The sequence below is a fragment of the Trifolium pratense genome, linkage group LG3, assembly GCF_020283565.1.
Source record: "Trifolium pratense cultivar HEN17-A07 linkage group LG3, ARS_RC_1.1, whole genome shotgun sequence".
Lineage (NCBI taxonomy): Eukaryota > Viridiplantae > Streptophyta > Magnoliopsida > Fabales > Fabaceae > Trifolium > Trifolium pratense.
The window spans coordinates 1,576,229-1,648,317 of record NC_060061.1 but is presented as its reverse complement, the minus strand read 5'-3'; the positions used below and the strand labels follow the sequence as shown (position 1 = coordinate 1,648,317).

Genomic DNA, 72,089 nt, shown 5'->3' with positions numbered 1-72,089 from the left:
CTTTACTAGTACTTTTATATGACAATTCAAATAAAAAACATTAATTCATTTAATCTACAATGCTAAATTCTTATGATTAACATGCATCACTAACCAATTGGTACTGTTTTTCTACAATCATGAGCAGTTGAAAAATGTAATGATAGCATAGCAAATAAAGATTGATAGAAAGTAATTGATGCAATTAAAGAAACTTACAGAGTTGAAGGGTTTGTTGTATTGTTCAGAGTACTCTCTTTGGATTTTGAGTTCAACATAAGCGCTTTTTGTGAGGTGAGGTAGTAGTAAGGGACACCACAGGATTATTTCAGCACGTGGATATTAATCGACGGACCCTGTTTGTTTTTTGTGGCTTCGATTCTTCTGCTCCCTCCTTCTATGTTTCTTGTCAAGGGTGGGTTTCATTTTTTTTTTTCTTTCTTTTTCACCTCAGTATTTAGTCTAATCAACTGGTTGCGTCAAATACTATTAAACACAATTAATGATTGGTTCATTCTTTAAAAATGGAAAGGACAATTCTGGATGTTTTGTAGCTGAAATTTATATCTCCAACTAATTTATATCTCCAACTAAATTATAGCATAATATTTTTTTTGTTGATAATTATAGCATAATATTTTATCTAAAAAATATAAGATAGGATTACAGACAAAAAAACAAGTGTTCCATCCTGAAGGATCGAACAATTGTAGAGACAATTTAAATATTGATTTTAAAATTATCATCATTTTTAAATGTGTGTGTTTAATTTAAATAGAGTAATTGAAAAATTTCGTTGTAAATATTAAAGATTGCTTTTATAAATTTAAAAAATTCTTGGTCAAATAAAATTTGAAAAATAAGAATCAATTTGCAATTTTTAAAATTTAAAGGACGAGTTTGCAAAATTTTGGGATCAATTTGCAATTTTTGGAAAAATATATTAACGGTCAATTTACAATTTTAAAAATATTATAGGGATCATCGGATCAATTTGAAAATTTTGAAACATATAGAAGGAAGGAATTTCAAATTCCTAGTTTTTTTATGTCATTTGAAATTTCTTAAATTTAACTTGGACAATAAATACTTCATAAGTTTTAATCATTTTAAAAATTTTTCAAATTAATCATCCAAACAAGAAAATTTAGAGAGAAGAATTTGAATCCGCTCAAAATATTAATAAACCACGAAATATTCCTCCATTCAAACACACTCTAAAAGTTGTTGTTTTGGTATTAACGATCCAAAATATCTTTAGAACGAGTTGGTTTGAGAAACGAGTTCTTTTTTTTTTTTTTATAAAACATTAGCGTGCATAGGCATCACATGATAATTATGACACCCCAACTATGTTGGCACCCCATAATCATCACCTATCATTTGCAGCACCCTAATAAATTTATTAAAAAGAAAGAAAAATAGACAAACTTGGGGGGACTAAATCAAAACCCAAGGAAACAATAATACAAGGAACCTACCACTACCTCATTAAAAACCTTTCCTGGAAAACCCCAAGGGATAAAACCAAGGATAGGGAAAAAGAGTGCAGTGGATTTAATGAAATCTAAAAGACGGAAGACCCATTAAATTACTAATATAATCTCCTTGAACACTCGGCGGAACATTGTCCCACCAGTAAAAACCATTAACATTAATGCCTAAAGCAGCCATTCTATCTGCACAACAGTTCCCTTCACGATAAATGTGAGTCGCTCTAAAATGCATGGTTTTAGTCAACGTCAAGCAATTGAACCATCTATTACGAAGCTTCCAAGGGACAATGTGGGCGGACTTAAAAGCTAAATTAACCAATTGTGAATCGGATTCAATCCAAAGTTTGTTCCACCCTTTTGAATGAGCGATCTCAATAGCATTCATAACACCTATTAGTTCAGCATGAAGGGCGTAAGAGTTTCCAATATTAATAGAAAACCCCCCTAGAAAAGTAGCAGTATAGTCTCTAAAAATACCCCCACAAAAAGCAAGACCGGGGCTACCCAACGCTGAACCAAAAAGCATCAGGTAATAGTTGAACAGAGATTGAACAAACGAGTTGAACAAACGACTCATAGTTGGATCAATATAGTTGGATCAATAGACTCGATTGGGTTGACTCTATCAATTTGGCAGCTCTAAAAGCAGATACTTGTGGAATGTCATTGTAAATAACATTTAAATGTTATTTTTTAGCGGCGTGGTGATCATAAGAACTATTCTGAATATTTAAGAGTAAAGTTGTCAAATGGATCGGTCCAACCTAATCTATTTAAGGATGATAAAACGGTTCAACCCGTCCTTACACTAATCCATCTAAACCAATGCAGGTTATTGCGGTGAATAATGTGGTAAACTAAAAACATGCAGCACTATAAATCAATATTATTGTAAATTATAAGCTTAATTAGTAAAATGGTCCCTTAAAGATATTTTTGGTTTCAGATTGGTCCCTTAAAGAAAAAAAGGTCCAAATAGGTCCCTTAAAGAAAAAAAAGTCCGAATAGGTCCCTTAAAGACATCTCCGTTAATCAGTTTGGTCCTATTTAGACCTCTTTTTAGGGATCAAATTGATTAACGGAGATGTCTTTAAGGGACCTATTCGGACTTTTTTTTCTTTAAGGGACCTATTTGGACTTTTTTTTTTCTTTAAGGGACCAATCTGAAACCAAAAATGTCTTTAAGGGACCATTTTACTAATTAAGCCTAAATTATATGATAAATAAACCGAAAAGTTCAAAGTAGATGAGAAATTAAGCATAAGGTGCTGTTGATTTATGGAGCTACAACAATCATATTCACATATACAACATAACATGCCTTCAAATATTTTCTAACCTAAAGACCCTTTGAAGCTCCACTTCACCACATTCAACATTCCTTAGTCTAACAACCATATTTTGGACAACTTTACCATCTTTATAAACAATTTTACTCTCTTCTGCTAAGCAACTCTGTCTGTTAGGATGCACCCTTATAACTATAGTATCATTCGGTAGACCTTCCAACCGCATCTTTACAGCTTCGACAAATGGACCGATGTCGATTTTGGCATCCCCCATTTTGTCGTCCACGGTAAAGCTGTCCTTGTCGTACACTTGCTGCAGTGCAATATATGTTTAGAATAATTGTTTGTCTCAAATTATTTGTCACTTTTGTGGTTATAACTTATAACGAACTTTGAGAAAAATATGGATTTAAAAAATAGTTGGTAGTTATGAGTATTTTATGTGAAGAACCATATGAAAACACCTAAGAAAATGCATCTATTCTGTCATATACATATCAAATTACTGCCAATTGAAAAGTCCAATCTTGATTACTAACATATGATAATAGTGATATGCATTATAGTAAGTAACAATATCATAATACCGATAGTTAAAATTTGATTTGAAATTGAAACACACACACACTGTTAAAAGAAAAGTAACTTACTAGATGGATTGGAGTATCAAGATCTGAAATGGATAAAGTCAAGTCTTCATTCCACTCAGGATTCAGATTCTTCTTCATTGGCTTAGTTTTCACCTTCTGAATCAGACATAAAATGCAGCAATGAGATGGATGTACACACAACAAAATGCATAAGGTTTCTACCTGTGAAGGTGTATCTGGTGTCTAACATCTAAACAACACCAACACATGTAATGTAATTACATTCAATTCTTCCATTTTTTCAAATTATTAGTGGTGATCATGTATCAATGGCGTGTTCATGTCAATGACACGGCATCATAGCATTGCTAACCATCTATATTCTAACATTAGTTAACACAATAACCCCAATCTAATAACCACCCAGGGTTGGGACAAGCGACTCAAGTAAGGGTTCTTTTGACGCAACTCAAGTAAGGGTTTTAGGTCTCAAAATTTTGAGTAAAGGAAGGCCTAAAAAAATTCAATTTAGTTATAAATATATAATATTATTATAAATTAATTATATATATTTTCCTAACTCAGCTGGTCAGGATAGGGGCCTCAAACATATCTCCAAGGTTCAATTTCTAGACTCTTCAAAATTTAATATTTTTAATTTATTTTCTTAAGCTTGTAATTTTTTGAACAAACTAAAATGAGATAAATATTAACCAACTAAATTAGTCTCTTTAATACAAGGTGTACCAAAAAAGACTACAAGAGTTTACAGATGCAAAATCAGAAAAACAATAGTGAAAAACAAAATTACAAAGTTACATCAAGTTTAAACAAGCAAACGAGCTCGATTGGTAGTTGAAAACTATATTGATATTTGTTGTTTTCAATCACCAGTAAAAGTAAAGTTTGACCTTATCAAACGAGCTCGACTGGTAGTTGAAAACTATATTGATATTTGTTGTTTTCAATCACCAGTAAAAGTAAAGTTTGACCTTATCAAACGAGGTAAATACATTTATGACTTTCTCAAGCCTGTGTTATTTTTAAGGCCTCAATAATTTTTTTGCTTTAGGCTCTACACCAGTTGGGTCGGCCTTAAATTACCCCACACATAAATTTCAATCTATCAAACAATAAAATTGACTTAGTTGGAGTGTTGAATCTATATCTATATAAAATAATTGTTCAAAATCTACTTTGGAATTCTAACTATTGAATAAAACAGCTTAAACTAAAAATTCCAAAACCATGTACACATGTTGAGATTAAAACCATGACATGAAAACAAACTTTACTGTTGGTCCTGTAAAAAGTCACAGACATTAGAATCAAAGCTAAATAGAGAGAAATAGCAGAGTAGGATGGTAGGATTATAAAAATATAAGAAAATACAAGTGATAAGATTAGAGAAAGATTAATTAACAAAGAAATTAACATAGTCAAGAAGCTCTGAAGAAAACTGTGATAGAATCTTAATTGAGCAACAAAAAGATTAAACCAAGTGAATAAATTTGACCTGTTTTCCCATTTTGATGACAACATAAGGATCACTAGTACTACTGACTACATCCCTGACAGCAAGTTTAACACCTCTTTGAACATGAATTTTGAGCCCTCCTAACAAGTTCTCCATGGATAGAAAGTGTTAGAAAATTCAGCAGAGTTGATTTTTAGAGAGAATAAGTGATGGCAAGATTAGAGACTTCTTTTTTGACTAGTAAACTATGACTATACATATATTTATTTATAATTTATGAAGTTTTCTGTACCTTGTTGTCTCTTCTTTATTGCTAAGTGAGTCATGAAGAAGTGTCTATTTATTGGCATGTCATACCATTTATCCGAAATATTTTTTTTATGTCATTGTTATAATTTAGTAATTTTAAAATCTTAGAATTAATTGATATTTTTACCATTTTTAAAAAAATGGTAAAAATATCAATTAATTCTAAAATTTTAAAATTACTAAATTATAAAACGACACATTTTTACCATTTTAATCAATATTATTTGGTGCACTTATATTGAGATCATAAAATAAAACATGTTTTGTTTTCAATATATGTAATATAAATAATAATAATAATAATAAATGTATAAAAAATGATGATAATAATAATAATAATATAAAAAATTATAATAATAAATAATAGTAATAATAACAATTATGCCACTTGACAAAAAAAAAACAACTATGGCATATTTATTGAATTTGGCAGTACTCTAAGAATATACTCTTTCCGTTTCACAACAAATGTCATTTTATCAAAAATATTTTGTTTCAAAAATGACATTCCAATGCAGATTTTTTTTTCTCCAATTGTGCCCTCAAATTAATATTATAGTAATTGTAAATATATCCAATTCTTACCATTCCAAACTGAGCGAAGACCCAATACAAGTGGCCTGACCCAAGTCCTTCTGATGCAACACAAATTCACTCCTTCATGGGGACTTCTCACGCAAGCCAATGGTGATAGATACGATAATTAGTGTACACCTCCTGCAGCGAATACACTCCCTTACACGCTCACAAGACCGTTTGATTCATCGGTATCACTATCTTTAGTGCCAGTTGTTGTCGGCTGACACATGCAGTTATAACCGTCTTCCCCTATATATAAAGGCAAACTTTGACATCAAGGTGCACAATTCAATCAGTTACCACTTTTGCTCCACCTTTATCACATATTAACTTGAGTGTTAAAGTTCTAACGTATTTTGCACACACCTTCCCAAAAGTGATCCACCGTACCTGAAGGCTATGACCACCACCGTAACCATTTTCAGATGTCACCATCATGAGTAACCTAGTTCTGTCTTGCGCAGGTCACTTACATATAATTCTTAAACCCCTTTTTCCTCTCAAGAATTTATCCTTTTAATGTACTCACAAATTATATCACAAAATAAAATGGTTAATCAATTAAAATTATTGGGGAAAGTCTAAACTTATAACATGCATCATCATCGAGTAAACCGCCACTTTCGTCCCTGAAAGTGTCACTCGCTGTCATAATAGTCCCTGAATCAACAAAAAACATTTAAAGGTCCTTGATTTGAACCTCTGTTAATCAAAACAGTCCCTAACGTTATTTCTCTGTCTGTTTATGATGATCTGTCACAAACTTTGATACATTGGACTGATATGTTGCAATTTTTTATTCAAATTCTCAGCCATCTATGCAAGGATCAAATTGACAATTGAAAATCAATTTTTTTTTTTTAAAATAAAAACAAATACACTAAAGATGAACAAACACAAATCTTCATCTTCTTCAACAACCATCATTATAGTGTCAAACCCATATTCTTAAAACACATACCGAAAAAAGAAAAAGAAAAGAGAAACATAATACCCATTTCAATAAAATGAAGACAATAAATAATTGAAGCACCACATTCAACCTATAATCTTAGAACAAAACAAAAATCAATTATTTTTCATCAACAATCAAACTTGCACATGAAAGGAACTCATTTTCCCAAACTCAACTACTATGGAAAACCAGATCCAGCAACTTTCCGGAGAACCCCAACTGTTTTCATCCAAACTTCATTCCTTAACAAGTTAGTAGATTTTTGAGCGGCTTCATGTATGCTTACCACTCGAAGTGCTGTTGTTATTGTGGTGATTTTTCTGGTATTTTGTGTCAATTACGTTTACAAGTTAACAGATTTGTATTTTCCAGATTTGGATTTCCAGGTTTGTAGATAGTTGGTATGAATTTTATTGTGTTTTATTATTATCTTTTTTAAAAATTAATGTAAAAGACAAGTGGACATAAAAAATTCAACAAATTATTAAAATATTAGAGTCAACATGCCACATCAGCATGTTCTAAGATACATCATCATAAGTTAACGGAAGTTTAACATTTTGGACCAAATTGACTAACGGAATTAACATTCAGGGACTCTTTTTTAATTTTCGATGATTCAGGGACTTGTTTGACGGCGAGTGACACTTTCAGGGACGAAAGTGACTGTTTACTCCATCATCATCTGATAGATCTTAATTGCATATGCACTTTGATCATTCTCATGTTTCTTGTACATCACATAGGACTAACACAATGCAAAGTCTAAAATTATGCAAAGGAAACAACTATAGTATTTCCCTCCCATTCTTTTTACTTAATAGTCACTACTAGTCATTGTTACACAATCAGTAACAGCTCAGCACAAATAAGACATTTCAACATGTTGAACTATTAATTATGTGATACACTAAAATGTTCAAAATATATGAGAAATTACAGCATAAGGTGCTGTTGATTTATGGAGTTACAACTCTCATAACAATAACATGCCTTGAAATATTTTGTGACCTACAGACCCTTTGAACCAGGAATGTCAGTCTAATGCAATTGAAGCTCCAGTTCGCCACATTCGACATTTGTTAATCTAAGAACCATGTTATGGGAAACTTTGCCATCTTTACAAACAATGCCACTCTCTTCTGCTAAGCAATTTTGTCTGCGAGGTTGTACCCTTGTAACTATAGTACCATTTGGGAGACTTCTAAACGCATCTTTACCGCTTCAAGAAATGGACTAATGTCGAACTCAGCGTCCCCCATTTTGTCGTCCATGCTAAATAGGTCCTTATCGTTCACATGCTGCATCACATCATCACATGATAATGTTTAGAATATTTCAGCCTCAAATTATTTGTGGTCCATGGTACATATGTCCTAACTGTATAATAATTAGACATTTCACCTAACACATTACAATATAGAGAATTTAGTCAAGAAATTGTTTTACATATGAAATGACGGTAAATCTAGTGTAAGCTTACCTTGCAATACTTATTTCCATCATGAAGAGGTTTTATTTCCCCTGTCAGAGAGAAGAGACGAAGAATATTTAGGACCTAACCAAGTAAAGTAAATGCTAGAAAACCAAAAGTAAGAACTTAGGATAACTGATATACCCTTAATTTCCACTATGATCACCCTTAATTACCCCTTAATTAATGTGGAGATTAAAAAATGAAAGCATTTGGGCGGCATGTTTAGGCAGCAAAATTGTATTCTCTCTTAATATTTAAGGATTAAAACAGCTTAAACTAAGTTCTACAACCCTCTATATATGCATGTTAAAATTAAAACCATGGAATGTGTCATACAACAATAAGTTGAACAAGGCGCCTTCTAGGATGGGAGAGGCTAGTAGGTCTCCCACCATGGGGCAAGCTCACTTAATGGTTAGATTATGATGGTTCATAGATGTTTATGGTGTACTCCACACACTTGAACACTCCCTTATTTTCATCTTTCCCAGATTCACATTTGATTTGCATACTATTATAAAAAGATTTTTTCTTTCTCTTTATTGAATAACAAAAGCTTACTATTATAAAAAGATGGTTATGTATATTTGATTCACATTTACTGCAAGTTTAAAATGCAAGCAAGAAAATAGTGATTACTATAGGTCTAAAATGTAACGACTTCTGCATCTTCTGCATCTATTCCATGCTCTGAAGTTACATTCAGAAAATTTGTAAAAGAAGATGCAACCAAGTCTCTCTTCAATAGATTGCGTGTCCAATCTCTTTTCTGATTATTGTCAAGACAGACACTCTTCCATTCCATGTAGTTGAACTACAAATTTAAAAAACAAGTAAATAAAACAGTCCATGTACAATATCAAAAAAATTAAACAGTCAAATCATACGTGTTACCTCACCTGCAAGCGAGGTAGCTTGCCTTTCAAGCCTCTATTCACCATTTTTGAAACCCAATTACTTAAAAATTGTACTGCATCATATCTTGGGATTGAGGTTCCAAACAAGATATTTTTCACAAGCTTTATATCCAAATCAATCTTGTGAACAGTATTCAGATCCACAAGTCCAACCATGATTTTGGTCAAATCATGGTCATTTTTGGGAAATGGATTAAACTCAGTGATGAATGATACTTACTAGCCACTAGCAAGGTTGTTAAAATCTCGTTTTAAATCGCAAAATCTATTGATTCTACAATTTTAGGTACGAATTTTGTGTCAAATTAGAACAAGAATCATTTTGAGTAAAATCGGAAGTCAAAACGAGTTTACAAGATTTAATTCCCTATAAAATCAATAAAATCACTTAAACTCATGTTTTCATCTAACGAGTAACGATTCAAAAACTTAATATTTTTTAGTCAATTCAAAAGTTCAATTTTATCATATTATTAGTAATAAATACAATATCATATTTAGAGAGAACACTTAATATATGTTAATTATAGCAGCAACAATTATTTACACATGTGATTATTTTTTATAATAGTATACTTTGTCTTTTCTTCTTTATAAGCAAAAATTCATGCTCGAATAATTGATTATTTGGTGTACTCCCTCCGTCTCAAAATATAAGCAAAAGTGGGTCAAAAAAGTTGATGTATTTGGTTAAAGATTTAGACTAAATACATCCACTTTTATTGACCAACTTTTGCTTATATTTTGGGACGGATCGAGTATATTATAGACCAAATATATCAATTATTCAATGATATAAGAGATTTTTTTTTAAAATGGAACAAATAATAATTTTTAGTATTCGTGTGTTCCCAATAATGTCTTCTATCTTTATGCACATGTGCGAAATAAAGAAATGCTAAATAAAACAATATAAAAAGAATATGAAAACAAATGGAAACAAAACAAATAAGTAATTATATTTTAATAAAATAATATAATATTTCAAAATTTTATGTGATTATTTAAATATAATAAGTTTTTTTTTTGAAGATAGACGAAATAACGTCCGACCTAACAATTTCTACATTTTTGTAAGTTGAACTAAATTTGTGGTCATTTAAATATAATAACTAATTTGATAAATAATAGATGCATAAATATTGTTAAAAATAGAAGATATATAATATAATATGGGTTTGTGAAAATAAAATAAAATACTATGGGTTAAAATATACAATCAGTTGGTATTTCAATCATATATAATATTCAATTTCAGATGAGATGCACGATTCGAATAGTCATATTTAATATGTGAAAAAAATGAGAGAGATATTATTTCTTTACAAATTGATGGGATATAGTTGTTGGGTTGTTTGTTATTAAAATGCATGACTATAATCATATTTACCTAATGAGAATGAGAGGAAATTAATTAAGTGTAAATTATTTAATATTTAAAATTAATTTTGTCATATTATCTAATATTTAAATTATCTAATATCTAATATATTAATTTTGTCATATTTTCTTTAATTATAAATTAAAAATAAAATTATTACTTTTATGTTACAAGTTAAATAAGTTAAAATATATATATATATATATATATATATATATATATATATATATATATATATGTATATATATATATATATATATATATTATGTATGTTTATTTTAATATGACTCTACGTTTCGATTCCAACTAGCCAAAACGAGTTAATGTAAAAATTAGATTATGACAACATTGGCCACTAATTTTGGATCTGATTTCCAATAAACCTACAGTATTCATGAATCATATGGGTATACTAGTGGAGATTCGAGAACTAATGAGTATAATGACAAAGTTTTAGCCACATGCTGTGATATTTAATTGTTAGGGGGAAAATTCCAATTTGTAAAAACCAAGGTTATCAAAACCGGACCGAACCGGCTGGTTGGACCGTGAACCGGTCATGAAACGGTTCGGTTTTAAGCAAAAAATGGATAGGAAACCGACCGGCAAAAAAACGCGTGAACCAGGGTCGGACCGGGTCGAACCGGTGAACCGGGCGGGCGGTTCAAGCGGTTTTGCAGTTTTTTTTTTTTTAAAAAAAAGGGCAAAACGACGTCGTTTTAATTTTATTTATTTTTTAAAAAAAAATCTGAAACAAAACAACGACGTCGTAGGAATAAGAAATGTTTTTGTTTTTCATCTATTTTTCATTTGGTTTGAATTATAAATTTTATTTTATTTTGACTTGTGATATTTTATCTTTTTAATGTGTGAAATTATGAAATATTGAGCAATTATTCATATATATTTATTTATATATTAATTAAAATATATATTTAATTAAAAACGGTTCAACCCCGATTGAACCCCGTCCGTCCAATTGAACCTTGAACCGATGAGCTCGCCGGTTCGATAACCGGTCCGGTTCTGACAACCTTGGTAAAAACCGATTTAGAGGACTTACCCACCTTAACCGTCACCTGCTTTTTTTGAACAATACAACATTTAATTGTTTTTGGAAAAGCAAAGCAATTATTTAATTGAATTAAGGAATTATTTAATAAAGTTCACAATCCCCAAAATTTAACATATTTTTGCTATAAGGCAGTGTTTGTATGGTCTTAGATGTGTTCTATTCTGCCATATACATATCAAATTTCTGCCAATTGAAAAATATGATAATAGTGATATGCATTTGTAAGTAACAATATGATAATACAGATAGTTAAATTTTGATTTGAAACACACACACAGTTAAAAGAAAAGTAACTTACTAGACGGATTGGAGTATGAAGATCTGAAATGGATAAAGTCAAGTTATCATTGTAAGAAAATAATGGTTTTTATTTTAATTATTAGTAAAAACCCACATTAAGTATGGTCCATATGTTTTAGGAGTTATGGTTTTAGAGCATCTCAATTTTTAATGGTCATTATTTGGGTGGTAATGGCTCATGATTTCTTGATGGTAGAATCAAGCATATAAAGTAGTCTTTGGTCCCTAAGCTCTCTCTTAATTCACTATTCAGAAAATATACACCATCTATATAGTTGAGAGTAAGAGCTTGGAAGACTAAAAGAGCCTCAACAACTTCAAGCAAGATCAATCCTCAACCATGCTCTGATACCAAATGTAAGAATTTCTACAAATTCATAAATAATTTCGATTCATGTGATTTAGAGTTAAAAATAGTTATGAAATCAAAAGCTTTAGTAATCTGGGTTTTGCTTGAATTTTTCATAAATTTCGATTTCAGATTAAGAGCGTTTTAGATGCAGAAAAATATTGAATCATATGGAAATATTTTAGATTCATGATTCTGTGTTTAAAACATGAATTTTCGGTGTTATTTTGGCTTGAAATCGAGTTTTCCAGTTTCGGGTCGCGTGAGTTTTTCAACCGGGTCGTTCTGACCCGTCTGGAGGTTGAAGATGATAATTAAGTTTAATCAATGGTATTGTTATAAATAATACGTAACGCATTTTGTTAACAAACGTTCCACTTTGGTCGTAGTGGTTGGTTCGGCTGCTTGTAACTACGAAGACGCGGGTTTGATTCCGCTTTTTCTGTGTTTTGCGAAATTTTATTTTTATGAACAGCATTGATTAAAATAAAAAAAAATAAAAATAAATAAAGGACCAAAATTCAGGCGGCCGGCAGTTTCAAACCAGGGACCTTGATATTGCGTATACTCCGAGTAACCGTTAGGCTGCAAGTAATGTTTTGATATTTAATTGCATTGAACGAATATTTATTCTGTGATTAAGTTCTGTAACCAAGTAAAGCATGACATTTAAGTTTTGATCATGTAATTATGTATATTAAATTTAATTTGTTACATTTTATGCAATTGAATATTATAAATTAAATGTCAAAATGATTTATATGATTTTATTTGATTAAGAGTAGCCACAACATCTTTAATCGAGTGAAATTATATATTAAGAGTTTAAAATCATGTTAGTGACATTGGTTGTAATTGACTATATTGAACGTAGTAAACTTTATCCCACAGGAATTTTTATTATGTTTATGTATGGTTAATTAGGATAAAATATTAAATTATATTTTCTAATTTACCCACAGGGATTGGAAAAGGGAAAATAATTTGATAGTTTTATCATTAAGTTATATGAATCTAATTGAATAAAACTTTAGCCCACAGGTAAGTTTTTTGTCACTAGGTTCATAGTTTGAAACATGATTTACATTGGTAAAACATGATATTATTTGTTTGGTAGTCTCGATTTAATTATAAGCATGTAAATTTAATTTTACAACTATGCAGCCTATAAATTTCTCTCACTTCAAGTGTGAAATTCCCGAACTAAAGGATGAAAATAATAAGGTGTAGAAGGAGAGAGTTCTTCTTCATTTAGGATGTATGAATATTTGATTATGCTATTCGGAAAGTCGAACCATCTCCTACTACAGATGTTAGCCTTCAGGAAGATGTCGATCTTTATGAAATGTGGGAGCGATCTGATCGTCTCCGAATGATGTTCATAAAGACCAACATTTATGCTAACATTCATGGTTGAGTTGATCAGCATAATAATGTCCAAGCATTGCTTAAGGTCAATGATGAACAATTTAAAACATCATATAAGGCACTAGCGTTATCACCTTAATTATGAAGTTTTCATCCATGAAGCTCATCATTATGAAAGGTGTGCATTAGCACATCATGCAAATGAGGGATATAGCAGCACAACTAAAGACTCTTGAGATTAACATGTCTGAATATTTCCTTGTGCATTATATTTCGAGTACTCTCCCATCTCTAAATCAACCGTTCATAAATTTCTTTTAACACACATAAGGATTAATGGTCAGTCAATGAACTCTTGACCATGTGTGTTCAAGAAGAAGAAAGATTTGTGATGGAAATAGATAAAGATGTTATAATGGCAAATATGGTTGATGTTATTTATAACACATTGTGGGTTGATTTTGGTTCTACAATCTATGTTATTGAATACCTTATAGTGTATAACCAACTAAAGGAAACCACTTCCAAGTGAGCAAGACATCTATTCAGGAAGTAAGGTGCGTTCATATATAGATGTTGTTGGAACATGCAATTTAATTTTTCAGTAGTGGCTTTGTTTTTTAAATTTGGAAAAATACTTTTTTATATTCCAAAATTTTTCTAGAAATTTAATTTCTATATCAAGGCTTAAACCATTGGGATATTCCTTTATTTTTATAAGACGTCTTTCAGTTTGTTTTATAAATCTAAATTTGTTGGAAATGATGTATTATCCAATGGTCTCTTTTCTCAATTAATTTTTCAAATTGATGCCACTAATAATGTTATGCATGTTCAAGCTAAAACTAATTGATGTGTTATAAATAAGGAATCCTCTATTCTATGGCACCAGAGATTAAGACATTTCTCCATTCAGAAAATCAAAAGACTAGCGAATGATGAAGTACTTGATACTTTGGATTTCACTAATTTGAGACTTGTGTAAATTGCATTCAGGAAAAGCAAACTAACACACATTAGAAAGGTGCTAAGAGGAAATCTGAAATATTAGAAATCATACATTCAGATATATGTTATACGTTCAGACATGGACATATAAGGTCCGAAATACTTCATCTCGTTCATTGATGATTAATCACGATATATGTATGTCTACTTGCTTCATAATAATTACGAAGCGTTGGAAGCCTATAAGGTTTTAAGGCTGAAGTAGAAAATAATGCGAAAAACAAATTAAGATCGTGAGAAATTATAGAGGTGAAAAATATTATTATATATATACTGAGAATGGACATAGTTAGAAGTATGCGTAGCAACTTCGGACTTTCAAAGTCATTGTGGAGCGAAACTCTTAAAACGGTAGTGTATATATTGAACCGTGTTCCAACTAAGGTTGTCCCAAAGACACATTTTGAGTTATTTAAAGGTTGGAAACCGAGTTTGTGTCATATACGCATTTGGGGATGCCCATATGAAGTAAGAGTTTACAACTCACAAGAAAAGAAACTAGACCTTATGATTATAAGTGGGTATTTCATTGGATATGCCGAAAAAATCTAAAAGGGTATTAAGTTATATTGTCCATCTCATAGCACTAGAATTGTGGAATCGAGAAATGCAAAGTTTCTTGAAAATGACTTGATTAGTGGGAGCAATCAATTCCAAGACATTAGTTCTGATAAAACTAATATTGATGTCGAACCCTCAACTTCAAGTGATCAGTTGATTGTCATTCGTAGTACCCTTCAAGTTCAAACGGGCATTAGACAATCAATTATTGAAGTTCCACAAGCGGCGGATAATAATCTAGTAAATGAAGATGTTGAAGAATTTCATGAAATTATTGAACAAAACGTTGAACCAACGTTATGAAAGATTACTAGAAAAAAGAGAGCCAACTATAGCTAGTGATCTTGAGGTATATTTACAAGAGTCGGACTATAATATGTGTGCTGAAAATGATTCTGAAACGTTCTCACTTGGATATGAAAACTGCATTCTGAATGGAAATCTAGAAGAAAAGGTCTACATGAAATAAACCAAAGGAATTTCTTCTAGTGGTGATAAGCTTTTGGTATGCAAGCTTAAGAAATCCATATATGGACTCAAACAAGCTTCCCTTCGGTGGTATTTGAAATTTTCATGGTGTCATCTCTTCATTTGGATTTGTAGAGAACATTATGGATCAATGTATATACCAGAAGGTCAGTGGGAGTAGAATTTGTTTCCTTATTTTGTTCATGGATGATATTTTACTTGCTACTTATGATAAAAGTTTGTTATATAAGGTGAAACAAATTCTCTCTAAGAGTTGTGATATACAGATATGAGTGACACTTCTTATGTCATTGGGCATTAAGATTCAAAGAGATAGAGTTCGTAGAATTCTAGATTTGTCATAAGAGGCTCATATCAATAAAGTCTTAGAGAGGTTTAAGAGGAAAAATTGTTCACCAAATATAGCACCCATCGTGGTTCTATTTGGACCAATGCTCGAAGAATGATTTTGAAAGGGAACAAATGCTTAATATTCTATATGCTTCCACTGGTGGAAGCCTAATGTATGTTCAGGTTCGCACACGGCCTGACATCGCATTTGCAATTGGAATATTAAACAAATATTAGAGAATCCAGATATTGAACACTAGAAAGCTGCAAATAAAGTAACCAGGTACCTTAAAGTACCAAATACTACATGCTTATGTATATGCGAACTGAAATTGTAGAGGTCAAAGGTTACTCTAATTAAGAGATTACGGGCTGCGTTGACTTAAGAAAATCAACATCCGGTTACATTTTCATGTTAGCCGGTGGAGTTGTTTCTTGAAAAAGCGCAAAGCAGACTTTGACCGTCACTTCAACAATGTAAGCTAAGTTCGTATTTTGTTTGAGACTACATCACATGGTGTATGAATGAAGAGTTTCAATTATGGGTTGAAAATTGTAGATTCAATCTTTGACCACTAAAGATGTATTGTGACAATTCAGTTGCGGTTTTATGGCTAAGAATCACAAAAGTGAAAGTTGAATTAAGTATATCGACATTAAGTACTTAGCCGTATAAGTCGAATTAAATATATCGACATTAAGTATTTAACCGTAAGAGAGCACATTAACGATCAAATAATTGTTATTGATCAATCATATTAGTACTGAATTGATGATTATCGATCCTTTGACTAAAGGCATGCCATTCTAAAAATTTAAGGCATGCCATTGTTTATCGATCCTTTTAAGGTTCCTATATCTGATTTTCGTTATAATAACGATTTTTGTTTTATGAAACTCTATATGATATTTTCTCATGTTTTAAGTCCTAAAGTGTACGTACACATTTGATTTTGAGAAATATCTTTTAAGTTTGGAACTTGAATAAACATAAATGTTATGAGTTTATTCATTAAGCTATATTTGAGTTTGGTTCCTCTTTATGATTGTATACATACAGTTTATTAATAAAACTCTTATATATTACAGTATTTTCTCATATTCATGCGCACTATAGTTTTGAGAAAATATATTTCAGTTGGACCAAGAATAAATATATGATTTATTCATTAAGTTTTATTGCCACATTAAGTATATACTTGAGAAACTAAACATGTCGTAATACATAGATGATAATACTCGCGATTAGAGAAACTATCGCTATGATTCGCATGTTTGTTTTCTTAAGGAAGGTATTTGATGACTCATTTAGACCAATAATTAGATACTATGGACCAAGTGGGAGAATGTAAGAACATAATGGTTTTTATTTTAATTATTAGTAAAAACCCACATTAAGTATGGTCCATATGTTTTAGGAGTTATGGTTTTAGAGCATCTCAATTTTTAATGGTCATTATTTGGGTGGTAATGGCTCATGATTTCTTGATGGTAGAATCAAGCATATAAAGTAGCCTTTGGTCCCTAAGCTCTCTCTTAATTCACTATTCAGAAAATATACACCATCTATATAGTTGAGAGTAAGAGCTTGGAAGACTAAAAGAGCCTCAACAACTTCAAGCAAGATCAATCCTCAACAGGAACAAGCTTTAAGCAATAGCAATGGCGGGAGGTATTTCAGCTATTTAAATTCAATTTCGTTTCCGCTGTTTAAGGTTGAATTTTATTTATGAATTTGTAGAAATTCTTACAATCATTCCACTCAGGATTCAGATTCTTCTTCACTACCTTAGTCTTCAGCTTCTGCATCAGACATAAAATGCAGCAATGAGATGGATGTATACACAACAATATGCATAAGGTTTCTAGTCCTATGAAGCATCAACGCTTTGCGATGAAGGTGTGTCTGGTTACATTCAGTTCTTCCATTTTTTCAAATTATTAGTGATGATGATGTATGAATGACGTGTTTGTGTCTATGTCACTGCTTCATAGATAGCTAATCCTCTACATTCTAACATTAGTTAACAAGCTAACCCGAATCTTGTAACAACTTATTGCTTCAGGGTTAGGCCAAGCGACTCGTTTTAAGCCTCAAAAAAAAAAAAAAGGCCTCATTAAAAAATCTTGTAACCATTTTTAATGAATTTTCTTAAGCCTTGCGTTAATTTTTAAGGCCTCATTGAAAAATTTGCTTAATTAACAAAGAAATTAACATAGTCAAGAAGCTCTGAAGTAAACTGTGATAGAATCTTAATTGAGCAACCAAAAGATTAAACCAAGTGAATAAATTTGACCTGTTTTCCCATTTTGATGACAACATAAGGATCACTAGTACTACTGACTACATCCCTGATAGCAAGATTAACACCTCTTTGAACATGAATTTTGAGCCCTCCTAACAAGTTCTCCATGGATAGAAAGTGTTAGAAAATTCAGCAGAGTTGATTTTTAGAGAGAATAAGTGATGGCAAGATTAGAGACTTCTTTTTTGACCAGTAAACTTTGACTATACATATATATTTATTTATAAGTATGAAGTTTTTTATTCCTTGTTATCTCTTCTTTATTGCTAAGTCATGAACAAGTGTCTATTTTTTTTTTTTTGGAAAGGCAAAAGCTAATATATTAATAAACCCAAGCATAAGGAATGCTAAGGTAAAGAAATAATAGTACAAGAATTCATTGTCTAATACATGGTATACACCTCTCATAACACTACAGGAAAATATGAACATCACCACTACATAGAATTAAGCTGAATCACCGATACTGAGATTAGAAAACAGAGATTTACTCATCCAGGCATAGAATCAAATTAAGGATAGAACATAAAATCTAAATAAGGATCGAGAAATTTGGATCTCTTGGGATCTCGCTCCAAGTCACTAGTGAGCATCCAGACGGTTGAAGAACATGCGATGATGCAAGAACTTCAAATCTAGAGCCAAATCCGGACGAGGATTTTGAGATTCAACCAAAAAGATACCAAAAACTCAATCACCTTTCCTTTACAAGATTCTACGCCACAGATTAAAAGTATGAGCAAAATCCACTTCCGGTACCAATTTGATTCTCTTAAAGATCGCAGCCGCAGTAGATTTAATAGTCCACACAGCCAAGACATGCTCTAGGATTCAAATACCAAAGAATGAAGTTATAATCTATGCTGCTTGATTTAACTTTTAGCCAATTCCAAGACCACCTTTTCACATATTCAACCATATTGATCAAATTAATTTCCTTATTCTTGAACAACTTCTCATTTCTGGACCTCCATATGCACCAGATGCAAGCGAACCATATCACCCTAACTCTCTCGGTGAAAGCTCTTCCACTTCCGATAAGACCTTCGAATTGCTCTAAATGATTCATCCCTTCTTTATGCAATGCTGTTGATATACCCATCCATTTCGAAACATCGTACCAGATACCTGCAAAAACCGGACATTCAAAAAATAGATGGAAGACCGATTCCTCGGTCCCACACCCACTACAACACATCAAAGAACCTTGTCCGATGACACCTCTCCTAAACAAATTATCTTTTGTAGCTATTTTATTCTGAAGAAGCCTCCAAACGAGACATGAGACTTTTGACGGGATTGATTTATTCCAAATCTTCATCCACGAGAGATTGTTCAAAATTGTATTAGTCTCCATGATCTTGTTATAGGTTCCTTTAACAGAATACTCATTAGATGTCTCTCGAACCCCTATATCTAATTGATTTATATCGGCCCACCATTGAGAACTCCCTCTCCCCCCGCAACTAATCATCATGTTACTCTCTCCATATCTATTAACTAAAGCTTTATACCAAAGACCTACTCTTTCTGATCTAATCTTCCAATCCCATTTACCCAAAAGAGCGTCGTTAAAAGCTCTCAGATTTTTTAAACCCAAACCTCCCTCTTCTAAAGGTCTACACACCTTATCCCATTTGACCCAATTTATTTTTCTGTCTTCCTCACTCCCTCCCCATAGAAATTGTTTAAACATAGATTCAAGTTTTGAGTTAATACCTAACGGAGCCTTGAAGAATGAGAGATAATAGACTGGGATAGCTGACAAGACTGATTTTAAAATAACCACCCGACCTCCGATGGACAACTGACTATGCTTCCATCCAGACAATCTGAATCTCACTGCGTCAATTACAGGTTGCCAAGTTGCAATTCGTCTCGGATTTGCCCCAATCGGTAAGCCAAGATACTTGAACGGAAAAGATCCAACTTTGCAATTTAAAATTTTAGCCGCCTCTTCTATCCAAATTTGATGGATGTTTATCCCAATCAACAAGCTTTTGTGAAAATTCACCTTAAGACCTGACATTAACTCAAACAACAGAAGAATGGCCTTTATGATCCGAATGTTCCCCCACCCTTTTCTACCAATGATTAAGGTATCATCAGCGTATTGAAGGTGTGAGAAACACTCGTCACCCCCATCAAACTTGTATCCTGAAAAATTCCCTAAATCCACTGCTTTCTTCATCAATAAGTTGAAGCCTTCTGCTGCTATCAAGAAAAGGAATGGTGATAGAGGATCTCCTTGTCTTAACCCTCGACCCATCTCAAATTCCTTTGAAGGACTCCCATTCACTAGCACCGATATTGAATTTGTTTTTAAGCATTCCGTGATCCAGCTCCTCCATTTTTCATGAAACCCCATCTTTTGCATGACAATGTCAAGGAAATTCCAATCAACGGAATCAAATGCTTTTTCAAAATCCACTTTAAACATGAACGCTTCTTTTTTCTTCCTTTTCGCCTCATCCACAATTTCATTTGCAATTAGGATCCCATCAAGAATTTGTCTTCCTGATATGATAGTTGACTGTGTTTCTGACACTACCGAACTAATCATCTTTTTCAGTCTATTTGCTAATACTTTGGATATTACTTTATAGATGCACCCGATTAAACAAATAGGCCTGAAATCTGTCACTTTCACTGGGCTCTTTTTCTTTGGTATCAACACAATGAATGAACAATTCGCCCCCTTCACTATCCGACCGTTAATATGAAATTCTGCCATTACACGAATGAAATCATCTTTGATGTCTTCCCAAAATTCTTTTATAAAGCCAAAGTTCACACCATCTGGTCCTGGGCTTTTTGTACTTTCACAATCCCATACCGCCCTTCGAATTTCCGCTTCTGAAAATTCCTTTACCAACTCCTCATTTTCAATATCATTAACTCTTTTAAAGCTCATATTGCCTGGCACTGGTCTAACACCCCTGGCTGAGAAATGATTTTGAAAGTGATCAACAATTGCCTTTTTTATTTCATCCACCTCTCTCAACATTCTGCCATTCCACTCCAAACTTAAGATTTCATTCTCTCTTCTTCTTTTATTTATGCAACCTATTTATTGGCATGTCATACCATTCATCCAAAATATATATCTTTTTTTTTATGTGATTTTAATAATTTAATATATCTATATATATAATATAAATAATAATAATAATATTAAAAATTATAATAATAAATAATAGTAATAATAACAATTATGGCATATTTATTGAATTCGGCAAGTACTCTAAAAATATACTTTTTCCGTTTCACAACGAATGTCATTTTATCAAAAATATTTTGATTAAAAAATGACATTTCAAGGCATATTATTTTTTCTCCAATTGTATCCACTAATTATATTATACTACCGGATAGACACCCACTAACGTGTCTTTCTGTTTTATTATTGCCCGCACATAATTATAAGAAAAAAATTATTTTTTAGGTTTATTGAAAAAATAATGTATCTAGTTAATAGTATAGACTAAAAATTATTTTTTAGGTTTATTCAATGAATCTAAAAAGTGTTTTTTTACTTATAATTGTGTCCGAAGAGATTATCTATTTTCTTACATCGGGTTATAATTATTTTTGGTATATATTCCCTGTTGTCCCAAAATATAAGGGAAAATTGGTCAAAGGATAAAAAATGAATCGAGTCATAATTATTTAAAAATTGGTGGTATATATCAAATATTTTATAATTGATTGCATTAAAATATATATTCAAATGAGAATAATAGAAAAGTAGACAAACATTGATACTTATGTTTCTGCAAATAAAAAAAGAAGAAAAAAATAATTAAAACTATGATAATAATAGTAGAATACTCCGTGTTATTTTTTACTAGGGATAAACCCGTGCGTTGCACGGGTTTGATTAAAATATAAAATTAAAATATTTTTATAAATAAAAAATAATAATTGCGATAACTATAATCACATATAATTAAATAATAGATATTATTTTAAAATATGATTATATTTAATATTAGTATATGAGTAAAAAAAAAATTGTTTAGAAATATTAGATTTTTTATTAATTTATATCGTAGTTTGTTTACATTTTAATGTAATAGATCTCTTATAATATTTCATAAGTTTGAAAGGATATATCATTTTTTATTTTATTAGTGTAATAATATAATATTTTAGTTTTCTTTATATGAGTTGCAATTTTATAGTCAAATGTCACTTTGTTTTTTATTTTTGATGTATCCCTTATTTTATTATTTTCAATAAGAGTTGGAGACATACCTAATTATACTTGTAGACAATATTGCTCATGAGAAATGTTAAAAAAAGTTTTGATTATAGAATATGATTCATATATGGTGGCTTTGACTATTTATTCCACGTGTTCTCATTTTTTGAAAATTATGTATCAAATAACATATTTTGCTTACTACGTTCTATGCAATTTAAGGTTCCAAATAGCTTATCTACTTACTTATCTCTCGTTTTCTTGGAGTTTATTCTCACTTATTCACTTGGTGAAATTTCATTCCAACTTTATTAGTCCCAATTTTTTAGTCTATTGTTTGGTTCACTTTTTTTTTTTTGTTTGGTCCTTTTGTTTTTGGTTTGTTTTTCTTTTTTCTTGGTGAGGTTTGTGTCTCTTCAAAATTATTGTTAATTTTTGTCCCTCTTATTTAATATTTTCTTGAACATTTATTTTCTTATTATATTATATAAACTTGAATATTTATTGTTGTCAATATATAAGTTTGGACGAAGATTTTATATATTTGAATTTTGGTTAAGGTAAAGAAAGTTTATAGATGAATTTAAGATTTAACATGTGTCATCTTCTTATTTGCTTAAAAAAATGTCATCTTATTCTTATAAATATTCCACTATTTTATTTTCAGCCGTAACGTAAACATTCTTTTAGAATATGTACTTAATTTATCCAAAAAGTTATATTATTATGTAAATTAAATTAATAATTTTTGAATTGTTGGTGAATTTTAGTTGTGTGTAAATATGTTTAAATATATGTGTGATTATATTTTCTAAATATATGTAAATATATTTTAACATCTACGGTTTTAATAATTTCTAAAATTTATTTTGACAAATGAGCATCAACAATTTTTATTTAATAATTTTTGTCTTTTTTAATTTAATTTAGAAAGTTTTTAGTACAATTCTAAGTGGGAGGAAAAAGTATTTAGCACAATTTCTAAACTAACATGTTTTTAGCACAATTCTTTTCATCGATTCATTTTATGGTTGTAAGAATAAGATGGCATGCGTAGATTAAAATAAGACCGTCCATTAAAATTCATATATATTCATATTGAACCATCCAGATTTAGGCAAGTGTTATACGATAAATTCATGAAGATTATATATTTGGACAACCTCTAAGTCAATTTGAATCAATATAACTTCTTGCATGTATTACAATTATAAAAACCGCAAGACTTGAGTGTCAACTACAAAAAAAAAAAAACTTATTTTAATTTCTACTTTGTTTTTGTTTCTATATTTCTCTTGATCGAGATCAAGTAGATCACATACACATTGTAGACAATATAGTATTTAAAAATGAGACACATATTTATATTTCTAAATTATTTGGATTGTCCTCTTTTAATTGAATTCCTCCAACATCAATATACCCTCGATCTATATAAATTTTAAGGCACTTCAAAATCAATAAATAGAAGTCTCTTTTATCCTCTTCAACTTATTCACATAAAAATAATTAATTATATTTCCATTAATCAACAATTTTTTATACAAATCTTTTACCTTATATAAAATAATAAATGAAAAAGAAAATAAGAAACAAATAAGCTAAAACATTAGACTAATAAAATAATAAATGAAAAAGAAAAGTTGTCTAATTACAAACATTATATCAATAAAAAAAAATGATGGTTTACAAACTGCCATTAGAGTTAAATACACATCCTTACATGAGGTGTCATTTCATAGGCTTTATAAGGAGCAAAGATGCAACGTAAGCAAAAATATAAGTATGTTTTATCATGTTCTCCTCCTTCACATGAAAAAATAGTCATATTCATATTAATCGATTCAACTCAAAGTTTAATTAATCATCGAACAAAATACCGGTTGATATTTAAAAAAATATCCAACCTAAAAAAAGAAATAAAAAAATGATTAGAGATGTTCTAAACTCAGAGTAATAGAAAAATTTCAATTTACAAACATATTAATAGGCAACTATCACATATATGTATATCAATTTATTAATCAATCACATGTAGAAATACCTGATATTCTAAGAGGTTAGACACCATCACATACCAAGGACAAAAACCAATATACTTATGATGTAACTATATATATGCACATAATAGCTTTTAAATCAATTCAAGACACTATAATGTGTAACTTTAAGATATGGAAGGTGAAGATGCATAACTTTTTCTCATGGAGATGTTAGACAAAGAAACCATAGAGTTTTTGCCATGAGATAGATAAATTAAAATTTTGTTAAAACATAGAAGGTAGACTTCCTGGTATGGTGGTGGTGATAATTAGTTTTTGGGTTAACTTTATATAGAGCTTGTGTTTGATAATTAGCTAAATTTACATATTCAATATTAGTGTCTCCAAGAATTCTTTGTTTTCAATTGCATTAATAGGAAATTGTAACATACAATATATATTTTAATAAGATATTGCAATGCAATTAATTAAAACAATAACATGATGCATCATTCCACTTTTCATTACTTGCAATTCATTTTTGTCTCAATTCAACAACAATAAATTGTGTTAGTTTTTTTTTAATATATTATTATTGTTTATTATTTATTATTAGAGTAACTCTATTATATGAAATATGAAAAGGTTTTAATAAAGATTGTAGACTTTTCTTATAGAGTGTCACATCATCACAATAACTTATATGTCTAAGTAGAGTTATAAAATTAGAAGTATGATCCCTTTTAATTCATTAGGCTAAGTAGAAGTATGATCCCTTTGGTTTCAAGCAATCCCTTCTAAACAATATAAGTAATGAAGAATGATCCCTTTTTAATTCATTTAGTATTGAAAGAATATATTTCAAGCAAGAGAGACACACATTTTTTATATTATTAAATTCAGTTCTTTAAGGGATTGATCAAAGAGGTTTGGAATATCAAAGTGAGTCACTTGCTTGAAATATAATGATTCCTTTTTTTATTAGTATTGAAAGAATTCCAATAGTCATGAATATTTTGTGGTTATATAAATCTTATATATTAGTTGGTCCATTTTAATTTAATAATTTTTCATTTTAGTTAGTTGGTCCCTTGTAAGAAGTTATATAGTGATAATTTGATATATTGATAATTAAAATAAAAATGATTTAATTAAAGATAATTAAAATTAAAATGATTTAATTAAAGGAGATGATGAAAAGGTTATATAGTGATAATTTGATATATTGATAATTAAAATTAAAATGATTTAATTAAAGATAATTAAAATTAAAATGATTTAATTAAAGGAAATGATGAAAATGTTTTTTAATAGAGATTGTAAACTTTTCTTATAGAGTGCCATATCATCAAAATACTTGATTGTGAGCAACTCAACATTCCTTTTACTTGTAAAAGATTTTAAGGCACTTCAAAATCAATAAAAAGAAGTCTCTTTTATCCTCTTCAACTTATTTACATGACAAAAATTAATTATATTCCCATTAATCAACAATTTTTTATACAAATCTTTTACCTTATATAAAATAATAAATGAAAAATAAAATAAGAAACAAATAAGCTAAAACATTAGACTAATAAAATAATAAATGAAAAAGAAAAGTTGTCTAATTACAAACATTTTATCAATTAAAAAAAAATGATGGTTTACAAACTGCCATTAGAGTTAAATACACATCCTTACATGAGGTGCCATTTCATAGGCTTTATAAGGAGCAAGGATGCAACGTAAGCAAAAATAGAAGTATGTTTTATCTTGTTCTCCTCCTTCACATGAAAAAATAGTCATATTCATATTAATCGATTCAACTCAAAGTTTAATTAATCATCGAACAAAACACCGGTTGATATTTTAAAAAATATCCAACCTAAAAAAGAAATATAAAAAATGATTAGAGATGTTCCAAACTCAGATTAATAGAAAAATTTCAATTTACAAACATATTAATAGGCAACTATCACATATATGTATATCAATTTCTTAATCAATCACATGTAGACATACCTGATATTCTAAGAGGTTAGACACCATCACCTACCAAGGACAAAAACCAATATACTTACGATGTAACTATATATATGCACACAATAGCTTTTAAATCAATTCAAGACACTATAATGTGTAACTATAACATATGAAAGGTGAAGATGCATAACTTTTTCTCATGGAGATGTTAGACAAAGAAACCATAGAGTTTTTGCCATGAGATAGACAAATTAAAATTTTGTTAAAACATAGAAGGTAGACTTCCTAATATGGTGGTGGTGATAATTAGCTTTTGGGTTAACTTTATATAGAGCTTGTGTTTGATAATTAGCTAAATTTACATATTCAATATTAGTGTCTCCAAGAATTCTTTGTTTTCAATTGCATTAACAGGGAATTGTAACATACAATATATATTTTAATATATTATTATTATTAGAGTAACTCTATTATATGAAATATGAAAAGGTTTTAATAGAGATTATAAACTTTTCTTATAGAGTGTCACATCATCACAATGCATGCTTGTGAGCAACTCAACAACTAAAGTATTTTTTTTTTCATAAAATTTATTTTGTCAAGCATGAAATTTTTTTGAGGAGTAATTTTTTTATTTGGTTTATTTATTTAAAGTAAATTTTTGCAAATTGCAAATCATATTTACACATGCATGATTTATATTTTATGTTTGGTAGTGTAAAATATGAAAGAGCATATATCTATTCATTGTTCTTTTTGTAATTTGTCTTTTTTTTTTTTTTTCTTTCATTATTATTGGGAGCCATTATTATTGTAACATATAGATAATTACTTTGGAGGATGAATGGACACACAAAATAAATTGTGGGACAAATTTTAAATAGATATGAGAAGTTCTCTAAAGCATGCCACATCATCACAATGAAGACCTATGAGCAATTCAACCTTCCTTTTACTAGTAAAAGATTCATAAAGGAAATTATTGCATAACAATATTGAATACTCAAGTTGTAATATAGTGTATTAAACTAGCTAGGTATGTTTCTTAGTAGAAGATGGTGGTGAAAAACACCAACACTGTCCACCAAGACATCTTCCACTCTCTCCACCATTACAATGACAGTCTCCATCCTGTTTACATGGGAACTTTTCGTTAAGTCCTCTTCCTTCTATTGCCATGCACATATCTACATATTCAAACAATACAAATATATAAAATTAATGTTATTGTAAAAAAAATAAAAAAATTTGAAGTGTAAATTAACTTATTAGTTTCAAACCTGATGTGAAGATAAAGAAAGATAATAAGAATATCATTGTGATAGCAATATTCCTTGTAGTATTCATATTGTATAAATTAGTACCGTATAGATTAGAGAGTATAATGAAATGAATTTGAATTGTATTATGAGGATCGATACGTCTCTGTATTTATAGAGAGAGATTACCTACATTAAGAGAGATTACTTATTCAGTGAAATTTTTAGTCACTAGGTTGACCAAAAAGGAATATACATCAATGCAAATTAATTATTACATTCTATAAAATTGAGATGTGCAATTATTTGAGTAAAAATGTAGTATTATGTACATGATATGTGCCTTATATCTTGATATGTTCCGTGATGATTCGTGATTAACTATTTTCAATACCAAAAAAAAAGTATAACATTTTTCTTCCAATACCTTGTAATTTAAACTATTATATTTATAATTTTATCCTTTTTATAAAATTATTTAAATCGTTGTATAAGGAACATGTTATACCAATAAGAACAATATTGGATACTATAAATCAAACTTATTTTTTACTTATTTACGAAAAAACTTTTGTGATGATATGCTAAATATGGTAAATTCTAATATGGATCACTTCATCAAGTGGACCGTTGGATTGAAAATTTATATCATATATATCATCCATAGAAAATTTTTTAAAAATTGAAAATCATTTGATATTTATTGAGACACATCAAGATTAACGGTTTATTAAATCTATAATCTATAATCTATAAATATGATAAAGCCAGACTTATTTGCTTTTCTCTCTTCTCTTCTCATTCACTCTCATTCCTCGTGCATTTGACATTTATTGTGATTAATAAAATTAATGACAAAATTAATGACTTTTTTCTTGGATCTAGTAATTGACTCCTGCAACATCTAAAAATAATCTCATTGTTTCCTTTAGCAAAATTAATATTATATTAATTGTAAATATATCCAACTCTCACTGTTCTGAACTGAGCGAAGACCCAATACAAGTGGCCCAAGTGCTTCGATTAAGCACAAATTCATTCTTTCATGGGGACTTCTCATGCAAGCCAATGGTGATAGATACGATAATTATTGTACACCTCCTGCAGCAAATACACTCTCTTACACGCTCACAAGATCGTTAGATTCATCGCAATAACTATCATTATCTTTAGTGCCAGTTGTTGTCGGTTGACACAGGCAGTTACAACCATCTTCCCCTATATATAAAGACAAACTTTGACATCAATGTGCACAATTCAATCACTTACCACTTTCGCTCCACCTTTATCACATACTAACTTGAGCATTAGAGTTCTAACGTATTTTGCAGACACCTTCCCCAATGTGATCCACTGTACCTGAAGGCTATCGCCATCGTAACCGTTTCAGATGTCACCATCATCAGAGTCACCTACTTGCGCAGGTAACTTACTTATAATTCTTGAACCCCTTTTTCCTCTCATGAATTTATCCTTTTATGTACTCACAAATTATATCACAAAATAAAATGGTTAATCAATTAAAATTATTGGGAAAAGTCTAAACTTATCACATGCATCATCATCTGATAGATCTTAATTGCATATGCAATTTGATCATTCTCATGTTTCTTGTACATCACATAGGACTAACACATTGCAAAGTCTAAAATTCTGCAAAGGAAACAACTATAGCATTTCCCTCCCATTCTTTTTACTTAATAGTCACTACTAGTCATTGCTACACAATCAGTAACAGCTCAGCAGAAATAAGACAATTCAACATGTTGAACGATTTGTAAATTATGTGATCCACTAAAAAGTTCAAAATATATGAGAAATTACAGCATAGGGTGCTGTTGATTTACGGAGTTACAACTCTCATATCAATAACATGCCTTGAAATATTCTGAAACCTACAAACCCGTTGAACCAGGAATGTCAGTCCAAAGCAATTGAAGCTCCACTTCGCCACATTCGACATTTCTTAGTCTAAGAACCATGTTTTGTGAAACCTTGCCATCTTCACAAACAATGTGACTCTCTTCTGCTAAGCAATTTTTTCTGCTAGGTTGTACCCTTGTAACTATAGTACCATTTGGGAGACCTTCCAAACGCATCTTTACCGCTTCAAAAAATGGACCAATGTCGAACTCAGCGTCCCCCATTTTGTCGTCCATGCTAAATAGGTCCTTATCGTACACATGCTGCATCACATCATCACATGATAATGTTTAGAATATTTCTGCCACAAATTATTTGTGGTCCATGCTAAATATGTCCTAACTGTATATTAATTAGACATTTCAACTAACTCATTACAATATGGACAATTTAGTCAAGAAAATGTTTTACTAATGAAATGATGGTAAATACGTTCGTTTTACCATAAACGGTAGATAATGAGACGGAGGGAAAAATAAATTCAACAAATCCTGACTTTCATGATCGTCATAGAAAGTAACATTGCAAAAACTTAACATATTTAACATATTTTTGCTATAGTTTTTCTGTTAAGTCATATACAGATCAAATTTCTATCAATTGAAAGTCTAAACTTGATTTTTGTCGTATGATAATAGTGATATATGCATCAGTAAGACAGTTGCAACATGATTCATAATACAGATAGCCAAAGCAAGAAACTTTCATTTATTTGATTAAAAGAAACTTTTGAAACCACACACACTGTTAAAAGAAAAGTAACTTACTAGATGAATGGGAGTATGAGGATCTGAAATGGATAAAGTCAAGTCATCATTCCACTCAGGATTCAGATTCTTCTTCACTACCTTAGTCTTCAGCTTCTGCATATCAGACATAAAATGCAGCAATGAGATGGAAGTAAACTCAACAAGAGATGCACAAGGTTGCTAACTATGTAGCATAAACACTTCACATTGAAGACTTGTTCAGTGTCCGACATGTGTTTGTGCAAGACACTGACACGTGTGATTACATTCAATTCTTCCATTTTGTTAAGTTATTGTTTTTGACATATCAGTGGTGTGTCCGTGTTTGTGTCAGTGCATCATAGTTTGCTAACCCTCTACAATCTTACATTAGTGAACACAATAATACCAATAGATCAACAACTTATTGTTGATTATATGGTGAATTCTTACCGTATACTCCCAAAGCACATAAATTTCAGCCTGTCTATCAATAAAATTGACTGAATTGGAGTGTTGACTACATAATAGTGACAATATAAAAATAACGATTTAAAGTCTACTTAGCAATTCCAACAATATATTTATAAACAACTAAAACTAGCGACTTGGATCTGCTGCTGTAGTAGATACACACAGTTTCACACTGTACTCAATCACGGCCATTGATTTAAGATCGTATAGTTCAGATTACACATCAGTTATAACACAGTTAAACAGTCTCAACTATTGATCTAAATCGAACGGTTGACAGTAACTGCCTCACGCAGCAGTTACTGCATCAAATCCAATTCCCTAAAACTAGTGTGGTTTCCACATGAGAGTGTAAAGTGTGATCACTCACCATCCAAACTTAAAGGATGAGGATGATCAAACACATTTATACATCCAACTGCCTAGGATCGTGGGCAATGTGAGACTACAAACATCTTCAATATCCACCCTCACGCATGCCTAGCGTAGGTCCTAGGTCAATTCTTACATTGCAATTCTTAACCTGACTCTAATACCATGTTAAATGAATTTGGATCTCATCCCAAATGCTATTTCAAAGGATCCAACAATCTCGAGACCTAAGCAATGTGGAAGTCCAAACAAATTCAATATATTTCTCACGTGCTTCTCTCTCCTATTGAATGGTCAGAGATCACACTTTACCCTGTCATTTGGAAATTATACAGAGAATCGATTCCCCTTAAACTAAAAATTCTAAAACCATCTATGCATGTTGAGATAAGAAGTCACAAACAATAGAATCAAAGTTTTTTTGAATAAGCTAAATTAGCTCACCCAAATTGGCACAAGAGTGAATCGAACCTGAGACCTTAAGGAGAAACATACTCCCACGTCTCAAACCAATACCACCGGACCAACTCAAGTGGGTTCAATAGAATCAAAGCTTAAGAGACAGAAACAACAGAGTTGAATGACAAAAGTGATTAATTAAGATTAGAGAAACAAAACCAGGAGAAAGATTAATTAACAATGAAATTAACATAGTCAACAAGCTTTGAAAAAAACTGATTAACAAAAAGATTAAAACCAAGTGGAGAATCAAATTTGACCTGTTTCCCCATTTTGATGACAACATAAGGATCACTGCTAACTACATCTCTAACAGCAAGATTGACTCCTCTTTGAACATGAATTTTGAGCAGACCTAACGCGTTCTCCATTGACAGAATATGAGTTAGAAAATTCAGAAGAGTTTGATTTTCAAGACAGAAAACGTGTTCACAGAGATCCCTGACCAAAATATTTATTAGTAATCACTATGTTCTTTCTTTTTTGTTCTCTCTTTATTGCAATTGCAAAAGTCAGGTAGAAGCTATCAAGCACGGACTCCGAAACGGACACCGCGACACAATATGGACACGGACACCGTGACACCGCTAATGTAAGAAATATGAGACACCCACACCGCTACATATTTATAAAACATATAAATTAATAATCAAAATATATAACTGTAAATCTAATTTGAGCAAGTTATTTCTTAAAAAAAAATAAATTAAAACAATATATTATAGTATTTTACCTTTGTTTATCCATCTACTATCGAAAAAAACTAAAAATATTGTAATCAAAATGTAATGTCTTCAATCTATCATTGATTAATATTGTTGTTTCGACACATCTTTAACTCTTGTAAATATGTCTGATATGTGCCTAAGGAGAATATAAGCAAAGAAAAAATAGTTTTTTTTTTTGGATTCTTGTCCGCCACGTGTCGTACGAATGTCTAACAAGTGTCGGACACCGGTCAAAGGAGTGTCAAAGTAAAGGAAAAATTAACTTTTTTCCGACACCGATATGAGCTATCCGACACGTGTTGGAAGAGTGTCATACGAGTGTCGGACACCGACACGTGTCGGACACCACGACACGCCTAATCATAGAGGTGTCTGTGCTTCATAGGGTAGAAGTGGTCTATTTATTAGCCTGTCATGCCATTCATCTAGAAGTGTTTTTTTTTTTTAACGTCGTAATTTTTTCATTTTCATTTTTTTATTAATTGTTTTAGAATAAACCATAAATTTGTTCCTGAATTATCAAGCCACTAGGTTTGGCCTAGTGGTGAGAAATTTGGATAGTACGCTATGGATTCTGAATTTTATGCACGGTTTATAACAAAAAAAAAAGTAAGAGATGATCCAACATAAAACCACCTGCATACTACGCAAATCACTCATTAGTAAATCAAACTTAGTGGCTTAAAAAAAAACTCAATATGTTAATCCAACTAATCATGTGAATTTTATCATTATTAATGCAAAATAAAATATAATGTTTGCATTCTAATTTGGATTATAAATTGAAAAATTAATAGTACTATATTAAAAAATAAAAATGACAATAATTTTAGAACACTATTTTTTTACTAACATGCACTATTTTTTTGGGTCAAGCATGTGACACTTGTTTAAAACGTTAGAAAATACTGTATGTTTCTTGTTGGCAGTGAAAGAGAGCATATCAATATTTGAGGTCGGAATTAACTTAGGCGTGTTATTCAAACACAAATTTGAGACATATTTCTTTTTACTCACAAAGCACGTAAAACGAAAAATATAAAAAATATTAAAAAAAATATATATATTTGTTGTATTTTTGTCAAATAAATGTATTTACCTAATATTTTCCAAGTCTTAAACCATGTCCTTTATGTAAACCATGTCATTACTTGGCAATTAAGATTTACTACTAGTAGTAATTTAGTAGATTACCCTAAACATCGAACTAACCCCATTGACGAGAGAAGGTAGGCCACCACATCAAAACATTAAAATTGCAATTATTAAAATAAAAGACGAAAAATATCTCAAAATAGAATGATAAAATTGCAATTATTAAAATAAAATTGCAATTATTTTGCATTAATAATGATAAAATTCACATGATTATGTTGTTCAACGCTTCCAACCAATGATGAGCTTAATTTATACTTATATCTCAACATCTACTCTCAAGTGTTTTCACGTCTGCGATCGATAACCACTCACTTATTGCTCTCCCATCAATTCGAACCGAGCTCTGGTACCATTGTTAGACCGTTGAGCATGAGTATCACAAAGTTCGATCAATACATTGAAACAAAAACAACCACACAAGTGGCTTTTAACACCATATTTTATCCAAAATCTTAAGGTAATATTAGAATTAATAATTGTAAGACTGAATTTACACTTGATATATCTCAATAAGACACTCTTAAAATCTTTACGGGTGAGGCTCAACATGAATAAAATGTGCTTATAAAAAAATGAAAAAAATGTGTTTGTGTCGGTGGATACAAAGACAATAATGGAATAATAGTTGTGATGTTTTTTTGGTCATGTTGTGTAATGACTAAAATTTCACTTTTAAAGTGAATAAGTGAAAGTATCAGGGTTGAAACATCTGTCTCTGCACATTAGATGCAATATTACTATCAATTGAGTTATGCTCATGAGAACTAATTATTATTATTTTATATGTTCCTCAACTCTTAAAAATAGTGTTTTTAAAATAAATGTCATTTTTATTTTTTAATATAGAATTAATTCTTTCATTTTGATACAAAATAAAAAATAAAATTCAGGGACTTGTATGTAATATGCAAGAATCGATGTTGAAAATACTTCCACTTGCATAATTTAGTGAAAATATTGTAGTACCTTTCAATAATTTTATTGTATTTCTTAATTTATTTTGAACAAACTTAGATGACATTTATTTTAAAAAAGAGGAGTAGAGACTGAATGATTATTTGGTCGTGTTGGGCTCAACGTAATAAAATATGCTTAATAAAAAAATTTGTTAACGAGATAGAGTGCTCTGCAGATAGTCGATGACAAAATCTTAAAAAAAAAACATGATTAAAATGTATATGTCGGTGGATACATGATAATGGAATGATGATTGTGATTATTTTATTTTCAAGCTCAAGGGCGAGAATAAAATGGATAATGCATTGATATTTGTATTTGATACCCTCCCGCAACTGAATTGTTCCAGGAAATAAAAAATTATAGTTTTATTTTATTTTTTGTATACATATATACCTATATTAATTAAATTAATATTATTTTATTTTATTATTGTCTAATAATTGAATCACGTTTAGAGAAAATAAAAGAACATATAACGTTGAAACTTCAAACACGAAAAAAATCACAATCTTTGTCTGATAACAATCAAAGAATAACACTATGTGAAAATTATTACAAAATATTTACCGACCTCAACCACCCCACAACCCCAATGCACCAACACTCTCCTTGAACAACACATAAGTGACTACTGTTGGGGCATGAGGGTATTTAGGGATCATCATATTGGGCCTTGAACAATATGTAAGTGAATTTAACACTACATCTAGACCTAACATTAACACAATAGGTTTACATGTTCTCGCGTTTATAAAGTGTTAAACAACCACTTTTTTATTTTATTTTTATCAATGTCGGAGTTTACATGAACTTAAAATATCAACAATCTCCTCCTCAAGTACGAGTTCATCAACTCTTTATGGGTATTCTCCACCTTAGACGATAACTTTTTCATCCACTTGTACCGTTGTTGCGAATCCATCAATAAAACACGTTGGTTGAATACCATTATCAAAAAGACTTTCGACACAAGGAGCTGGTTCAACCATTGACTATAATACCACATTTTGGTCATGAGGGAGTCCGGAGATCATCACATTGATCCTTGAACAATACATAAGTGAGTTTGACACCACATCTTAACCCAAAACTTTAAGAGGAAGTGTTCAACATCCACTTTTTCCATCAATGTGGAATTTTACTCACACTTGAAATATCAACAATCTTCTTATCAAGTGTGAGTCTATCCATTCTTTTATGGAGATGTTCCCCCTTTGAGGAGAACTTTTTCATCCACTTGTACCGCTGTTGGGATTCATCAATGGAAAACGCCGGTTGTCTATAGTTGAGTCATGTGGGTTCGAGAATTATCACGTTGGGGCTTGAATTACAAATATGTGAGTTTGACACCACGTGTTAACCCATAAACCTAATCCCAAAACTTTAAAACATTGGGTTTATGAGTCATCTCAGTTATAAAGTATTTAACACCCATTTTTCTATCCAATGTGATACTTTACTCTCACATGAAAGATCAACATAATGAATGTCAAGATTGATCATTTAAGTTGAAGACAAATAAAAAAAGAGAAAAATATATTAGAACACAGTTTTGTAAACATAAAAACGACATGATATTGTCGTAGTTACTTTTTTTTTTGAATCATTGTCGTAGTTACTTAATACTCTTTTTAATATGTAAAAAAAAGAAAGAAGTAGGATTATGCTTTATCTCTCTTCCATTTTCTTGTTTTTTCATTTTTCTTCCATCTCTGCAAATTCCAATCTAAAAGGAAAATTTCAAACAAGGAATTACGAAAAATTGATCCTCTCTCTTAACCCTATGCGTTATGGGGAAGACGAAGACGTGGTCCATCATAGTGGTCGTGCTTGTGCACCACCACGACAGAACATAGAAACTGAGATGGAAGTGAAGGCAGATCCAGAGTTGCGAGCTACAATGAAGGAAGTAGAGTTATTCATCTTCAATAGTGGCGAGGAAGTTTTTTTTTTTTTAATGGAGGTGTGACAACAACAGTGCCGAAAGTGGAAGATGTTAGGACGATGCGGTGTTTTGATTCTCTAGTTTGAGCGAGGATGGTATATGTTTGGAGATTTCCGGCAACGTGCAGGTAAAGGCTAGCAGAGTAGGACATCGTTAGAACAATGAAGGAATGAAGGATGGAGGCGGTAACCATGATTGTTTGCTTCTTTTTCAGATTCAATGAAAAATATTGAAGGAATTAAATTAATGGAAACGACACCTTTGTCAGCTGTTTTTTTAGCAAAATTACATAATTGCCCTCAAGGTGTGTATTGTGTCAGGTATGTGTCACAAAATTGTGTTATAATAATATTTCTCATAAAAAAGGGAGGAGCTCCATAATTTGGAGTTAGTACCAAGTGGTTTCACCCACACGTTGTAAAAAATAATTCATCTATGTTGATACATTCCGTCAAACATCGTACAATATTTCACTTGAAATGGTACCCACAAGAATAACAATCTCAACAAACAAAATGATACCTTCATCAGGCAACTTTTGAGGAGGAAATTCGAGTCTAATATCCAATGACAGAGGGGAAAAAACACAACCTATTGTAAATTGGAGAATGTTGAGGCTCCAAAGGTCCTATTTGAATGAGATTCTTAACTTGATAAAATGGATATGTTGAGGCCGCTCCGTCAAGCTAAGGATTTAGGTGGTTGAGAATGAAACCTTGAGGTAATGACGTGCAACCGGCGTTTATGAACATATGGCATTGGGTTTGTGGATGGGTGAAAAGGTGGTATGAAGGGGTCGTATAGTTGAATATAAACTTTGATAGTGATGATATGTACCGAACACAAGGAAAAAGGGAGGCCATCAAGGTTTATGGAGAAGGAATCACGGGTAAATGAGTTGGTGCAAGAGTGAGGTATAGTGGGGGTGAAGTGGGAGGAGCATCCAGATGAAAAACAAATAACATACTCCCTTAGAGCATGTTTAGCGCTGGTGAACTAACACCAAAATTGTTTATAGCCAACGTAAATAACAAGGAACTTGCAATAAAGATGTATGACATGGCATAGCAAGTGAACTAACTTTTCTGTACATGCTCTAAATAGCCAACGGCAACAAAAGGCAAATAATTATTATTTTATTCAAAGTAAAATTGCACATGACAACATATCTATTCAAATAATTATTTCAATACTTTATTACTATCACCTTTTGAATATTGTAGTAGGGGTTCCCTTGTAGTAGTAGAAAATCAGCATATGACATGAAAAGCAACGGCCATATTCTCTGAATAAAAGTAACGGCCATAAACACTTTTATCTTTTTTTTTTTTAGCAAAAATATTTTTACCTTCCTATAAATATCATAGTAGTAACTTACATTTTTTTACACACAATTTTACCTTCTTATTTTGTATTTTGTTTAAAATGTAATTGTTGCTTATTGTTATGTATTATTTTAAATTCCTATGAAAATGTAATTTTATTTATTATTGTTATATGTATTATTTTAATATTTATTTTGTCATTTTTTTAAATATTTTATGCCTATTAAATTAATGTTAATTTTGAATCAAAACTAATTACAAATAAAAAAATATAAACATGTGGGGTCAATGTTTGGTTCTTTATAACCAACCACCATTAAAGTAAAAACTACTCAAATCAACTATAAATCTCTTAAATCCTACACATCACTCTGGGCCCACAAAAAGTAACTTAGTTTACCTACTTAGTTTACTCCCACTAAAGATGCTCTTATATAGAAAACATTCATATGGGAGGGAAAAAACTCCAGACACTTTAGACAAGTGAAGGTAGAAACACATATATTCAGGCGACAAGTAGAGGAAGGATGAAAGAGATAAGAAAATGCAATTCCCTCTCTTTTTAACTTATATACACAAATTTTTAAAAGAGATAATTATATAGGAATTACTCCCCCCGTCCCGAATGTTGGTCCTTTTAACTTTTTTAGTTTTGTTTCAAAACTTTAATTCTTTAAGAAATCAAGACGCAATTAATTATATTTTACCCTTTATACCCTTACAACAACTAAAACATTTATTAAATGAATTTTCCCTTTCTTAATAAAGTAAGGGTAAAAATGATTTAACTAATCGATCTGTATTATTTCTTAATCCACGTGTATAACTTTAAAAGGATCAAAGTTTTTGGACGGAGGGAGTATAATTTTGAGCTACAGTTTTTAATTTTTTAGAAAGGAGGACGATGATAATTAAAAATTCGGTCGAACAATAAGTTAAATAAAATCAAAGATTGCTCCAACCACAATTCGAAGCAGAACTCTTCGAAATAATTTGTTTTTAACCGAAGTCATTAACCAATAACCACCAGAGTTAAATCACTTGATTACAATAAAATATATTAAAGCTTTTTTTTTATTACAAAATATTAAAGTGCTATTATAAAAAAGGATTTAATTGATATGCACCGACGATGTAAAATAATTTTACACTGTCAACCAATACAAACCATGAGAATTTGTAGAGTTCACAAGGTGTGTTCTCCCTTTCAATCGAATTTTTTCTATATGCATAACCATAAATCAAACTCCTAACCACATGCTAAGAAAATCAAGATAGTTACCACTTAGACTAATTCATTATTGTTCAACTACATATAAATTAAGAGAGAGTTATGAGTAAGAAAGAAAAAGTAAGAGTAAAATACATTTGATTCTAGTTGACAACTCCATAACATTAGGAGCGACTCATCATCTTCTTAAACTCTTCGAAATTTACATTACCATCAGCATCCGCATCCACGTTTCCGATCATCCTCCGGCAATCACCGAGAGAACACTTCTCCCCCAACCGCCGCATCACCGCGTGAAGTTCCTTCGCCGAGATCACTCCGTTCTTATCCAAATCATACAACTCAAACGCCTCACGAAGCTCCTTATCATCGCCACCGCCGCTGTGTAATTCGCTGAACTCCTTCAGATCAATATAACCGTCACCGTTCCGATCAAGCTCCTCCATCATACGATTAACTTCCTCCGAAGTCGTCTTAGATCCGAGCGTCACCATCATTTCCTTCAGCTCCGTTCGCGAGATCTTCCCGTCGCCGTTCTTATCGAATTTGTTGAAGATCTTGCGAACTTCTTCGTCCATCGCGTTAGGCGAGAGAGAATCAGAGAATGAAGATTTTGCGATTTTCAGTTCAGTTAACTTTAGTGATGCGTGGTTTATAGGAAACGTGATTCGATCACGAAATCACGGAAACGCGTTTTTAATTAATTAATTAGGTGAAAAGGTTGAAGATAAAAGTGATTATGAGTTGGCTTAAATTGTAGGACACACAAAACAAACGCGGTTTTAGAGTGTAGCGAAAGTGAAATAAAATTGAAAGCGAAGGAAGGTATGTATCACAAGAAAACAAGAAGCGTGTTATGAATTATGGTTGGAATAATGGAATGCACGAGATTGATTCACTGTACCATGTTATGTTGTGTGTTGTGCTGTGATTGGTACTCATCATTGTCTGTGGTTAGTTAAGTTAGAAGCTGGTCTAAAAGCACAAATTGTAGATATATATCTTATTTTATTTTTTAAAACTAATGTCCTTTTCTTGACAAAACTAATGTCTTAAAGACACTAATTAGCCTAACTAACACTATTTTTTTTAATGTTTGTACTTTGTAAATGATATTATGTTTTTATTTGACTCTAGCAAATGATATCTATTATATTCAATTTTATACTATGCACAAACAAATATTAAGATTTGAGTTTGATTTTTTTTGGGAGAGCTTTTTGAGTTTGAAATTGAATATGATTAAATATGTTTAATATAATAATATGATATTGTATCCTGTAAAAAAAAAATATTGATATTGTCGGTTCAATTTTTTTTTGGTAATAAAACAAAGCTGACACTCAAAAAGAAAAAAATTATAGAGTTACTTGGATATTTTTAGGTATGCAAGTCTCGAAAACTCAATAAAATAAAAATCAAAACCTCATTGGGAGGAATCTCCTAATATGAATGTTAAAAGAATCTAGAGAAAAACTAAAATTAGTTAGCCAATCAACACTTATATTTTTCTCTTGCAAAGTATGATTAAACTACATCTGCCAGTTCACCTTTAAAAGCTTTTGTATACAGCACACCAAGGTAGGCTGATTACCATTGAATTTAACTTTCCCTGTGATTATGTCAACCATATTTTTGAATCACTTTCCAATTGAAGATGATGGAAACTCTGTCTCCAAGCAAGTTGCATTCCCGAGTACATTCCCCACATTTTAACGGAGAGAAAGTCATAGGTTCCTATTTTGCGTGTGTGTCCTTTAATCCATCCGTCATCTGATATTTTATAGAGTCACCACAATCAGCTAGATCCAAAGAATTCTTAAAGGCTCCATAATTAAAATAGTGTCACATTGAAAAATATTTAGAGGATGGTTAATCCACTTGTCTATGTCTTCAACTATCTTGATAATCATGTAAGTTGGATTGGTTGGATGTTTAAAGTCATCTTCAAAACTCGTTTAGGTTTCTCCACTTTCACATGTGCTAGCACGACACCCTAAAATTTGTTCCTTCCTATTTTGAATATCATGCAATTGATGATTAATGTGCTTGAAGATCCATTCACAACAATTAGAAGAAGAAAAAAATTTAGTGATTTGATTTGAAGGACTAATTAACCTTATTCAAGTTTGGATTACAACATGACAATCCCTCAAAACATGAATAGTGATTTCATTAACTCTGTTACATGATCTAGAGGATGTGGGACACTACAAGAGTACTTGAATTTTTTGACAAATTTAATTAACACTTATTGGCGGTTTTAGCCCTAAATAAGTTATTGGCGGTTTAAGCCTTCAATAAATGAGAAAAAACCCTAAACAAAATTTTTTAAAGGACGTATAACTTAGTGGTGGCCTAAGCCGCCGATAACGTAGTGGTGGCCTAAGCCACCGATAATTTGTTTATACTTTTCCATAAAGTACGTATAACTTAGTGGCGGCTTTGACCGCCGCAAAGCAACAAGGAATTCAAGAGAAAAAAAAAACCGTTGCATTCCTAAAATTTAGTGGCTGTCTTGGCCGCCGCAAAATATTTAGAAATTAAAAAAGAAAACTTCTTTACCCTCTTTGTTCTTGTTCCTCTCTCTCTAGATAAGAACAAATGAGCTCAATTCCCTTCCCATTCTTCGTTGTCGTTCCTCTCTCTCTCTACCCGTCATCAATCTCCAACCACCAGTAACAATGGCGTCATTACTACAAACCATGACAAAAAGATTCGTCACCACTATGAAATCACCTCCATAATCCCCTAGTTTTCATTTACAAAAACGACAAAAAAACAGTGAATTGGTCATGATGGAAGTTGAAGAGGGCACACTAGGAAAGCATTTGTCACATCAAAATGGGCCAGTTCAACTCATTTCATTTTTCACAAATCATTTTTTTTATGCCGCTTAGATGTATTAGTTTCTCACGATTATCAATTTGTTGAGATAAGATTGAATGTTATTAGTGGCGGTACTAGGGTGGGGCTGAGGGTGGCCACGGCCCTCCCCACCCCGATTTTTTTAATTTTTATTATATTATTAATTCAAATATATTATTGATGATTTTAAGAAATTATGTACACGTATTTGTATAAATATTAATGTAAATATTTGTTTAGAGTTTATTTTTAATGACTATAAGAAACTCAACATATATATTAGTTCAAGTATTAGTGCAAATATTAGTTTATATTCTATTAGAGTATTAGTTTAAGTTATATAGTTTAATTTTATAATAATGAACTTTGACTTTGTTCGCCCAAAAATAACGGATACCTAATTGAATTTATAATATTGAGTAAAATTAACTTAACTAATAAATAAATATCATCAGAACATCTTATTTGCTTAAAAAAAATCTTATTTGAACACAATTTGACCAACATATATTTTTATATGTAATATATTTTTTGTATTTAATTTGTATATTAAAAAAAATTATGGCCCCCCTAAACTATTTTTTCTGGTTCCTCCACTGAATGTTATTGTAAATAATTTTTACATTAACATTGAATATCAATTAATCTCTAGTTTGATTCCAAAAAAAAAATTGAATCAAATTAATAATTTATAAATTTGAAAACTTTAAAATTTTTAGTTAAATGTATTCATTTGAGTTAAATTTACATATTTAAATATATTTTTATCAATAATTTTTTCATTTAGATGATAACTTTTCTAGGTTTTTTTTACAAAAGTCGCACAAAAATATATATAGCGGGTCGGCCCGAAGTCAAATAGTCTAACTCAATCCAATTTTTATATGAACTAAATGGATTTGGATTGGATGCATTTAATTTCTCTATAGAGACATGCAGTCAATTGACTACCAATATGAATGCCTTGGATTGAACAGCATCTCTGGTGGCTTTTCATGCGACCTGAACCATGCTGTTCCCTCATGATACCTTCCAACAAGGCCTGTTGTGTCCTATTCTCGACATTATCCTCCTCATCGTCCAATTCTTCTTCATTTTCCTGATGGCAAAGGTCGACCCTTTGTCCACAAAACGATACATACACTTTATGAATAACCATTTCACTATAGAAGGAGAGCCTTAAAGCACAAGAAATTTCTGATACTTTTTAACTCATTGATACTATGGCATACCAGAACGATAGCAGAAGTAGAAACGCTGCTAAAAACACGACTTTGGGAGAGGCTGCAGCAAAATTTCATTAGTAAGAATGCTAGTAAACAATCAAGTTTCAAACAAAGCGACTATGAAAACATGAATTTTGAATGCACATACCCATAAGAATAAAGCCGCAAACACCGTACCAGCAATACCATCCATTGCAAGTTGCAAAAACAGTACTTGTAAAATAGATACAGTACCCTGCGAATACATGAGGAAAAATATGTTCAAAACTAATGAGTTGAATGAACAGAATAAGCTATCGCGTATAGTTTCCTAGTTTTGAACTTCAACACATTGAATTACAACGCAAAATAGCAACACGCTTTATTGAAGGACTTACAAAACTAGTCTTACCCAAGTTGGAAGTGGCAACCATGATATGAAGAACCTGAAAAATAGTAGCTATTATAATCAAGACTTAGGACCAGAGGCACAAAAAAACTAGAATGTACTTCAAAGTTCAAACACTAGCATCTATAAAGAAATTTCAAAAATTAATGATCCGATGCTACTAACTTTTTGGCGTGTCCAACCAATTTGTTTACTTCGCATATGAATCCTGAGAACCTGTCATGTGATAGTGCAAAATTTTGTCACATAAGAGCAAAAGAAGCAATAAATAATTTGGATTATTGTAGCCAAGCTTATGAATATTTCTATAGTATAATCAGCAATTTAAGTAGAATTGTGAAAAATATTTTACAGTATATTCATTTATACACATAAAACCAGTAAAACACAAAACTACTGCTTGATATACTTCAGCTAGTGATCAAGGGACTACTAGCTAATTCACTCCCTATGTTTTCAATTAAGACTTAGGTTCTGTTTGGCAAGGTCAAACCATCAAAATCTATATTATACTGGTGTTAAGCTATCAATTTATATAGCTATCAATTTAGTTTCACTTTGCTAAAATTTCCTCAACACAAAAGAATCAATTCAATCACAAACTAATAGCATAAACTAATTATTAGTAAGTAATCACAATGCAATAAGCTAATTTTCCATTTCTCAAAATCAGAGAGAGAGAGAGATTACGGATAAGCGACAAAAATCACGACAGAAATTTATAAGCACTTAGATTTAGCTTAACACCAGTATTAAAAAGGAAAATCACGACAGAAATCACGAAAAGGAAAATATTTAAAAAGGATTAAAAAAGAAAGAAGAGTACCTGAATCGATGTGAGAGAGAAAAACAAGCTTCGATTCGTGAGAGTAGAGGCCGGAGAAAGAATGAGAAGCTTCGATTTGGAGTTAAACTTCGATTTGGAGTTAGGGTTTGTGAGAGAGAGGACGGCGCTGGTGGTGAGTTGAGAGAGAGGACGGCGCTGGTTCTTGCGAAGGTGAGAACGGCGCTGGGTTGCTGCGTTTTGGGTGCGAATTGAAGGTGAGGACGGCGCTGGGTTTTGGTTCTTCGTACGTGAAGGTGAGAGAGGGGTTTTGCTTCTTCGTACGTGAAGGTGAAGAGGGTGGGTGTTGCTGGGTTTATTTCTTTTGATAATTGGGAGAGAGATATTATTTTATTTTTTTATTTAACCTGACATTTTACATCTGTGGCTAAATATGGTCAGATATATACATATTTTAGATAATTTTCACCATAATTACAAGATTGCCACCGCGTTTAGTTATGCCTCTGGTACATTGAAGTCAGATGTAAAAAGTCTTGTCTATTTATTTTTCATATCTGTGGATATTGAAGCCAGATGAAAAGACTACTCCATATAGCTTTTTACATCTGACATATGTTCGTCAGATGTAAACATGAAGTGTAATATGTCATATTTGTACTAGTGCAACTTAACTTAACATATGACTTGAATTTTCAATTATTTTTATGGAGATTGATGTTGTATAAGGCTATAAGTCTTTGGATTATGTATGATGATGGATACTGGATATTATGTTGAATGCATGATGGCATAGGAAAATGAATATACTCAATCCAAATCCTAACTAAATGAGTTATGGCCGAAAAGAACCAATGGTGGTTGGGCACAAGAGGAATTCTTGTGCGAGTCCTCACCTAAGCATTAATGGTTACACACAACCAATCACATAATTACAAATAATTAATATATTGAATAATTATTAGTAAAGTCTTTTTATAATAAATAATTATTAGTAATTAATGAAGTAGTCATTAAAACTAAATCTCTAAAAATAAGGAAAGAAATAATAATAATAAAAATACGTGTGCACTTTAATTTTTTATTTTTCAATCCCTCATTTTTTTTTCCAAAAGCTCTATTTTTTTTTATTTTCGTTTATTTCTTGTTCCATATTTTTTTTTGCACTATTCCTTTATATTTTACTAACAAGGTGAAGGATGTTTTAATTTATATTATACATTTATACTGTAACAAAAAAAAATGATACATTTATACTACAATTTTTTTTTGACGAATTTATAATACAATATTATTCTTTTTTTATTTTGAGGCACAATATTATTCTTCTAATATTTGTTAAATTGAGTTTTACCAGCTGTTGTTAGTTGAATTTAAGTTATGGTTATAGTTTGTACATATTCATATATCTATGTTTTGTAATGTCAAATTTTGAACTTATAACATATGGCTTGTTTAACTACCCACTATTGTTTTTTACAAAATAGGGCCATAATAGTTTGTATAGTCCCTAAATTTCCAAAACACAGAGAAATAATAGTATACAAATAATTGGAACAAAGAAATAAAAAATTAAAGCTACTGGATTTGGTCTAGTAGTGAGGGATTTGAGTAATACGCTATAGGTACTGGGTTCGATTCCCATGTCATTGTAAAAAAAAAAGAAATAAAAAATTAAAAAAGAGAGCTTAATTAGTTTGTAGCAAATTAAAAAAAAAAAGATTAGTTGGAATGAAAAAAATATGACTGGTTATAAATTTTTTTTATAAAGTGAACATTTTTTTTCTTTCCTTATTTAATTTGTAGAGATTTATTTTAATTACTACTCTATTAATTACTTGTAATCATTTGATTGGTTGTGTGTAACCATTAATGCTTAGGTAAGAACTCACACAAGAATTTCGCTGGGCAGAAAACATATTAACACATCTTTTATATTATAAGCTTGTATACATAAGCAAACTCTAAACCCTAATTTGTTTTCCCTGTTTTCCCTCCATTTTATCTTGCAATTTTTATTAAAAAATAATACAATTTTGTCTTGATTAGGATTCGAACTCGCAACCCTTTAGTACAAAACAATATTTCCAACCACTATGATATGTATATCAATTGTGATTAAAATTACGTGCAATAATTGATAAGCACCATCAATTTTAAAAGTATATCATATCAAAATTATTGTTGACTATATTATTCATCACGAAATATTTTTATGTCTTTCCTGATCAATGATATTTTTTACCGGATCATAAATTTACAAAATAATTATCATATGAGATTTGGAAAGTTATTATGACGTGTAATTTGGAAAGTTATTATCACGTGTAATTTGGAAAGTTATTATCAAACTCAATTCTGCTAAATCAATTTTTTTTGCAATACAACCAAACACAACCATAGTCATGTCACTAATCACATTCATTATTTTGATTTTAACATTGCAGATTTAATATTAACCGATGATCAATTGATACAATATGCACTAGCAGACCAATTGTGATTTAAATTATGTCCACAAAGTGTTAAGCTCCATCAACTTTTATACGAAAAATTTCATACAACAATTAAGCACCATCAATTTTCATTGCACAATTTAAACAATTAAAAACCGATAATCTCTTATATTATAAGTTTGCTAACATAAACTAACCTTAAACCAAATTTTCCCCCTCTCATTTTCTCTTTCTTTTTATTGCAGCTTTATATTAAAAAAATACAGATTTGTCATCGAACCTGCATCTCTTACTTACAATAAAACCTTTCAACCGCTAAAACATGTACTTCAATTATGAAAGAATTTAGGAATCCTAATATGTTAACCCTGTTTTCAATAAATTTGAACGGCGGAATTAATCACAATTTTTATTTATTTATGGATGTCTATTTAAGTTTATGTTCTTGATTATGTCTTTAATTTTTTTAACCTAATTATCATAAATTTTTTAACCTTTAGTTATCAACAATTTTTTTTTAATAAGTAAACAAAACGATGGGGTTCCAAAATTATTTAAAAAATATATAAAATATAAACTAAGCACATAAACAAATATAGAATAATTAGTACATGAAATTCTCTATACTACTCTTATTGAAAATGCTCTTATCATTTTTGTATTTTATTTTTTATTGTTACATGTTACACCTAATTAGACCCATGCACCGCATGGGTCAAAGTTCTAGTAATATTAATATATTTATGTTGAATAGGATTTTTACCAAATATAAAAAAAAGTTGATTCAGCAAAATAATATGAGAAGTTTTGTCTCAAAATATTAGAAAAGAATATGAAAAAAATTTCTTTACTGAATGTGAAAAGAAAATGTACGAATATGACTTTTATTTATTTTACAAGAAAATTTTACAATTAATACATATACGGATATCCGCGACACAAATAATATTAAAATTAAACCAATATCTTAATCCATTAAATACGGATAAATATGTATAATTGAAAATATCCATTTAACAAGGAAAACAAGCTTTAAATAAGTTTTTATACTTTTGTCAAAAAAAAAAAAGGCAAAATTACACTACAGGTCATTTATCTTTTTTTTTGTAACACTTTGGTCCTTTATCTTTTTTTTGTAACACTTTAGTCCTTTATTTTTTTTATTTGTAACATTTTAGTCCCTTTTTTTGTAATAGTTTGGTCCTTTATCTTATTTTATTTGTAACACTCTGGTCCTTTATTTTTTATAAATAAATAAGATACGAATCAAAGTGTTACAAAAAAAAAAATAAAGGACCAAATTGTTACAAAAAAAAATAAAGGACTAAAGTGTTACAAAAGAATAAGATAAATGACTTGTAGTGTAATTTTGCTAAAAAAAATAAGTTTTAATACTTTTTTTATTACTTATCTTCCTCAAGAAGTTTGCTAAGTTTTTTGTTTTATTTTGTACATTATTTCTGTTTCACTTCATCTCTCTCTCTCTCATCATATACCCACATCTTTAGGGTTTAACCGGAAGAGGAAATGGACATAAGGTATGAAAGTTAAAAACTTTAGCAACTCATATATGACATGGAAAGAACGCAAAAAGATTGAAGGTGGGAGGAAGCCCCTCAAGAATCAGAGATTATCGTTAAGTGTGGCACGGCCAATGATGAAGAAACAAAATCAAAGAGAGAAAAAAATGCTACAAGAGATGAAGAAACAAAAGCAAAGAAAGAAAAAAATCCTCCAAGAGCGTATGATTCTAGGACGATTTGGGAGAAAGATTGCCGGTAGCAGTAGCAGTAGCAGCAGGAAAAAATCAGTTGGAAAACACAAACCCGAGGACAGGGGTTTGAAATTAAGAGGCCGATTTAGAAATGACATACTTGATGTGAATCATCATTTGTTGAAGTCAACACCCACAAGAGGTTAGTACATCCATTAGGGGATAGAGTTATAGGCTATAGCTCTTAGTTGGTTTTGATCTTGAGACTTTCTTATATTGTTTGTTGTTTTCTTGGGCATAGTTTATGGGATTTAGATTCACTACCGTAGCTGCAGTTACACGCAGTAAGCAATCTCAGCCGTAGATTTATGACTGAACGAATCAAATTAATTCATTATTTATTTAATATTTGGTCAGTTCTAACATGCACAAGTGATATGCCAAAATTCATCGTATAGATTGATAGTTTATATCATATAGATCATCTATATCAAATTTTAAAGAAATTGAAAAATCAGATGATATGTTATTGAGATCCATCAACATTAACGATTTATGAGAGGGGCCGAAAACACTTGATGCCAAAACTGACCCCCCAAACCAGATTAGACGGTCTAGTGGGCCGGAATGATCATTATATCGAATACGAATTTTACTAAATTCACCGTTAGATTGATAGTTTATATCATATAGATCATCTATGTCAAATTTTAAAGAAATTGAAAAATCAGATGATATGTCATTGAGATCCATCAACATTAACGATTTATGAGAGGGGCCGAAAACACTTGATGCCAAAACTGACCCCCCAAACCAGATTAGACGGTCTAGTGGGCCGGATGCTAGAGGTGAAAACAGAAAAAAAAAAATGATTTTCAATTTTTTTTTAAAATTTTACATGAATGATTAATATGATACTGTTAAATAATAAAATAATAGTCTATGTTATTGGGCCTGTTAGTTTAGAGTCCATTAAGTTTTATTATATATTCTCTAGTAACCTTTTTGTAAAGTTAATGCAATGATATTCTATAAACCCTAGCCGTCTTTCTCTTTTCCTGTTTGTGTATCTCTAATTCTAACATATTCAAACTTTCAATCCAACGGTAGAATTTATAAAAAAGCTAGATCAACTTGTTCATATATTAGCCATGTCTTTCATGATACAAACTTACAAACTTTCTAGTTGTTCATTGTATTTTCATAAGCTAGATTTAGTACATTATGTTGAAAAAGAACACTTCATGTTTATTGGAAAATGGAAACCGATAGACTTTTATTCTACTCACTTTTAAAATGTTTAGGTATGACACAAAGTTTTATTGGACTTGCTTTTATGATGGCATCATGTTCCAAGCCGGCAAAGGAAAATAAAGCAAAAGAGGAGAGAACAAAGGGGTCAAATTGGCTTGAACTTCCTAGAGAAATAACAGCAAACATCTTAGAGAGGCTTGATGTCGTTGACATTTTGATAGGTGCAAGTTCAGTGTGCTCTCTTTGGTGGAAGATATGTATGGATCCTTTCATGTGGCGTACCATTATTATGAACAATATCTGCTTTACATCCAACGTTATGGTTGAGATTTGTTACTCTGCTGTTGAACGAAGTTGCGGTCAATTGGAAGACATTGAAATTGTGTCTTTTTGCACCGACGATCTACTTATATATATAGCTGACCGGTAATATTGTTTTCCTTTTGCTTGCTTCAAAGTCTCTCAAAATTACTGACTTGTTGATAGCGTACTTAGAATTTGAACATATCACTCTTGTTTTCCGGTATGCTATTTAGTACTAAATGTTGTCAAATACTGGCATTATAGTATTTTATGCATCCTTTTGAAATAAAGAACCGGCTCGCAATTCTATTATATGCATTTGGTAGTGTTGATTTTTCAAATGTATTGTTCATTTAATAAATAATTTTCCCTTTCATGTTTTTTTATTCGTATCTTATAGTGGAAGCAACCTACGACGCATACGGCTTACAGAATGTCAGTATATTTCATACAATCAGTTTAGTGAAGTTGCAAACAAATTTCCACTGTTAGAAGAACTTGATATTTCATTTAGCAACTTATCCGAGGATTCTCTTGAAATCATTGGTCGGTGTTGCCCACTTTTGAAATCACTAAAATTTAGCAGGACGTTCTACACATACATCAAGGGGAATGATGATGCGTTTGCTATTGCAAAAACCATGCCTAAGCTACGCCATCTTTCGATGTCTGGAAACTTACTCACTAATGTCGGGTTGGATGCCATTCTTGATGGATGCCCCCTTCTTGAATCTCTTGACCTGCAAAATTGTTTTCATCTTGATTTGAGCGGTAGTTTGGGGAAAAGGTGTCGTGATCAGATCAAAGACTTAGTACTTCCGATTGTCATAGATGAAAATTGTGATGATGAAGATAACGATTCTTTTTATTTGGACAGTCCAATTGAAAATGAGGCTTGAATTGGCCTGATTTGGAGATGATGAGCCTAGGTTAGTGGTTTGATTTCTTGGAAGTTTATTTGCCTAAACTGAAGATATAATTGATTCAATGAGACTCTGCGAGTAAGTCATATTGTATCAGAAAAAAAAAGCTTGAGTTTTTGCAACAGGATGGCACTGAATTATCTATGTTTTAATCTGGTTAATGAGTTTTTGCTATTATTAGATGAGGTTTGAGAAACTGGAGTGACTGCTAGTCCATAACCTTCATTGAGCTAAGGTATTTGTTATGTTAATATATTTTAGAAAGTATAAGACCTACTGTAATTCAAGAGGATATGCAAAGTTGAAGGTTTTAAATTTTGTGCACCGTAACTATAAAATTATTTTTTACACGCATCCAATAATGTGATGTGACAATTGACATGTCATGTGGTTTTAAACAAATTATTTGATTTGTTAATATGTTATTATGTTATACAGATAGTGGATAGAAATTAAACTTAAAGTTTGATAAAAAGTTTGATAAGTGCCCAATTTGAGTTAAAAAACATCATAAATTATGGGCACTTAACAACTCATTTATTAAGAAATTGTGATTAAAACCCCTATTTGATGTAAATATAGTAATGATCAAGAAAAAAATTAATCCCAAGACATTTTGTTAGGAATGGCTAGAAAAGGCAGGATTTTGAAGCCTTCGCTCAGCGAAGCCTCAGCGAGCTGCAGCGAACAAAACCAGTGGGTTAAGGGTCCTTGGCGAAGATCAGCGAGCCTCAGCGAGCAGAACAACAAATGAACGTTCGCTCAGCGAAGGTTAGCGAGAGTGAGCGAACAGAGGCAGAGAGTTATGGTCTGATGGCGAGAGATGGCGAGCTTCAGCGAACAAATGATGAGTCAGGCTATTTTGCTACGTGTCAAGAAACCCTTTCCTAAGTAACCTGTTCGCTTAGCGAACAACACTTCGCTCAGTGAACTGCTCTGTCTTGAAAATTTATAAATAGCCTTCAAATGTCATATTCTTATATCATCTCACTTGTAATAGATCAACCACGAGAGTAAACACTATTTTAGGGTTCTAGAGGAGTTTTTAAGGTGGATTCATCACAATACTTGAGAAATCAAGAGATGTTCTTCATCCCTTCTTCTCCTCACTTTTGTAAGTTGGTTACAATCATGTCTAGCTAAATTTCTCTTGTTGTTGGGATTAGATGTAGCTATTTTGTGATCATGTACTCGATTCAATCTTGATATATATGTTTTATTTATCAATCATTATGAGTGTTATCTTGTTTTAATTGTTTATTTCTAGATTTGAATGGTATAGACATATATTGTTTAAAATCAAAGAGTAAAGATAATCACTTATTAAACTTCAAGGTTTAGATATAGATTTTGAGTTTAATAATCACTTCAAATATCAGATCTTAATGCTATTATGTCGATTAATGATTTGAGACATCGAACGTTAATAGATATAATAGATTTCACGGCATAATCCGGACACGGATATGTTCGACGCGTGATATGTGATAATAATGATTGGTGAATGAAATATATATATTGATGGTTATTGATACATGTTAACGAGATAACGAGTCTAGTCCCGACAACTTCTTTTTATCCGAAAGTTTTAAATCCTTTTAATTGATCGCATTTTTATGTTTCTAAAAACAAATCTTATAAAACCCGCACTTAAAATCATGGAAATTGCGAATCATCGTTCGATATCACACTAGTCCCTGTGGATACGATATAAAGAAAATACTTGCTTTTGTACTTTCATCAAAGTTGAAATAGATATATTATTATTAATAATCGGACTGTACATAGGACGAATAGAGGCTGGAAAAAGCGGAACTACAAAAGAAAGACGTCGTATATAAGCAGAACACCAATGAATAAAACCAAAACCAGACACCACCTAATAGAGGTTAACTTTCTAATCACATTCTTAGAATTACACTCCTTAGCCTCCAGACCACCAAAAAAGACCATCAACCCGACCCATAAAGATGTCACTAGACTCTAACTCCCGATCTTGAATCAAAATTGATCGGTCCATCAAAATCCAAAAAATAGCTCCACGGGCCAAAAATTGATAGGACAACGGTATGATTAATTACTCTATATTGGCTATATTAGAGTTGATGCTGGACAATCCAAGTATATAAGTGAGTTGATTTTATTTTTTTGATAAAGATATTTATTTTATGATGTAAAAGAGATTTATTTTAAACCATGATTAAAAAATAAATACATTTTTTAAATATATTTGAGGCTTTTGTTTTGGGCCGTAGCCTTTGATATTGGAATTTTTTTTTACCCCTCCATTTAATCATTTACCCTTACATATTTTAAAGGGTTAAATATGTTTCTGGTCCCTACAGTTTTTCAGAATTTTCATTTTAGCCCCTGAAGATTTTTTCCACACTTTTTAGTCTCTGAAGTTTTTTCCATAAATGTTTTTAGTCCTACTTTTCATTCAACTCGTGCGTACCATTTGAAATTTTAATTTTTTTTCTTCTGCGGTCATGATTAGTACATTATATGAATATTTGTTACAAAAGTTTAATTTTTTTTAACAAAAGATGAATTAAAATTTTTTAGTTTTTTGCACATAAAAATTCATAAATAATTCATCTTATGTTAAAAAATTCTAAATTTTTATCGGGGATGTTCTTATAATATTATAAACATGAATACAAAAAATCATTCAAAAATGTGAAAAGTATACACGAGTTGAATGAAAAGCAGAGACTAAAAACATTGACTAAATGAAACTTCAGTGACTAAAAAATGTGAAAACTAACTTCAAGGACTAAAACAAAAATTCTGAGAAACTGTAGGGACAAAAAACATATTTAACCCTATTTTAAAATATTATCATTCTACTCTTATTTTACTATACTATTTTTATCATTTTTTGTTTTGACATTTTCTGACTTTTTAGATAAATATTGTACACCCCTTTAAAGATAGTGTTCCGGTAAGTTTCTCTATTTTTCCGGTTTATTAAATTCACACACCTTAACACTTTATCCAAAGTGTTCCGATAACAAAAAAAAATTAGGAAATTTTTACATACCTACACATTTTTTTCCAAAGTGTTATGGTAACCAATTTTCTTTTTTAACAACTTCACATCAATAGCTATCTTCAGTCTTCAAAATATGTGATATGATCTGTTACAGGTTGCTCCTGCTGATTTAGAAGCCGTTTTAATTTTGCATCCTGAAATAGTTGATGCTGCTGTTACAGCGTAAATATGAACACTTGACAGTTCATCAATATCATTCTCTTTAAACATAACCTCAAGTGTTACGTCATATTTTCCATATTATCAGTGCCAAAGATGAAGAAACTGAGGAGATTCCAGTGGCGTTTGTGGTCAGGAAGGTTGGAAGTGTACTTTCTCCATAGGAATGATAAAGTATCTGATTACTAATGTGTGGCAAGCCAATGATAATATTACCCTCTCGTAAGTTTGAAGTTTGGGGCATCACAAACCAACATGTTTGCTGAGAATAATCACAAGTTTATAAAATTTTTTTACATAACTGAACATCTTTTTTCAAAGTGTTCAGGTACCAGAAAAAATTCTAAATCTTTTTTATATATTTAAACATTTTTTTTCCAAAGTGTTCCGGTAACAGACAAACCGAAAAAGTAGAAGAATTTACCGGTGTCTTTGACGAGGTGTACAACATTCACCGAAAAAGTCAGAAAATGATAAAATAAAAATGATAAAAAATAGTATAGTAAAATAAGGGTAGAATGAGAATATTTTAAAATATGTAGGGGGCAAAGAGTTAAATGTAACTTTGAAACAATTGCAAAATTCCAAAATTAATTTAGTCAAAGAGAATTTGTTTTAAGTATTAGTGAAAATTAATTTAGTCAAAAAGTAAAAAAATTGCTAAATCTAAAAATAATAAAAATTAAATTCTATTAGCCAAAAAAGAAAAGCATCTTTAATTTTGGTCAATTTTATTAATTTATATTTTCCATAAAAAAAATTGTTAATTTATTTTATGGTTTACACTTTCGTTCTCAATTTAACCTCTCTCTCTGGTTTCCCTCATTCTCCATTTTCATTCAGCATACGAAAATTGTGAAGGTACCAATCCTTAGCCACATATCGCAAGGTTATCAAACTTCTCACTGTTTTCTTCATTTTAGTTTTTAGTTTTTTCTTTGTTTTCTGTTTTCTGTTTTATGACTGAATTTAAGTAATCAACCTAAAAATTTTGTTGGGTTGGATGCTCAAAATTTGCAATCAAAGATGAACCTTATAACAATTTCGAAATAAATTAAAGTACATATCATTTGAAAAGAAGAAAAAATAAAACTTATATTGTGCTTTAGGGTTGTATTTCGATTTCATAAGCATTTACACAACACATAGCCACTGAATTCTCAATTTTTTATATAGAGTCTATTTGGATTGACTTATTTAAATTTATCTACCGACATGTTTTATGGAACTGTTTGGGAGAACTTGTTGAAATAGCTTATAACTAATCTCATTATTGTTTTCAACTTATTTTCATAAGTCCTCCAATTTAGCTTATAAAAATAGCTCTTAGCATATATTAAAAGAATTTATCTTTATTTTATTTTTTGATATAAAAATAGCTCACGTTATGATAATGGCTTATACTATAAAACTGCAAATATGGCATATATCCAAACAAGCCAGAAAATATATTATAGCTCTATTTCCCTTATATTATATATTCTATGTACCGAAATTTTATTGGAAACTGATAAACTTTTATTCTACATGGTGTTTCATTTTGAAAATGTTTAGGTATCAACATAGAACAAAGAAGGGGACAGAACAATGGGACCAAATTGGCTTGAACTTCCAATAGACATTACAAGAAACATCCTTCAGAGGCTCGATATCATTAACATTGTAACAAGTATATGTCTAGTGTGCCCTCTATGGTGGAATATCTGCAAGGATCCTTCAATGTGGCGCACCATTCATATGAGTAACAATGAAACTTCTCGTTACTCTGATGAGGATTTGGTTAATATTTGTCGTTATGCTGCTGAAAGAAGTTGCGGTCAATTGGAAGACATTGAGATTGTTTCTTTTTGCACCGACAACCTCCTACAATACATAGCTAGTTGGTAATATTATTTCCTTTTGCTAGGTTTCAAGTCTGGCCAAATTATTGATTCATTTATTTGTGGTGTTTTGTTGTATAACGATGGCTTTTATATTGAATAACGTCTTACAAAGTCTTGTTGCTTAGTTGTTCTTTAGCCAATTATATTGTATGTCATGTCCTTGCATTGCAATCCATACTGTTTTGAAGTCATTGGTCATGATTTATAATAAATATTATATGCATCCTATATTGAATTTTGAAATGTATATTCTTCTTTTTATCGGTCATTTTTGCCTTTCATAATTTTTCCCTCAAATCTTGCAGTGGAAGTCAGCTACGACGCATACGGCTTACAGATTGTCAATATATTTCATACAATCAATTTAGTGAAGTTGTAAACAAATTTCCAATGTTAGAGGAGCTTGACATTACATTTAGCAAGCCATGTAAGGGTTCTCTTGAAGTCATTGGTCAGAGTTGTCCACTTTTGAAATCACTGAAATTTAGCCGATTGATCAGCGAAGAATATATGAAATGGAATGATGATGCATTTGTTATTGCAAAAACCATGCCTGAGCTACGCCATCTTTCGATGATTGATAACAGACTCACTAATGTTGGGTTGGAAGCCATTCTTGATGGATGCCCCCTTCTTGAATCTCTTGACCTGCAAAATTGTTTTCTTCTTGATTTGAGGGGTAGTTTGGGGAAAAGGTGTTGTGATCAGATTAAAGATTTTGTACTTCCACCCGATGATGAAAATCTAGATATTGACTCCGAAGATGAAAATCAATTTGCAATGATGTTAAGTAATTTGCATGTTTGACATAGGAAAGTTTGATGTTTTAATTTTGCTTATTACTGTATTTCAATTTTCAAGAATAATGTGCATGGTTGGCTGGCATGCTTTAATAATTATATGGATTATCTTTTCCCTGCAATCATAGGAAACATATTTACCATGTCATGTTTTTATTAAGTATTTACATTTTGGATTGTTGGTTAAATTTTATAGTTAGATTCATTATTAATTTTTAGCATGGATTTTGTGTTAATTTAAAACTTAGCGTTCACATCCTACAAAAAAAAAATAGCTTATAACTATACTCATTATTTATTTTTAATTTATTTCCACAAGTTCTTTAATATAGCTTATGAAAATAGCTCGTAGCATATATGAAAACAATTAATCTTTATTTTATTTTCTGATATAAAAATAGCTCACGTTATAGATACCTGTTTATCATGATAAGGACTTATGCTATAATTAAATTGCAAATATGGTGTTTATCCAAATAAGCCATAAAATATATTATAACTCTATTTCCCTTCTATTCTATGAACCGAAAGTTTATTGGAAACTGATCATAAACATTTATTCTAAATGGTGTTTCAATTTGAAAATGTTTAGGTGTCAACAAAGATCAAAAAAGGGGTGACACAATGGGGCCAAATTGGCATGAACTTCTAATAGACATTACAAGAAATTAAACATCCTCTCGAGACTCGATATCATTAACATTGTAATAAGTGCATGTCTAGTGTGTCTTTTATGGTGGAACATTTGCAAGGATCCTTTCATGTGGTGCACCATTCACATGAGCAACAATGAAAATTCCCGTTATTCTGATGAGGATTTGGCTAAGATTGGTCGTTATGCTGTTGAACGAAGTTGCGGTCACTTGAAAGACATATGATTGTGTCTTTTTGCACTGGCGATCTCCTTCAATACATAACCGGTTGGTACTATTATTTCCTTTTTGTTTGCTTTCAAGTATCGCCAAATTATTGATTCATTTATCTGACATCTTACAAAGTCTTGTTGCTTAGTTATTCTTTAGCCAATTATATTATATCTCATGTCCTTGCATTGCAATCCATATTGTTTTGATGTCCTTGGTCATGATTTATAATGTGGTTCATTTTTGTTTTATTTAACTAAATAGCATGTATGCATGTATCATTTTCGGGTACATTTTTTAGCAAAATAATAGAAGCATCCTATTGAAATTTAGATCTGGCTGTCGATTATATTTTATGCATTTTGTGGTATTTGAATTTTCAAATATATATTATTCTTTTTACCAGTCATGTTTTCCTTTCATAATTTCCCCCCAAATCTTGTAGTGGAAGTCAACTACATCGCATACGGCTTACAGAATAATGTCAGTATATTTTATACAATCAATTTAGTGAAGTTGCAAACAAAGTTCGACTTAATTGCACTTTTAATCTCTTATCTTTATGTCAAGTTTCAAGTTTGTTTCTTATCTTTTAAAAGTTTCAAGTTGGTCCCTTATCTTCTTTGCATGTTTCATGTTAGTCCCTCCCGTCAAATTTTTCACTATATATTACCGTTAAATTTGGACACATGTCATCTTTCTAAGTGTGGTTTCTGTTTGCCACGTGGAAACATTTAAAAGATAAGAGACCAACTTGAAACATTTAAAAGATAATGGACCAATTTGAAACCTAAAATAAAGATAAGAGATTAAAAGTGTAATTAAGCCAACAAATTTCCTATGTTAGAGGAGCTTGACATTTCATTTAGCAAGCAATGTCAAGGTTCTATTGAAGTCGTTGGTAGGAGTTGTCCACTTTTGAAATCCCTGAAATTTAGTGTTGGCGCAGCAAGAAGCACTTATACACACACTTTAACCGCAAGATCACACACACACACACCTGCTATGGCTCAAGACTTACCAATGAGCACAAAACAATGAATCAAGCTTTTGCAGTTTCTTGGAATGAAATTGAAGAATGAATTGAAAGGGTTTTGAATGAGAGAAGAGAGTGATTGAGGAAGAAGAAAAAAGTCAATTTTATTCATCCACTTTGGGTCGGTTAATCAATTACACAAGGAGGGTACATTTATACTCCTTTACTTATGACACAAGTAACTAACTCTAATCTTAACAAACTCTAAACTTCTAACAAACTATAGTTAGTTATCACTAACTAACTAACAAACTAAATGAGACTAAACAATTTGAATTACACTTTGCTTAACATTTAGCAGAATATTCTGCGAATACGAATATATCAAAAATGTGGTCGGAGCTTGACATTTCGATGATTGATAACTTACTCACTAATGTTGAGTTGGAAGCCGTTCTTGATGGATGCCCCCTTCTTGAATCTCTTGACCTGCAAAAATGTGTTCTACTTGATTTGAGTGGTAGTTTGGGGAAAAGGTGTCGTGATCAGATTAAAGAGTTTGTACTTCCAACTCACATGGATGAACCTTATGAAGACCGTGTAACTGCAATGATGTTAAGTAATTTGCATATTTTGACATAGGAAAGTTTTTAATTTTGCTTACTGCACTTCAATTTTCAAGAACTATGTACACATGCATGGTTGGCATGCTTTATTAATTAGATGGATTATCTAATTCATAAAGTATGGTTAGATTCATTATTTATTTCTTGCATGGATTCTATGTTAATGTTTTTTTGAAGTATTAATTAAACTTTTGGATTAGTGGTTAAATTTATTTATGAAGTATTAAAATTTTGGATTTGTGGTTAAATTGGATGGTTAGAATCATTAGTGGTTAATTAGATTCTTATTATTTTTTAGGGTCTTGCTAACGAGTGCCCCCGGGGCACTCTTTAAGCATTCCATTTAAAGAAACTTTTTATTCAAAAAGTTAAACACTACAATTGCCAATGCGTTGACTTTACGCATTCCGAGAAAAATTCTATAAAAAACTTACTATTTAAGGGCTTAAAGAATGCCCCGGAAGCACTATTTAACATTTGCCTATTTTTTATTGGCTGCATTATACCTTGTTGGATCATTGACTATATCAATATGCAGCCATGGAAAGTCTCTTGTTTGATCTATATATCCAAATGTGATTTGAAATTTAATAGGAAAGGTTAGCTGCGAAACTAGATAATTTATGGAGTCAATATATTGAAAATTAAAATGTTTAACTTTTGAATAAATAATTTTTTTAGATAGAATTCTTAAAGAGTATTTAGAGGAATTCGTTAGTAAGACCATTAAAATATTAATGAGAGATAAAGGTTTAATTTTCTTTTTTTTTAAAAAAAAAATAGATATTCTATTTTAGAGATTTTTAAAAAATACAAAACTACTTTTTGTTTCATTATTATCATAAAAATAATTTTTTAAAATGCGAAACTCTTACACTTATAGATCCTTAGTTTATAAAAAAAAAAAAACTTAATTAGTCAAATAGTCCCTTAAAGATATTTTAGGTTTCACAATGGTCCCTTAAAGAAAAAAAGTCTGAATTGGTCCCTTAAAGACATCTTTGTTTGTCACATTGGTTCATTCCGTTAATTTATCAACCACAAATGTATTAGGTGGAACAACATTGAAGGTGGTCCACCATATACCACGATATATTTTTTAATCTTAACCATTGAATCTTTTTGAAAGAAAAACAACCATTAGATTTTGCATGTCCACCAGATCTAAGAGTGCACCATTACCAACAAATTTTTGTTTCAATTTCTTCCTCAATTGCTTCATCATTTCTTCATCTTCTTCCTCCATCCTTCATATTTTTTTCATAACATCATCATTCAAACCAAAATTGCAAAAACTCTTGGATGAACAGTGTTTTTGTGCATCATTTAACGTTTTTTTGCCAAAAACTAACGGAAGGGACCAAAATGATTAACAAAGATGTCTTAAAGAGACCAATCCGGACCTTTTTTTTTTCTTTAAGAGACCATCGTAAAACATAAAATATCTTTAAGGGACTATTTAGTTAATTAAGAAAAAATAAAAATAGATTAAAAAAAACTATTAGAATTAGCTTTTCATTTTGGGGTTAAAAATGAATATTTTTACATGGTTTTCTAAAAACATCTATAACTATTTAGCACCACAATTTTAAAGAATATCTTACATACTATAATGGCATGGTTGTTGCTCGTATTTCAAATCAACGATCATTTAATTTTTAAGACCCACACTTGGTACCACCAGTTAATGATATCAATTCTTAAAGCCTAATGTTTGGTTACATTGATTGAATTATTTTTGTTCCACTAAAAAGAATGCCTGATATTCTATTACTGAACCTCCCTAATTTCAGTTCATATCATATTGGATGTGTTTGTACATTTGTGTGAAATATCTGGCTTCAAAAGATTAATTAATGAGAAAACAATAGTTCAATATATATGGCTAATAACATTATTTAGAAAGTCTGGTTTGATCAATATTCAAATGTGTTTTTTATTTCACGTAGTTAATCTAGTGGCTAGAAATTTTACTCTTATAATGGGTGTTCAGAGTTTGAACCTCGTCCCCTGCATATAAAATGCGATATGTTCCTTACCAATTGAGCTTGTCAAGACAATACCCAAATGTGTTTTAAAATTTAATGAAAAATGCTAACGAGTATCTCGGATACTCTTTAAGAGTTTTAAATTAAAATTTTTATGAAAAAAATATATATTAATTTTTTTATTTGCAGGGAAAGAGAACCCAGTAACACTGCCGGCTATTGACAAGTGCAGGCAGTGCTGCCGCCTGCCGGACCTCCATTTTATTGAGGCCTAAAAAAATTTATTATAAGGTAGAAGGCCTTTAAAAAAAAATTAAAATGTTCATTACAAAAAGGAACCCGTGTTATTTTTTAATCTATTTTTTTATTAATTATTTAATTTCAGAGGGAGCCAATTGATCCAGAGTTTGGTCACGAGATAAATAAAATCTGACTAAGAATTGTTTCCACTAGGAATCGAACTCGGATTCTTCCGAAGGGAACTCATTAAACCACTGAAGTTCAATGTTTTTTTTTTTTAATCTATTTTTGTTCAACAAAATAAATTAAAAGATGTACTGAATCCAAGGTTGAAGGACGTCCATTAGTGTAAAAAAGGTAAAGAAAATACTAATTTTAAAAAATTCCTTCCTCCTCTCAACATATCAGTGAGAACACGATCCTACTTTCACAATCTCACTCTCTCAACACAGATATGAATATTTTTTAGGTTAGTGGCAAGGATGTTATTACGATTTAAATGAGAATTATTCTTTTTAATTTTTTTACATGCTTTATAGTAAAAGTCCATTTTTAATATTTGGGGCTGGATTCCAAATAGACATGACGGGCCCTGCCTGATAATCCAGAGTTTGATCAAGAAGTAAGTAAATTTTGGATAAAAATTTATTCCCACTAAAAATCAAACTCGAATTCTCCTGAATGATACGCCCTATGAGGAGCTCCTTAAGCGCTTGAACTCAATGCCTCAATTTCAATGCATTGAACATTAAAATATTTAACGTTTTAAATAAATAATCTCTTTAAATAGAAATCTTATAAAGTTTCATGGATGTACTCATTAATCGGACCCTTAAAATATTAGTGAGAGGTAAAGTAGTAGAACTCTCTTTAAAGTTGCATCATTAAAACAAAAAAAAATAAGCGAGTTGTTTGAAAATAATGTGACTTATTTTAGAACAAAAAATTACTTTTGGTAGGAGTTCACTGTTAAATATGCTCTTAAATTTTTTATGGTTGTACTCAAGAGATGAGGATATGCTCGATACTGGATAATCATATACGGCAGTGCCCAATTACATTATATATTATATTTACAGGATTTTCTTTATCTTATGAGGCTAAGGAAAATGAAACATTACCAAACCTATTTTATTCTTTTACAGGTCCAAACCTAATTTTCTGTAAGAGTTGTGTTTAAGCCTCGCTTGACAAATGCAAAGACTTTGCAACTAGATATAGTGTTTTGACTTTTGAGGTCATATAATTTGTCAAAGACTTTCCAAGTTTAAGGTAGATTTTATTTTATTTTTGGTTAAATCAAAAAGTATGAATTTTAAATTTGGACCTTCTGATTTAGATCAGATGACTAAACACTCAGACCGTATGTAGGTTCGATTACATGAAATATGGACCTTTTTTTTTTATTGGTAATAGTACTTATTACCTTGTACTCCATAATATATTTTGCTTATAAAACAACATTACGTGCAATATCACAATTCTTTCCTACTTTCTTTTATGTTACCATATATGCTTTTCAAAAGGAAACCAAATGTATAGTGGTTTTTTGCCTCACAACTCAAACATGTATTATTTGTTTGCTAAATAACTCTAATAAGATTTTAACTTCAAGTGTCCTTTTTATTGCTAAATAACGATCTAAATTCCTTTGTTTTTTGACGGAATCTAAATAACTTTGTTTTTTGAGGGAATCTAAATAACTTTGTTAATATATAGTTTATACATAAGGATTTGGCGAACCACCTTTAGTGAGGTCTTTTTCTGAATGAAAATATTTTTAATTTACAAGATTGAAATGTAATATTGAATTATTTTTTTCATAAGTTAAGACTCTTAACTTACACCGATATACTTATAATAATATAAAATAAAATACACAAAAATCAAAAAAAATATCTTATCAGATTTTTAGTGTTCTCTTTGAACTAAAAAGTCTTGTTTCTTTTTTTTTAATGGGGAAAAAATCTTGTTTCTATTTTAGTTGTGTTGTTAGTAAGTAAGTACTGTTATTTAATAGTGATTAATTAATCTCTATTAATTTGTGAGTTTGTTAATTAGGCAGGCCCACAGAGTGAGTTAGTTCTATTCTAATCAAATAAGTTCCAAAGAGTGAGATTTAAGGTTAAGAAGTGAATCTATATATATGAAATTGATGGCTCGATGAAAAGAGCATGAGTGAAGTTCTATTATGTATCAATAAACGTCATGGTTGGCTCTGGCGGCCATCGGCCATCGGCCATCGCTATGAGGGAGAGTTCTTTTTCGGGAATTACATCTACCAGTTCTTGATCTCCGTACTCCAAGATTGGTCTCCCATATGGTTTGGGATCTTCCTCCAGTGTCTTGCGCTCTATACGATGTTGGATGACTCCTTTCCCTGGGTGATTCCACTAGAGATGGATGCCACTTCGATTAATTAATGAGTCCATGTGGCTTCAAATGTAGCATTTACACGGGGAGCAGGTTGTCTGCGGTGGGATTTCCACCGGATTCCTGCAGTGACCATATCAGCCCCTAAAAGTCATTTTTGATTTAAATATCAGCAAACAAAGAAAAAATGAATAGTCAGGATTACTTTGGATAAAAAATTTTACTGGAGACAATCCTTTTTCATTTACATGGCATACGTCATTTGTCCAATCAACATGAAGTTGACATTAGAGACTAAAATTGAAAATGACAAAATGGTTAGACAGAAAAATAATGATAAAACTTAAATAGAGATCAATCTTAAAAAAATGTATGAACTAAAAATATATTTAATCTGATAGAGAAGGAATTTATATTGAATAATTTAAGAATTTTAGTTATAGTAGCATTTATATTAATTGGTGTTTTTATTTTAGTTGTTCTATAGTTGGACTTTCTTTGGCCTTAGGCGCATTTAGTTTATTATCCATTAGCACTATGAAAGACACCCAAAATGAATTGGAATGCTTTTATTTATCTTATTTTACTTTTCTTTATTTTATGTTTTCGTTTTGTTTTTATTAGGTTAGTTGTAGCTCTCTATCAATTGGTGTTTTATTCCTTGATCTTCACCACCTCCCATGGCTTATTCAAACCCTACTCGTCCTTATTATTCATGTCCCACCAATGTTGCAACGTTTTCTCCATTTTATTACTCCATTATTCCTCTCGCTTATTCCACACTCACAACCATTCCAAAGCTATCACCACACTCAAGCACACCATTTTCAACATATTCTCATCCATATTATTCACACATCATAACACTCATTTCAACTCCACACCTAACCATCGTCAACAAGTTTTCCAAGTTTTCCTTCGTATCCTTATCCTACTTGCGCTTCTGTTCCTAACAATGATTATTTACTACCAACATCAAAGGCAACATTCTTATTTACAACATGTTGCAACAATTTCAAGTGCAGAAATCAATCAAAAAACTTTGTATGAGATTTTAGAAGTTAATTTAAAAAAAAAAATCAAAATGATGTGAAAGATCATCTTGCTTTCAAAATCATCACAAGAACTTTCTTATTAAGTTAAAACTTTTAACCTGAACTTGAAAGAAAATCAAGAGAAAGCTAAAAAAGAAGGGGAAAAAATCACCCAAGAATATAGAAAGAACTAGAGAACCACCTTATTTGTCTTCCTTGTTGATTTTTTCTGGTTTATCAACTAGGGGGTGGTTTATGATCAATTTTGATCCAGAATCATCCCTCTTGATTGTTTTTCATTTCATTCTATTTAAATAAGTGATATCCACATATGTTTTAGGTTTCATTCGAGTTTTCTCTTTCGTAATTTTTTCATTTGGTGTTGTTTTAATTTCGTCTTAGTGCGGAGTTTTTTTTTATTTATCGTCTTAGTATGGTGTTTGTTTTGAATTTCTGTCGTGGTGCGGTGTTTGTTTTTGTTTAGATTTGCAAGTTTGTTTCGATCCAAATTTAGTGCAGATTAAATTATTTTAGCATCGTCAACGTTGCAAATCCATATACATGCATGACACTATTCCGAACATTTGAATTTTGTCATATAAATTGTAGGCTTTGACAATTTTGTCATATAAATTGTAGGCTTTGACAAAGACATTATGCTATTTTATGTTATTAACTCGGATGTTGTGAGCCTGTTTGCAGATTCATCCATATTAGTTTTTTACAAAATTGAATATATAATGATTTTGATTGATGTATTCCCTATGAATTTTGAATGAATGAGTATTGTTGTTTTTGAGTCAAAAATAAAAAGAAGAAAGAACCAGAGAACCATAGAGTTGAGGAAGGAGAACCACTGAAATAGCTGCCACAATTCTCTCGACTTTTGATAAGCACACCACCGTCGGATCAGTTTGAGAATAGGAAAAATAGGTATATGCTCTACTTCTGGTTCCATCACCTCCAACCATCGGATTTTTTATCTTCTCAACCGACAGATCTAAAATCACCACCCAAAAATGTCTCTTCTCCACTTCTGGTGTCACCACTGCCTGCCAAACCACCAGATCTACGCTCGCCCACAGTGAAAGGTAAATGAAAACATAAAGGAAAGACATTAAAGATAAATAAAAATAAAAACATTTTTTTATTGTTTTTGGATGTCTCCTAATGGTCTCAAAAACATTATATTTACCTACTAATAATGAACCCTAACTATTGTTAAAAAAAAAAAAAAAAAATGAACCGTAACTAAAACCCTAACTAAAAGACCCAAAAAGCTAAAAAGCCCAACTAAATAATAATTCAAATGAAAAAACCAACTAATATAAATACTAATTGATGGCAGTCAATTCTATGATGTTTTTAGTAGTAATTTAGGGTATTTTTAATAGCAATTGAAGCCCAAAAACAAGCAAATACCTGGAAAAGTGAAGTTAATTGGCCCAGAAGCAAGAAAAATGGAAAAAGCACAAAAAAAAAGGCAAAAACGTAATAAACAGCGCAAGTCATCGTACCTACGATGAGATTCAGCGTGACGCGATGAGAAGACTGTTTAAATTGAAGAAAATCTGCAATAAATCTTTTCCATCCTGACACGATAAAGGAGGTTGAAGAAAAACAGAAAATCTGGAGAAATCTTCTATCGTACCACGATATGATCCATCGTGGTCACGGTGAGGCAAAATTACACGCCATCGTGGCCACGATGGGTGCGTAGAAAATGCCCAAATCCAGCTTAAAAACTATAAATAGAGCTCTCATACTTCACTATTATTCATTCCAAAAATTGAGAGCTATTCAATATTCACTCTAGAGTTATTAGGAGAACTCTAAGGATGAGGCAAGGAGGGCCAAGGAACTCCAAGGCCAATAAGGTTTTTTTTCTTTATTGTCTTTGTAATTTATTTTTCCTAGGTTAGGTCGAGCAGATGAACTCCCTTACGAATGCTTGAGATATGTAACCCTGGTTAGATAAAGTTTATGCTCGATTGTTATTACATTATTTTCTATATTTGTCTTGGTTTTAATTCTTCATTCTTTAGTATTGATCACATTAATTGAATGAACCTAGAAGGAAATTAACTTATTCCGTGACAACAGCTTAATAAGGCAGACTGAAAAGACATTTCATCCTACCAATATGTGAGACCATTAAATTCAGTATCTGATGGTACGGGGGTAGGATTAAGATTAACACGTAGTTAAATTCGGCACTGATTTTAGGAAACCAAGCTGACTTAGAGAACTTGTTAAATTTTAAACTTCTAAAGGTAAGGACGCCCCTTCGAGGCTGGACCCGTTAAAGGTAATGACACGAGATAACGAAGGCTAAACCTAGACTAGCTTAATTGGTTCGACCTAAACAGATTGCAATAGAAGTAAGATTAGTAATACTATGCTTACTTTACTCAAACTTAATCCGGTACGTAGCTTATAACTGATAACAATATATAATATAACGCCGCTTACCAAGCAGGAGTAAGGGAGAGATTCGAAACACTTAAGCACACACACCCGTGTGGACACACACACACCTTTTTATTATTATTGTCCTTTATTTTATTGTTATTTACTTTTATGCAAAACTCTCTCAAGCAAACAAATAAAAATGTTTTAAATTATTAATTAAAAAAACAAGTTTGCGACGGTTTTGTAACCGTTGCAACCTCTACTATTAAATTTAGTGTTATTTAGAAAAAATCATAGCAACGGTTTGAAACCGTTGCAATAACAACTGCATCAGTTGTTACGATGGTTTTCAAAACTGTCACAAAGTTCTCTAGCGACACACAAATCAACTACGGTTGGACAACCGTCGCAGATGTGCAATTGTGACACTTTCAACTGTCGCAAAGTGCAATTTTAACCGTCACAAAGTACTTATTTTCTTGTAGTGCGAATGCAAAACACTTTTACTTTCAAAATTCCTAAGCGAAACTAGTAATTTTGACACAATCTCTGTGGAGAACGATAACTTATCACTTTATTAATTGATTGCGATTCTGTGCACTTGCAGAACCACCATCACTACTCTAACTTAAATTCCTAAATTATTTAATATAAATTCCTCCTCTATCTATAAAAAAAATAAAATTAAATTCCTCCTCTATCACTATTCAAAAAAAAATATAGTCTACACTACACCCATAAATTTATTAGTAATAAAATCTTGGTATAGGTTTGACCAAAAATAAATTAATTCCATAGTATATAGGTTTGATTCGGGTACCGACACTTTCCAAACATGTCAAGCCACATCAGCATCATCCCACACCCATTAAATTCTTTGACCATTTTAGAACTCTCAATTCTTTTTTGGCAAGAACTCTCAATTCTTAAGTGACCTACCATTGTCAATTTTTGAACTCAAGGTTCACAATGACGTTTGAACGTTGAAAGATGGAAATCATTTTAACACGTTACTACTACCATTTTTGGAAAGAAAATGGATAGGTATATAAATCAATATTTATTATGAGGTTTCTTTGTGATTTTGAATTTTTTTTCTTTGTTCGATTTTTCCTTTTTGACGAATTTTTGATGAATTAGTTAACCTGTGAAAGTTTAAGAATACTCCTAAGTGATAATTAGGACAACAACAAAAATGTCATACCCATCTACTAGGTGACCTCTCATTTTTCCTTTGATAACGTTTTTCGTAATATTTGATTGGAAATTATTTGCCCAAGTATAATCACTTAAATAGAAATAATATAGTAAGAAAAAAAAAATTCTAAAGTGGTCGTTAGATTAAATACATCTTTTTTTTGAGCTACTTCCTTCGATCCTAAATATAAACAAAAGTCAAAATGTATTTAGTCTAAATTTGAGCCAAATACGTTTTGATTTTTGCTTATATTTAAGATCGAAGGGAGTACTTATTTATGTTTTTTTTTTTTTTATCAAATTGGTCATTTTTGTCATAAAATATGTACGTTGCATGTTTTTCTCTTTCATTCAACTCTACACAAAAGTGCTTACATGTGGTTATATAAGGTTCTGTTTGATCAAATTGGTGTCAAATACATCTTTTTTTGAGCTACTTCCTCCGATCCTAAATATAAACAAAAATCAAAATGTATTTAGTCTAAATTTGAGCCAAATACGTTTTGATTTTTGCTTATATTTAAGATCGAAGAGAGTACTTATTTAAGTTTTTTTTTTATCAAATTGGTCATTTTTGTCATAAAATATGTACGTTGCATGTTTTTCTCTTTCATTCAACTCTACACAAAAATGCTTACATGTGGTTATATAAGGTTCTGTTTGATCTGCAAAATATAAATACTTGACAAAACACTACAAAACAGTATAAGACATAGTAATACAGGGTAAAGTTTAAGGTGTTGAAGAAATTTTATCTTTGTACGATGTTTTGTGGACAAAAAGTTATTTTGATATTTTAAACGATGTATGAGTAATTTTTTTTTGGTGTCATAATCACTTTTTTAACCTTCACCATTAAATGGCCATATTAACTCTTTTTAATTGAATTAGAATACAAAATGTTATAGTGAATACATTTTATGACTTAAAAATCAATTTATTACCAAAAAATCGTAAAGGACAAATTTTAAACAAAAAAATATAAAGGAATAATGTATTACAAATGCTAAATTTAAAGGATTGCGGGATGCATTTGGCCTTCGATACGAATCTTCATTGTAACTGAGTAAATTAAGATTTTTCTTACAAAACGAAATAAATAAGAATATTAAGATTTTAAATTTATATAAAATAAAAAATCAATATGATTTAGAATATAAATGGATATTCATGAGTGGATAGTATAATATTCATGGCAAGAAGAAATTACTGGCCGAGTCGAGGTTCGATACGCTCTCTGACGTTTCACGGCACTGCCCAAATTTGCGCAAGGTAGACTATCAATCGTGAAGTCCCAAGATAAAACAGGCAATTCAATAAAATACTGTTTTCTACGGCACTGTAGAAACGGGCAGAAAAACATCTTCTATGGTTTCAACAACCAGTCTAATATTGATATACGAATATCAATTAGAAGTGGCAACAACCACTCTCTAAAACAACAAGAAAACAAAAATATTTGAAGTAAGAAATTTCGTGAGAGAGAAGGAAGGAGATTTCGATTTGCATGTCTATTTAGATTCTAAGAATTGAAGAATATTTATAGAGCAAGAGAGGAACTGAAAAGGAGGATTTCGTGGGAGCCAAAGTCGGCTGGCAGAGCAAAAAACGTGATCAGCTTTGTAGCGAATCAGTTATTGCTTATCGGATAACAATGCACACTAATAGTGGAAATAATAATTAATAATTATTTTTTAACTTCTAGGTATTAAAAATTAATATATTACCAAGCCCAAGCACAAGCCGAGCCGGACGGACGGCGGCACACGTGTGTGATATTCAACATGGTGTGCGGTGTTCCCCGTTTACAAAACTGGGTACCCCTTGGGGCGTACCCCAAGTAGTGACATTCTCAATATATAAACACTACTAAAGTGAGTGTCCTACCCAATGTGGGACTTAATATGAACTTTTTCAAATTCACACACTCCAACTCTTTACTTGTGTTTATTTCTAGACCAAGTTCTTCATACAAGTTGCTAGCTTGTTCCAACAGAAATAAATAAAAATATTAATATTTTAAATTTATAAAAATTTAAAAAAAAAAACTCAATATGATTTAGAATGTAAATGGATATTCATGGGCGGATAGTATAATATTCATGTCCGTCTTGTTTGATAAATATAATATTCGTATTTGTGTCATATCTATGTGGATATACGCTAAGCAGATAATTCACGAGTTTTAAGGTACACTCAAATATTTATAGATGTCCATAAATAATTTTTTTTTAAAAAAAAAAGTGATTTTCTTAAGAATTTTGGATTAAATATGTTTTTGGGTTCATTTAAAATAACCAAATTTTATTTTTTGTCCCAATAAAAAAATGTCATGTATTGGTCTCCGAAAAAATATTATGCATGTATTTGTCAAAAAAAAAAAAAAATATTATGCATGTAGTTTAGTCGTTGTTGTTAAACCAATATGTTTTAATGATTATTTTGAAGATATGTTTAAAACATTATAAAAAGTTCCTTGAAAATAAAAACTCAAAATTTGATTTATAAATCGAGACTTTCGTTACTTTATCTTTTAAAATTTCAAACATTCATATTTCATTTTTCTCACTTTAAAAAATTTTATATTTTTGTAAAGAAACTTTTTATAGTATTTTAAACATGCCTGGAAAAAAATTGTTGAAAAATTTAAAAATAATTAAATAATGGTGTTGTTCTGGAAGTACAAATGGTTGTGGCTTGTGGGGAGGATCTTTTGAAACTAGATTTCCTAGATTATTTCGCTTAGCTTTGGATAAGGCGATTTCAGTGAATGAGATGTGTCGGTTGGGTTGGGGTGTGGGTGGAGAAGGTTGGCGATGGCGTAGAGGTCTTTTGTGTGGGAGGAGTGTTGTTTTGCAGGTAAGTGAGTTGGATAGGTGGCGATGGATATAGATTTTGATGGAATCTACTCGGTCGGTTAATTAGTAATGCTCATTATTGGCTGACGCATAAGGTTCAAGTGAATTCTTCTTCTCATAAGATGTTGTCTGGAATAATTAATTAGTCCCCCTTCAAAGTTTCTCTTTTCATGTGGCGTCTCACTAAAGATAATTTAATTCGACGTAGAATATTAAATGTGGATTCAGCCATGTGTTTGGGTGCTTGTGGAAAGAAGAAACTCTTTCACTTTTTTCTTTCATCATGCTTTGGGGTTGTTTGGTATGTGGTGGCAAGTTGGATGAACTTCTTTGGGATTGTGTTCCAGTGCTTTCTTTGGCCTCTTAAAAAAAAAATCTCATATGCATAATTTTCTTTTGAACAAAACATGCTATTTTTCAAAGAATTTAATTGATATGTACCGACGGTGTAAAATAGTTTTACACGATCGTCCAATAAATAACCACCATTTTGTCATGGCATATCAAGAAAGTGGAGTGAAGTGGGGTGATGTGGCGGAAAACATGGTTGGTATTGATTGACAATGTAAAATTATTTTACACCGTCAGTGTAGTTAAATTAAATCCTTTTTCAAAAGAGAAGAATTGGTTGTATGGTGTTTTCCATCGTGCTTAATCAATAATTATGGACGGATGGGAATTATTTCCAATCGATTCACTCTATAATTATACGGTAGCAGTCATCATCGCAAAATTTTGTGATGACATCACGTAACACGATT

The 72,089-nt window shown here is 30.9% G+C and overlaps 8 protein-coding genes and 1 pseudogene across 9 annotated transcripts in view; 3 read left to right on the top strand and 6 right to left on the bottom strand.

Moving 5' to 3' along the window:
- The window catches only part of LOC123918274 (protein PTST, chloroplastic), a 5,586-nt gene extending 5,072 nt beyond the window's left edge, over positions 1 to 514 (bottom strand). The window contains exons 1-2 of one of the 2 annotated variants that reach the window (XM_045970284.1): positions 199 to 415; positions 1 to 11 (exon numbers count right to left, since the gene is read on the bottom strand). The exon at positions 1 to 11 is cut by the window's left edge and continues 42 nt beyond it. The gene's annotated coding sequence lies outside the window, so the exon portion shown is untranslated. Of the gene's footprint in view, positions 12 to 198 lie in introns of both variants that reach the window. The other variant, XM_045970285.1, reaches the window with a different exon arrangement.
- A 2,169-nt stretch (positions 515 to 2,683) lies between these two features.
- LOC123918275 (protein C2-DOMAIN ABA-RELATED 4-like) lies at positions 2,684 to 5,150 on the bottom strand. The gene is made up of 3 exons (XM_045970286.1): positions 4,871 to 5,150; positions 3,415 to 3,510; positions 2,684 to 3,077 (listed from the first exon to the last, which is right to left on the bottom strand). The coding sequence occupies exons 1-3, from the start codon at positions 4,985 to 4,987 to the stop codon at positions 2,799 to 2,801; spliced, it is 492 nt and encodes a 163-aa protein (XP_045826242.1). The 5' UTR covers positions 4,988 to 5,150; the 3' UTR covers positions 2,684 to 2,798.
- Positions 5,151 to 7,360: 2,210 nt separating this feature from the next.
- Positions 7,361 to 18,509, bottom strand: LOC123918276 (annotated as a pseudogene).
- A 10,656-nt stretch (positions 18,510 to 29,165) lies between these two features.
- LOC123918273 (protein C2-DOMAIN ABA-RELATED 1-like) lies at positions 29,166 to 32,104 on the bottom strand. Its single transcript, XM_045970283.1, has 3 exons — positions 31,862 to 32,104; positions 30,336 to 30,431; positions 29,166 to 29,831 (listed from the first exon to the last, which is right to left on the bottom strand). The coding sequence occupies exons 1-3, from the start codon at positions 31,970 to 31,972 to the stop codon at positions 29,541 to 29,543; spliced, it is 498 nt and encodes a 165-aa protein (XP_045826239.1). The 5' UTR covers positions 31,973 to 32,104; the 3' UTR covers positions 29,166 to 29,540.
- A 6,871-nt stretch (positions 32,105 to 38,975) lies between these two features.
- On the bottom strand, positions 38,976 to 39,714 carry LOC123918272 (probable calcium-binding protein CML27). Its single transcript, XM_045970282.1, has one exon. It carries the CDS (start codon positions 39,524 to 39,526, stop codon positions 39,113 to 39,115), a length of 414 nt encoding a protein of 137 aa, XP_045826238.1. The 5' UTR covers positions 39,527 to 39,714; the 3' UTR covers positions 38,976 to 39,112.
- A 2,991-nt stretch (positions 39,715 to 42,705) lies between these two features.
- LOC123913457 lies at positions 42,706 to 44,603 on the bottom strand. Its single transcript, XM_045964208.1, has 6 exons — positions 44,257 to 44,603; positions 43,596 to 43,646; positions 43,434 to 43,467; positions 43,191 to 43,277; positions 43,049 to 43,100; positions 42,706 to 42,934 (listed from the first exon to the last, which is right to left on the bottom strand). Exons 2-6 carry the CDS (start codon positions 43,629 to 43,631, stop codon positions 42,706 to 42,708), a joined length of 438 nt encoding a protein of 145 aa, XP_045820164.1. The 5' UTR covers positions 43,632 to 43,646; positions 44,257 to 44,603.
- A 3,497-nt stretch (positions 44,604 to 48,100) lies between these two features.
- On the top strand, positions 48,101 to 51,339 carry LOC123918271 (F-box protein SKIP19-like). The gene is made up of 3 exons (XM_045970281.1): positions 48,101 to 48,586; positions 49,689 to 50,064; positions 50,342 to 51,339. Exons 1-3 carry the CDS (start codon positions 48,211 to 48,213, stop codon positions 50,838 to 50,840), a joined length of 1,251 nt encoding a protein of 416 aa, XP_045826237.1. The 5' UTR covers positions 48,101 to 48,210; the 3' UTR covers positions 50,841 to 51,339.
- A 275-nt stretch (positions 51,340 to 51,614) lies between these two features.
- On the top strand, positions 51,615 to 54,242 carry LOC123913456 (acyl-CoA ligase gloD-like). Its single transcript, XM_045964207.1, has 5 exons — positions 51,615 to 51,720; positions 52,132 to 52,199; positions 53,773 to 53,808; positions 54,014 to 54,081; positions 54,167 to 54,242. Exons 1-5 carry the CDS (start codon positions 51,615 to 51,617, stop codon positions 54,240 to 54,242), a joined length of 354 nt encoding a protein of 117 aa, XP_045820163.1.
- Positions 54,243 to 55,406: 1,164 nt separating this feature from the next.
- On the top strand, positions 55,407 to 56,837 carry LOC123918270 (putative F-box/LRR-repeat protein 23). The gene is made up of 2 exons (XM_045970280.1): positions 55,407 to 55,961; positions 56,267 to 56,837. The coding sequence occupies exons 1-2, from the start codon at positions 55,666 to 55,668 to the stop codon at positions 56,766 to 56,768; spliced, it is 798 nt and encodes a 265-aa protein (XP_045826236.1). The 5' UTR covers positions 55,407 to 55,665; the 3' UTR covers positions 56,769 to 56,837.
- Positions 56,838 to 72,089: the final 15,252 nt, after the last annotated feature.

What these genes read in the sequence shown, in the direction of transcription:
- LOC123918275 (XM_045970286.1), bottom strand. Translation starts at nt 4,987, where the DNA reads ATGGAGAACTTGTTAGGAGGGCTCAAAATTCATGTTCAAAGAGGTGTT. An exon ending in TCATCAAAATGGGAAAACAG is followed by an intron (nt 3,511 to 4,870) that starts GTCAAATTTATT and finishes TGTCTGATTCAG; the next exon opens with AAGGTGAAAACTAAGCCAAT. An exon ending in TTGATACTCCAATCCATCTA is followed by an intron (nt 3,078 to 3,414) that starts GTAAGTTACTTT and finishes ATTGCACTGCAG; the next exon opens with CAAGTGTACGACAAGGACAG.
- LOC123918273 (XM_045970283.1), bottom strand. Translation starts at nt 31,972, where the DNA reads ATGGAGAACGCGTTAGGTCTGCTCAAAATTCATGTTCAAAGAGGAGTC. An exon ending in TCATCAAAATGGGGAAACAG is followed by an intron (nt 30,432 to 31,861) that starts GTCAAATTTGAT and finishes TCTGATATGCAG; the next exon opens with AAGCTGAAGACTAAGGTAGT. An exon ending in CTCATACTCCCATTCATCTA is followed by an intron (nt 29,832 to 30,335) that starts GTAAGTTACTTT and finishes GATGTGATGCAG; the next exon opens with CATGTGTACGATAAGGACCT.
- LOC123918272 (XM_045970282.1), bottom strand. Translation starts at nt 39,526, where the DNA reads ATGGACGAAGAAGTTCGCAAGATCTTCAACAAATTCGATAAGAACGGC.
- LOC123913457 (XM_045964208.1), bottom strand. Translation starts at nt 43,631, where the DNA reads ATGCGAAGTAAACAAATTGGTTGGACACGCCAAAAA. An exon ending in TTGGTTGGACACGCCAAAAA is followed by an intron (nt 43,468 to 43,595) that starts GTTAGTAGCATC and finishes ACTATTTTTCAG; the next exon opens with GTTCTTCATATCATGGTTGC. An exon ending in TTGCGGCTTTATTCTTATGG is followed by an intron (nt 43,101 to 43,190) that starts GTATGTGCATTC and finishes ATTTTGCTGCAG; the next exon opens with CCTCTCCCAAAGTCGTGTTT.
- LOC123918271 (XM_045970281.1), top strand. Translation starts at nt 48,211, where the DNA reads ATGAAAGTTAAAAACTTTAGCAACTCATATATGACATGGAAAGAACGC. An exon ending in GAAGTCAACACCCACAAGAG is followed by an intron (nt 48,587 to 49,688) that starts GTTAGTACATCC and finishes TAAAATGTTTAG; the next exon opens with GTATGACACAAAGTTTTATT. An exon ending in CTTATATATATAGCTGACCG is followed by an intron (nt 50,065 to 50,341) that starts GTAATATTGTTT and finishes CGTATCTTATAG; the next exon opens with TGGAAGCAACCTACGACGCA.
- LOC123913456 (XM_045964207.1), top strand. Translation starts at nt 51,615, where the DNA reads ATGAACGTTCGCTCAGCGAAGGTTAGCGAGAGTGAGCGAACAGAGGCA. An exon ending in CCTTTAAAGATAGTGTTCCG is followed by an intron (nt 53,809 to 54,013) that starts GTAAGTTTCTCT and finishes GATCTGTTACAG; the next exon opens with GTTGCTCCTGCTGATTTAGA. An exon ending in GTTGATGCTGCTGTTACAGC is followed by an intron (nt 54,082 to 54,166) that starts GTAAATATGAAC and finishes CCATATTATCAG; the next exon opens with TGCCAAAGATGAAGAAACTG.
- LOC123918270 (XM_045970280.1), top strand. Translation starts at nt 55,666, where the DNA reads ATGGGACCAAATTGGCTTGAACTTCCAATAGACATTACAAGAAACATC. An exon ending in CTACAATACATAGCTAGTTG is followed by an intron (nt 55,962 to 56,266) that starts GTAATATTATTT and finishes CAAATCTTGCAG; the next exon opens with TGGAAGTCAGCTACGACGCA.